We start from the raw sequence: 72,089 nt of genomic DNA, 5'->3' as shown, positions 1-72,089 counted from the left end.
GGGCAACTTATCGACGCAAAGGAGCGAGCTGCAAGAACCGGGTGCAGACAGGGATTAAGGACACCGAGGATCAACTGCACGAACTCTGTGAGCGCGAGGAAGTGTACTACAAGCAGAGATCGATTATTGACTGGCTGACTGATGGAGACAGGAACACGCAGTACTTCCAAAACCGGGCCTCGCATCGGAAACGTAAGACACGGTTAAAGGACTGAGGAGGGAAGATGGGACAAAATGCACAGATGATGAAGGAATACGAAGGATGGCAGCTCAGTTTTACACCCACCTTTTTGCTTCTGAAGGCTCTAGGGAAGGGCAGCGAGTAATGCAACATATAGAAGGTGTTTTTACGGAAGAGATGAACGTGAAGCTAACAAGACCATTTACCGACGAGGAGATTGAAGAGGTGCTTTTTCAGATGGGGCCAACAAAGGCACCTGGATCGGATGGATTACCAGCCATGTTCTACCAACGCCACTGGGGGTTGGTGAAGGAGGATGTGTGTGGTGCAATTCGGGAATTCTTGTCGGGTAAGGCAGCACCTAATGGTTTCAATGACAAAATCATTGTAATGATTCCGAAAGTAAACTCACCAGAGTTACTTTCCCAGTTCCACCCAATAAGTTTATGCAATGTTCTCTATACGATTGCGGCAAAGGCACTAGCCAACCGCCTAAAAGTGGTACTTCCTTTTTTGATCTCTAAGGAGCAAAGTGCCTTTGTGCCGGGGAGACTACTTACGGATAACGTGTTAGTCGCATATGAATGCGTACATGCTATTAGGAAGAGGAAACGAAAGAAGCCAATGTGTGCGGTTAAGCTGGATATGATGAAAGCGTATGATAGAGTGGAATGGGACTTTCTTGAGCAGATGATGCTAAAATTTGGCTTCTCTGGTCACTGGACAGAGATGGTCATGAGGTGTGTCAAGTCAGCAACATTCTCTGTCAAATTAAATGGAGGGCTGTCTCACCGCTTCAACCCTACTACAGGACTAAGACAGGGGGATCCTCTCTCCCCGTACCTATTTCTCTTTTGTGTAGAAGGCTTCTCGGCACCGCTGAGGAATGCGCAGAATGAGAGAAGCATCAAAGGAGTGTCATTCGGGAATGGTGGGCCGACATTAACTCATCTTCTCTTCACCGACGAAAGTGTAGTTTTTGTGGAGGGCTCCTCGGGAAACCTTGCCACACTCCGAACCATATTGCAGGAGTATGAGGCTGCCTCAGGACAAAAGGTGAATCTCCAGAAATCGGCCATCTTCTTTGGGAAGGACACACCCGAGGACATCAAGGAAGAACTAAAGGGTGTCATGAATATTCAGGCCGAGGCCCTAAGCGAGAGATATTTGGGCCTCCCTATTGTGGTGGGGCGTTCGAAAGAAGGGACGTTCAAATATGTGAAAGTCAGTGCTAGAGGCAAAGTGTCGGGATGGAAAGGGCAAGGATTATCAAAAACAGCGAGAGAGGTTCTTGTTAAATCCGGACTCCAATCTACGCCTACCTTTACCGTGAGCTGCTTTCAACTCACAAAGAAAATGTGCGGGAACCTGTCATCTATATCTTCTAACTTCTGGTGGGGTGAAGCAAATGGTAAGAAAAAGGTGCATTGGATCGCCTAGGATAAGATGTGTATGAGAAAATGGGAGGGGGGTCTTGGTTTCCGAGATCCGGAGGCGTTCAACCAAGCCATGCTTGCTAAACAAGCTTGGCGGCTGCTCTAGCAACCAAACTCGCTGTGTGCTAGGGTACTGCAGGCCCGGTATTATGTGGAGGGATCTATCTTAAACGCCACATGCCCAGGGGGGGCTCCTACACCTTCAGAAGCATCATCCATGGCCGCGACTTGTTGCTAGATGGGCTGATATGGCGCGTAGGAGACGGGTCGAAGATCAATGTGCATCACGCGAATTGGATTCCTGGACAGGGTAGTTTGAAGCCACTGGGCCAAAACTACGTCAATGGGATCACACGAGTCAGTGATTTGTTGAGTCCTGACGGTGCATCCTGGGATGTTGACAAAGTACAGAACATGTTTGCTCCGAAGCGCTCGAGATCCTTCACATACCAGTGGGGGTCCGGAGATGGAAGGCTATCAGGCCTGGAACTACACCAGAAACGGAGTTTTCACGGTCAGGTCGGCGTATCACTTAAGGATGAGCCAGAAACGACAGTGATCGGGGCGACCGGAGTCCTCCTTCTTCTGTTGCTGATCACAAAGCATGGATGAGCTTATGGGATACGGTAGCACCGGGCAAGGTCAAAACTCATATGTGGAGGCTTATTCGGAATGGGCTTGCAGTGGGATCGGAGCTGTTAAGAAGGAAAATCAAAGCGGGGGTGTTTTGCATTGTGTGTGGACGTGAAGAAACAAACTACCATAGGTTTTGGGGCTGCCACCACTCGAAGAATTTTTGGAAGATCATGCACACGGAATTGGGAGTACCGGTGGCGATCCCACCGGAGCGTTTTTGCTCTCAGGGTGCGTTGTCACGATGGCTACTATCGTGGTTTGCGGACGCTTCAGATGACGAACGGGCAGTCCTTGTCCACGGTGTCTACGCTCTCTGGCTAGCAAGGAACAATGCACGGGAAGGTCAGAGGATCGAAGAAGCGGAGGCGATAGCGAGAAGAGTCTTCAGCCTTATCATAGAGTAGCAGGCTATCCATGGGAAGAGGATTAAAGAAACTGTTCAAGTGGTGAGGGAGAAATGGAGACCGCCGGAGGATGGATGGGTGAAAGTGAACGTGGACGGAGCAATGGCCAAGACAACAGAGGGCGGCGGAGTTGGGGTGGTCTGCCGGAACCATAGGGCGTCTTCATGGGGGGTGCATGTCAGCTCCTCTTGCCCTGCAAGGAACCAGTGCGAGCAGAGATACTAGCAGTTAGAAGAGCAGCGTTACTCGCGGAAGAACTACACTTTCCCACAGTGCATATTGAAACGGATTGCAGGGAAGTAGCAGGCAAGCTGCAGCGGGCGGAAAAGGATCTTTCATCTCTAGGACCGCTGGTCGAAGAAGTCAAGCTCCTCCTAGCATCAAGGGAAGAATGGAAGATAGCATGGGTTAGGCGTGAGGCAAATTCTGCTGCTCACTTGCTAGCTAGGAAAGCGGTGTCAGAATTGCTCTCTACGGCGTGGCTTCAAATGCCCCCGGATTCTATTTTGCATGTAATTTCAGACGAGATCCCCAGGTGGGATGACTAAATAAAGAAATGAGTTTAGTTTCAAAAAAAGCTTGGAGCCCGCATTACTAGTGATGGGAGAGTTGTTGTTGCGCTCTCTCGGGACGAGGTCATGCCAGGTAGGGCGGCCATGACTGTTTTCACAAGGCACCGGACACACCGTTGGTACCCCGTGCTTGTGGTATGTGATGAATATGGGAGTGAGGCTCCATAAATTTTAAGATGTGAAATGTTGGGCACGGGGGTTACTACCAATCGAGTGGACTCTATGTTAGTGTCGTCTAGGGAAAGATAGTGATCGGGTTGTAGGATCGAAAGTATGTCTAGAGGGGGGGTGATTAGACTACTTGACCGAATAAAAACTTATCCTTTTCCCAATTTTAGTTCTTGGCAGATTTTAGCAACTTTGGACAAGTCAAGCAATCTTAACACAATTCAAGCAAGCATGCGAAGAGTATATGAGGAGCAGAAAGTAAAGCATGCAACTTGCAAGAATGTAAAGAGAAAGGTTTGGAGGATTCAAACGCAATAGGAGACATGGATGTTTTTGTCGTGGTTCTGATAGGTGGTGCTATCGTACATCCACGTTGATGGAGACTTCAACCCACGAAGGGTAACGGTTGCGCGAGTCCACGGAAGGCTCCACCCATGAAGGGTCCACGAAGAAGCAACCTTGTCTATCCCACCATGGTCGTCACCCACGAAGGACTTGCCTCACTAGCGGTAGATCTTCACAAAGTAGGCGATCTCCTTGCCCTTACAAACTCCTTGGTTCAACTCCACAATCTTGTCGGAGGCTCCCAAGTGACACCTAGCCAATCTAGGAGACACCACTCTCCAAAAAGTAACAAATGGTGTGTTGATGATGAACTCCTTGCTCTTGTGCTTCAAATGATAGTCTCCCCAACACTCAACTCTCTCTCACAGGATATGGATTTGGTGGAAAGAAGATTTGAGTGGAAGGCAACTTGGGGAAGGCTAGAGATCAAGATTCATATGGTAAGAATGGAATATCTTGGCCTCAACACAAGTGTAGGTGGTTCTCTCTCAGAAAAAGTAAGTTGGAAGTGTAGGTTTGTTTTGATGGCTCTCTCCATGAATGAAGAGGTGGTGGAGGGGTATATATAGCCTCCACACAAAATCTAACCATTACACACAACTTGCCGCTCGGACCGATTCAGCAAAGCTAGTGACCGTTAGGGTTTTCGGTGGGACCGACACGCAACTCGGTAGGACCGATATGATTAGGGTTAGGGCATAACGTAACATCGGTGAGACCGATTACACAAACTCGGTGAGACCGATTTTGGTAATAAGCTAACCAGAGAGTTGGTCAGGTAAACTCGGTGGGACCGATCGCTCATTTCGGTGAGACCGAAACATTACGAAGGGAAAATAGAGAGTTTACATTGCAATATCGGTGGGAACGATCGCTCATCTCGGTAAGACCAAAATGTTACAAAGGGAAACAGAGAGATTACAATCCCATCTCGGTGAGACCGAGATCCCTATCAGTGAGACCGATTTTCCTAGGGTTTGTGGCAGTGGCTATGACAACTAAACTCGGTGGCCCCGGATAGAAAGAATCGCTGGGGCCGAGTTTGACTTTTGGTTTAGGTCATATGTGGATGTGAGAAAGTAGTTGAGGGTTTTGGAGCATATTACTAAGCATTTTGAGCAAGAGCCTCATTAAGCAACACCTCATCCCTCCTTGATAGTATTGGCTTTTCCTATAGACTCAATGTGATATTGGATCACTAAAACAGAAAATGTAGAGTCTTGAGCTTTGAGCTTGAGCTAATCCTTTGCCCTTAGTATTTTGAGGGGTCCACTTTTCTCATCCATGTCATGCCAATCATTGAGCTTTCCTGAGATATTAATCTTGAAATAGCATTAGCTCAATGAGCTATATGTTGTTAGGAATTACCAAAATCACCTAGGGATAGTTGCACTTTCAATCTCCCCCTTTTTGGTAATTGATGACAACATATAGATCAAAGCTTCGACAAATGATAATAAGAGTGAAAAACATTGTCGCCTTGAGAAGTATGTGAAAAGCAAGAGCTCCCCCTAAATTTGTGCATAGTTTAAGATTTGCTTTGGACTGCAAATGCACAATGAGTTAGGATCATGGGTTACTCTTCCACATCACATACATCTTGGTGGAGCGCTCAAAATGATAATAATGAAATACATGCACTCATCACCAAGAAAAGTGAATGATCATATATGGGGATATAAAAGGATAATGTCATCCAACAAGCATTAAGGTAGCATATGATCAAACACACGATCATCCAAGTATCACACACAAGCATAAAGTATCACAAACAAGCAAATAAACAAAGTTTAACCACCAAACAATAAGAGAGAATAAAAAAGCAACACTCTCTCTCGAAGCCTGTGATTTATACATTTTCTCCCCCTTTGGCAACAAGTTACCAAAAATTTCATAAAAAATGCAAAGTGCTATATCGACTCTCAGGCTTGGTCTTCAGGTGGTGGTGTAGATAACACGCCAAGGACAAAGGCATCAGTTGATGTGGATGGAGCTGGTGGAGTGGGTGATGGAGCTGGTGGCACTGAAGCTGTAGCTGGTGCAGATGAAGTTGCTCTGGTGTTTGTGACAGGCACTCTAGCAAAAGCATCAGTGGTAGACTTGCCCTTCTTCTCCTGCACTTCATCCTGAAGTTGCTCAACAACTGACTGGATCTCAGTGACCTTCACATCTAAGTCATAGAACTTCTGGTCCATGATCCTCTCCAAGCTCTCCTGGTTTTGAGTCAGGGTAGCCAATCCCTTCTCAATCCTCAGAGTGGAGGCAATCAAGTAGCCAAGCTGATCTTGCTTGCTCTTCAGAAGATACTGAGATGCCTCATCAGTGGTTGGCATCTTTGCATCCTTTTCAGCCCTTGCCTTCTCCCTCTTGGCTTGTGCTTGCACAGAAGATGGTTCATTCTCATCCATCACCACAGTGTTGTCCTCAAAGTCTGCGTAGATGGGCATGTGTTCCTTGTCCAGGAGATATGTGCCAGTGCCCATCTTGGAGTTGATTAGCTCCTGGATCTATGGGGCATACCCACAATTTCTCTTCTGATCTGCAGCTGTTCTCTTAATGGTTTCCACAATTAGGATCATGACCTTAAACTTTCGAGGCACATCAAATATGTGAAGCAAGTTAATTGCATAGCCTCTGATCATCTTCTGATCACCTGACTTTGGCAAGAGAGTGTGCCTAAGGATCCAGTTGATTGTTGGCAAGCCTGACAGAAGGTAATGTACTGATCCAAACTTGTGTGTCTCAAGAGCAGCATCTGGGATCTCTTTGTACATATGTGCCATGGTGGTGTGATCCTTCTTATTCTTGGCATAGACATCCAAGTCATCTTCACTCTCCTCAGGAGCAGTGATCAATTTTGCCCATTCTTCAACCGTTGACTGGTACCTAGTACCTTCAGACATCCAGACAATCCTTCCATCTGGGTAGAAATGAGCTGTGGAGTAGAACTGCATAATGAGCTCATCATTCCATTTCGTGAGATTCTGAGCCACAAACTCATCGACTCCACATGCCTTGAAGCTGTCATATACACCAGGGAAGTGATCTCCATTTTCCTCAATGAATTTCCAATCAACCCATCTCATGCCACACACTATGGGCATCTTGTCAAGTAAGATAGTCGCATAGAAGTCATGTTGTTCCTTTGTATGGAACCTGTAGTCCACAGCAGTCCTTCTCCTGGTGGCATATGGATCAGACTCTCTCCATAGCCTTAAACCTGAATCCTTCCTGATTTTCATGTTCTCTACAACTGGGTGAGCATCATTATGATCTGGAATTTTGGGCTTCAACTTCCTCAAAACGACAGAATCATCTTCTTCTTCTTCAGCAGCTTGAGGCACTGGGGCCTTGTTCTTCTCCTCGGCAGGGATGTTCCTGGTGCTCCTCTTGGGTTTTGGCTTTGGAGTTGGAGTAGCAGTCTTAGGAGCAGTCTTAGGCTTAGATGGAGCAGCCCCTGCCCTTGTAGAATCTCCCATAAGCTTTTGAGCTTTGGGTGCTAGTGCTGCATCCTCTTCCTCTTCTTCAGAATCTTTCATTATTAAAGATCTGCCAAGCACTCTGGCAGTGATCTTCTTGACCCTTTCCTTCCTTTTATTTTCTGCCACAACCTGTTCTTTGGGTGCAGATCCCAAAGTCTCGTGAGTGGATGTTCTGGCCTTTGACATGGGAACTCTCTTGGCAGGAACCTTTTGCTTCATTCCTGGCTTAGTGGCAGCAGCTGTGCCATATTCCTTTTTCAGAACTTTCCTCTTTGAGGTGGCCTCTTCCTCAACAGCCACATAGTCCTCATCCTCATAATCTGAGGTTTTCTTCTTTCTGGTCCTGGTGGCTGCCTTAGGCAAGTTGTTGGGTGTACTTCTGCTTCCTTCATCAAAGCTGCTAGAGGGACTAGTGCCCTCCCTCATGTTCACTTGCTCCTCAGACTTGTTTTGAATGTCACTCCGATCTGACATGATGCAAACACTGATAGCAGACCCTGTGAATAGATTATAGATGAGGTAGATTTGATAAGCATCACAAAGTACAGAGGTTTTTGCAAAAGAATGAGTTAAAAACTTAGTTTTAGTTTTCCACAGAAAGCATTTCGGATCTACCGATTTGCAAACTCGGTGATACCGAAGCAGCTTTTGGAACCTAAACTAGTGAACTCGGTCAGACTGAGTCACAGTTCGGTGGCACCGAGACTACTAGGGTTTCACAAAGTATTGAAATCGGTCACACCGATTTGCAATTCTCGGTCAGACCGAGAATCACATGTGTAATGGCCTTGGCCAAATCGGTGGAACCGATTTCAACAACTCGGTTGGTCCGAGATGATTTCGACAGAAACCTAACCCTAAATTTTCAATCCACGACTAAACTACAGAGTGATTTCGCTGGATAGAGTGATCTCAATCGTGGCAAGATACATGGCAAAACAATGTGCTAAGAATCGGAGGGGGAATAGCACAAGAATCAAGTCCATACCCTAGTGCGGCGATGGACCTGCTACGACGGCAATCTCGGAGATGATTCCCGTTGATGGAGGCGGAGACCAGTGGCAGGAGGCAGCTGGCGATGAGGAGGACGATCCGGAGACCCACGGAGGCAGAGCAGGCTGAGCGCGGGCGAAGGGGTTCGGAAATTTTTCCAAATTTTGGGCCGTGGATATATATAGCCTGACTCTGTCGGTGTGACCAAGTGGAACAACTCGGTGGCACCGAGATTCATAACTGCAAGCAATTACTGAAACTCGGTGTGACCGAAAAGTTCAAATCGGATGCACCGAGATTAAAAACCTAGACCGACTTAGTGATCTCGGTATGACCGAAATGGATGAATCAGTCAGACCGATACGCACAAAGAAGTTTTGGATTTTTAAGTCTATGCTGAATCGGGGACTCCGAGTGCTCCTCACACAGAGTGGTTCGAATCTGACTTGATCAAACTTTGTGATGTAGCATGAATATAGTTTGAGACAAGAAAAGCATAGATAGCTAGAGAAGGTTCTTAGGCATTCTTTTCCATCCACTTGGCAAAAGAAAAAGGAACCAAACAATCAAAACAACAAGTGGATGTCCTCGAATGAGTAAATTATGCAACCAACATGCTCACACAATAAAATGCCAAATGAAATATGTGGAAAAACATGCACAACCAATTCTAGCATCTATCAAGCAATTGGCGATGACTAGGTCATCTATATATGAGTATATTGACTTAGGAGTCAAATGAGATCATTTGATCATAGGTCATACTCATCGTTTAAGCACAAATGGGGTTACCATTTTTACATAAGCATTGTTGTGTTCACACCATTAGAGTTGCTTTAGCTCAATTTTAGAGTAAGGCTCCCCTAGATGTGAGATCCCCCCTAAGAGGGATGAACTAACCTTGGGTTTTGTCGATGATGACTTCATGTAGGTGTTGAAGATGTGGATGCTCAATGTTGATGTAGATCATTTGGAGCAATCCTTTGGAGTGAGTTGCACTTTCAATACCTACACGGGTTAGTCCCACAAGGAACAAACAAGGATATCCATAGACATAGAGTGATGCACACACAAGATGATGTCTATGAAAGCATTAGGTTACCTTGTCCCTTGTCTTACCAACAAGAGGGTTTGTGACTCCTTGAACTAGCGCAAGATGGAAGTTGATTGCTTTTGTTCTTGCCAAAATTATAAGAGTGAAGTATGTTGGTGGAGTCACCCTCAAGAACTCTCTAGTTCTTCTTCTTCGGGATCCACATCATCTTGATGGGAATCCTTGGAGTTGTAGTCATACTTGATGAAGTAGAACTTGATGTAGTCTTGGGAACCCACTTGACCAAGGCCTTGGGTGCTTCTTCAAATGCATCAATTTCCTCTTGAAGCTTATCCTTCCCGTTTTGCTTGTGGTCTTGTGGTGGAAGATCATATTGAGCTTGTGTCCCTTTGAAGGAAGTAGGATCATACTTCTCTTGTTGAGGAACAAACTTCATCTTGGGGTATTGATCTTCTTCCCACTCAACTCCATTGGCATTGAACTTTCGTTCAAAACCAACACCTTGGTTCTTTCGGTGCCTTCCTTGCTTGCGTACAATTTCCTCGAATTGCTTACTCCCGGCAAGGCTCTTGTAAACACCTTTCTCTATAATTCCCTTCAATAAGCTATTTTCTTGCTCAAGTATAACTTGGCTAAGAGAATCATTAGTGGAATCAAGAGAACTACTAGAAGCAACAACATTGGATTTATCATGAATATTGTCACTACTAAAGGAAGAATCTTTCTTGTTCTTGTTACTAGACTTGACTTGAGGCATGTAAGTGGATGAGAGTAAACGCTTGGTAATGCAATAAGAAATTTTCTTGCGAATATCATCATTGATTGCCTTTAATAACTCATGCTCTTGCTCAAGGTTGAGCTTTTCAAAACGTAATTTCTCATGAGTCCTTAAAAGTTCTCGATGATCTCCTAAGATAGATTCATGAGCTAACTTAAGAGTGTTTAGTTATTTAGTTAGAAGCTCAATATTCTCCTTATCATTGTCATTCGTTTTATCTTGATTAGCATGATTAATTGACGTTTCATCATAGTATTCATCACTAGAGTTGTCAACAAGTAAATCATCATCACCTAAAAAGTCATCTTCATCACTATTGAAATTAACATACTCGGGGTGTGATACCTTTGGGCCTTTAGCCATGAAGCATCTTCCAAGTCCTTCATTTGTTGAATCAAATATGTCGTAGGAGTTGGTTCACACAAGTGCTAGACCGGCAACACCTTCATCTTGAGTATATTCAGAGTCGGAGTGATAGCTTCTCTCAGAGTGATTGTCGGAGCCGGATACCCATTCACCAACATGAGCTTGATGTCTTCGTTTTGTGTAGCTCCTTGATGACTTGTCCTTCCTTTCCAAATCTTTGCTTCTCCAGGATGTTCTTTGTTCATAACGATCATCTCTACTCCTTCTCTCTCTTGATGGTGATTCTTCTCTTCTACTTCTTCTTTTTGGAGAATCTTCTCTTCTTTTGTAGGGTGCCGTACACTCATTGGAATAGTGTCCGGGTCTTCCACAATTGTAGCAATTTCGCTCTCGACTAGAAGATCTTTTGTCATTGTAGGACCTTGACTTGGAACTTCTCTATTTGCTTCTACTCTTCTAGAACTTGTTGAAGTTATTCACCATTAGCCTCAATTCTTTATTGAAGGTTTGTTTCTCACTTGATGATGTGGGAGCTTCACATGAGGCTTTGTAAGCACCACTTGACTTGTTATGGAGCTCCTCCTTATCCTTGAGTGACATCTCATGAGCAACAATTCTTCCAATGACTTCCGTTGGCTTGAGAGCTTTGTAATTGGGCATCATTTGGATCAATGTACATATGGTATCATATTTTCCATCCAAAGCTCTTAGAATCTTCTTGATGATGAATTTGTCGGTCATCTCTTCACTTCCTAAGCCGGCGATCTCATTTGTGATAAGAGAAAGCCTTGAGTACATTTCAGCGACACCTTCACCATCCTTCATTTTGAACTTGTCAAGCTGACTTTGAAGCACATCCAACTTGGATTCCTTGACGGAGTCTGTACCTTCGTGCATATCAATCAAAGTATCCCAAATTTCCTTTTCATTCTCAAGACGGATGATTTTGTTGAATTCTTTGGGACACAATCCATTGAAGAGGATATCACAAGCTTGAGCATTGTATTGCAGCATCTTCAACTCTTCCGCGGTAGCTTCACGGTTCGGTTCTCTCCCAGCAAAGAATTCACCTTGCAAGCCAATACACACAATAGCCCATACGGCAGGGTTATGTCCAAGAATATGCATTTTCATCTTATGCTTCCAACTAGCAAAATTAGTACCATCAAAGTAAGGACCTCTACGGTGGTAGTTTCCCTCGCTAGATGCCATACTCTCCTAGGTTGTGAAACCAAGGCTATGACATCCAAAAGCTATGAAAATCAAGGCAAGTGGAGACCAAAGCTCTGATACCACTTGTAGGATCGAAAGTATGTCTAGAGGGGGGGTGATTAGACTACTTGACACAATAAAAACTTATCCTTTTCCCAATTTTAGTTCTTGGCAGATTTTAGCAACTCTGGACAAGTCAAGCAAGCTTAACACAATTCAAGCAAGCATGCAAAGAGTATATGAGCAGCAGAAAGTAAAGCATGCAACTTGCAAGAATGTAAAGCGAAGGGTTTGGAGGATTCAAACGCAATAGGAGACACAGATGTTTTTGTCGTGGTTTCGATAGGTGGTGCTATCGTACATCCACGTTGATGGAGACTTCAACCCACGAAGGTTAACAGTTGCGCGAGTCCACGGAGGGCTCCACCCACGAAGGGTTCACAAAGAAGCAACCTTGTCTATCCCACCATGGCCGTCTCCCACGAAGGACTTGCCTCACTAGCGGTAGATCTTCACGAAGTAGGCGATCTCCTTGCCCTTACAAAATCCTTGGTTCAACTCCACAATCTTGTCGGAGGCTCCCAAGTGACACCTAGCCAATCTAGGAGACACCACTCTCCAAAAAGTAACAAATGGTGTGTTGATGATGAACTCCTTGCTCTTGTGCTTCAAATGATAGTCTCCCCAACACTCAACTCTCTCTCACAGGATATGGCTTTGGTGGAAAGAAGATTTGAGTGGAAAGCAACTTGGGGAAGGCTAGAGATCAAGATTCATATGGTAAGAATGGAATATCTTGGCCTCAAACCAAGTGTAGGTGGTTCTCTCTTAGAAAAAGTAAGTTGGAAGTGTACGTTTGTTCTGATGGCTCTCTACATGAATGAAGAGGTGGTGGAGTGGTATATATAGCCTCCACACAAAATCTAACCGTTACACACAACTTGCCAATCTCGGTGGGACCAAATTGATAAACTCGGTCGGACCGATTCAGCAAAGCTAGTGACCGCTAGGGTTTTCGATGGGACCGACATGCAACTCGGTAGGACCGATTTGATTAGGGCATAACGTAATCTCGGTGAGACCGATTTTGGTAATAAGCTAACCAGAGGGTGGTCAGGTAAACTCGGTGGGACCGATCGCTCATTTTGGTGAGATCGAAACGTTACGAAGGGAAAACAGAGAGTTTACATTGCAATCTCGGTGGGACCGATCACTCATCTCGGTAAGACCGAAAAGTTACAAAGGGAAATAGAGATATTACAATCCCGTCTCGGTGAGACCGAGATCCCTATCGGTGAGACCGATTTGCCTAGGGTTTGTGGCAGTGGCTATGACAACTGAACTCGGTGGCGCCGGATAGAAAGAATCGGTGGGGCCGAGTTTGACTTTTGGTTTAGGTCATATGTGGATGTGAGAAAGTAGTTGAGGGTTTTGGAGCATATTACTAAGCATTTTGAGCAAGAGCCTCATTAAGCAACACCTCATCCCTCCTTGATAGTATTGGCTTTTCCTATATACTCAATGTGATCTTGGATCACTAAAATAGAAAATGTAGAGTCTTGAGCTTTGAGCTTGAGATAATCCTTTGCCCTTAGTATTTTGAGGGGTCGACTTTTCTCATCCATGCCATGCCAATCATTGAGCTTTCCTGAGATATTAATCTTGAAATAGCATTAGCTCAATGAGCTATATGTTGTTAGGAATTACCAAAACCACCTAGGGATAGTTGCACTTTCACGGGTGCTTACCCCGGGTACTCGAGGTACCGCGGGTCGTGGAAGACACGAAAGTTCCCCGGATCTTGTGGGTAAAGTGCACAACCTCTGCAGAGTGTAAAACTATTCAAATAGCCATGTCCACGGTCAAGGACAGTTGGGCGGTGCTGCTTAAACTACGTCCAGAGTTTTACAAACTGCGTGTGGGTGTGTTGATAAAACTATTTGGGTTAAGTCAGATGGCTTGACACAATGATCAAGTTGGATTGGTGTCCAACTTCGCTTATGTTGATATCTGTAACTTGTTCATACGTATATCTGTGCTCTCATGATGCATACTTTACATGTTGATAGATCATGTCTTCGCACTCAAAACTAGCTTTCTGCAAACTACCTACTTAGTGCTATATCATTGCATTATTGTGCCCTGTTCCAATCATGGGTTGCTTGCGAGTATATTCAAAGTACTCATTGGCTTGCCACTGGTTATTTAATTGGCCAGGCATGGAAGAACAGGAGTTTGAAGAAGAGTTCTTTGGAGACGAACATGCGAACTAGGACGTTTCCCAGTCAGAATGCCTGTAGGGTTAAGGCAGATGGCATGGGTTCTATTTATCGACAAAGATTTCCGCTGCTTACGTTTATTTGGTATTCAGCCCTTATGGCTTTATCTATGTAAGACTTGACCGTAATGGTCGTAATTTGTGTAAGACGGTATGTATGGATGTAAGACTCTTGTTATTCAGCTTCTGTGTGTTCAGTGAGCATTGGTCTCTGGGATCACTGTACACGTGCATTCGGCGATCACGACTTATGAGTCGGGGTCCCCACACTTTCACTGCTCTCTTAGCTTACACGCCTATCCAACTCTGACTTTAACTCTTATTTCTTCTGGAGATATCATCTAAAACAAGCAAATCCATTTTTTAGCGAAGCATGACGGCGCTATGGGATCTGGTACACATCCTGCACACCCGTATAACCTTTTAAGTATCTGTCCTCCGGTACAACATCAAGGTCGATTCCTCTTAGTTGATCAGCCATTCGCCGTGTCAAAAATGCAGAGGGGGATGCATGGAGCACAAGGCATGCACATCCAAGCAAGTGGTAACATGGACTTGTACATGGAACATCCCAAGCGCAAGCAGAGCTGCAGTGGGCCTGTACAACGAGCTAGCATAAGTCCCTACATTTCATTTAATTCATACTGGCATTCGTGTATGATTTGTGTGCAGTGGAGGATCCACGAATTCAAGTTACCCGGGGCGAACATTTAACTTAAAAAATACGAAGGCACTTGCACTCCGGAAATCAACATAACTTGAGAAATGTGAAGCTACATGCCCTTTGAAAACTAGCTAATGATCCAAAGTAGTTCAGATTATAAACACTAAATGATGGAAGCACCAAAAAACACAAAAAATGCAACATGGTGTACAAGGACTACAAACATGGTCTATACCTACTTGAATTATTCGTTCTCTAGCTGAAAATATCGAAGTGTAATTGCACCTATAACCAGTGCGCAAACTACATATCAATATATCTATCCTACACAAGTATGCCAATAGTTTCAAACAATAGATTAGAAAAGTATTTATGCTACATTGTCATGATATGGGGACTTTCTGGTAGATGGCCTCGATGTTTCCTTAAGCCATGAAAATGCACTATAATTTGCTTGTCATCAATGCTTGCAAATCTCTATGTCTCTCTCAACATAGCAGATCATCATTAGACACTAAATCCTTCAATGGGAGCTTGCAAAATTCTTGCATTAGATGCCTCATTAGACACTATATGTTCATCACCAGGAGCATGTAAAATGTTTGCATCAAATCCTTCATTAGCAGTCTATTCATTAGACACTTCAGGCTCAAGAACAACATGAGCTTGGATGTTTGCATCGGAAACTTGATTAGATTCATCAGATTTAGTTAGTTCAGTATTGATTGGGGGAGTTATAAAATAAGTAGAAATTGGTTTCATTTTCTCATAGATTCCCTACATACATGCAGTTTCACAACACCGTCAGGTTTAAGTATTGGCCAGAAATTGAAGAGTTGAATTAGATATAATCAGGGATGTGATGTACCTGCTCGTTGCGCATGCTACTCTTGCAAGCTGTGGCTGTCCGTTTGCGCAAGCTCGATGCCATGCCCGTGCTGCCGCCGCTGCCTCCCACGTAGGCTACACCCAGGGTTGGATCTTCATCTTCTTGTCCTTCCGTTCGCTTGAAGCCCAGCGACTGCCCTCCAACGAGGGCGCGAGGAAATGTTGTATCAGTCTGTCCAGCAGCGGCTAAGTTAGGAGCGAACCAGACTGGAGGCTGGAGCGGATGAATTGGGATTTTTCCTGTTGTCGATCGATATGGGAGGCGCTCGTTTGGGCCGCGAGCCTGCTATAGGGCCTGCCTTGCACTTATGTTATTGGCCTATCCAAATTGAAACCTTTTTCTTCATTTTTTAAATTGCCTGCTCGTGCGTTGGGACGAACAAAACTAGCCTGGGCCAACCTGGACGACTCAAACTAGGTGCACACTTTCGAGCCACCCGAGGCGGCCGCCCACACCAGCCCCTATGGTGGTGTCGCCCCTTTTTGCGTGTATGATAGGGGTAGTGAAAAATATTCCAGTGGCGCTTTTGATTTACCCATAGAATGGTTGAATTGCTTGTTTCTATGAACTGAGTTCGCCAATAATGTGAAGGATGCCAGTCTTTTTGTCCTATTGTGGATTGCTTAGATCTCGATATGCCAAAAGTAATCGCATGAAATATACAATAAAAGCCAGTGTGATGTGTGTGGCTACAACTAGTCTGACTACACGTCCTCATATAACATGTCAAGGACGCACCATCTTACCAGATTAACCATTCGACTTACCAATGCAGTGTGGGAAGAAAGAAGTATTGGGACTGCATATCCAAGCAATTGATGCCATGGACTCCTTCACACAACCTTGTAAGCGAAAAAGAAGTTGCAGTGTGCATGTACAAAGAACTAGCGTAAGTTCAGTTACCTACTTCTCGGAATTTTAGTTAGCCATTTATTGCAAAATTGTTCAATTACGTTGCTTGGCTTAATTTAGTTTGCTACTGATTACATAATGCCACAGCCTGTTAATCCTATTATAGACTGCACCTATCTATGTGTTTGATACTTACTGTTAAGAATTACCTGTTTGCCTGAACTTAAATAGCTACTTGTTTGTTTAACTGCTTTGCTACTGCAACAACGGGTTACAATGATGTTAATAACTACTTTTCAGCATCGAATTGAAACTCTTTAATTCCTTGTTTGTTTAACTGGTTTGCTGTTATAACTCCTAGTTGAGATGTTTACTTCAACTTTTCTGAATCTAATCGGAACTTTAATGGCAAAACAGGTTAGCCCAAGATCAAAGAGCGAGGTCCCCATGGACGTTGTATCATCCCACAGCAGTGGCACCGGTCCAATCATGCATTATGAATTGCCAACTACTGATGCTCTAGAGGCTAAACTAGTGGTAGAAAGAGATTCTGCTTCTGCACTTAGATATGAAGTTGACATGTTGAGGAAGCAAACAACACAATCAGTAGCAGTACTCAAGACAACCATTAAATATTTGGTGGATTTCAAAACGAAGCAAGCTCAGACTGACCACATTGTTAAGGTCCTGAAGGAAAAAAGGAAATTAAATTCCCACTTGGTAAATCATAGGTGAAATGTTCTTTCCATCGTTGAATAACCTTTGTGTTATTTGTTCATGTAATCAATCAAACCATTTGTTTTAGAGATCATGTAATAATTGTTTTTTTGTTTTTGGTTTGTAATTTTATTTGAGCACAAGTCTGTATTAATTGATAAGACTCGGAGACATTTCATTTTGATTGATGTGCCAGACCTACAAATATGCCAATCGGGCTGAATGTGCATTCAGCAATAATAGTAGTATAGATGGACCATAAGTGGCACGCATCGGAAAGGGCCAAGATGCTGTAGTAGCTTGGCTAAAAAAAGGATGCTGTTGTAGCAAAGAAAAGTACAGCGGCCTGGCTTATGTATGTTAGTTGATATTATTGATCCATATACTCTATAAGTGTTTATATGTCTGTTAGTTCTATACATTCTTGGTTGATTGTCTCGGTATTTGAATCTTGATACATCGCTTGTGTACATATCTAAATGGGAGTACACATTATGCTGCGTGTGACATTTGAGTTGGACATAAAGTATTCCAAATATTCGAATTCACCTTAAACTGGATTCTAGATTCTGAATTTGAGTATCGGCATTTGTAAACCATATTCATATATGACAGTGCAATACATCTTTGTCATCCTTTTGAAGATATATAAAAACACATAGAATGATTTATAAAGATTTGTATAGGAATACAAAATGGATTCGAATTTAGTTGCCAGGGTAAACGTGGATGCTTATTGTCCCAAAATTCAAAAGAAGCGGCAAAATGTCCACTCCCACGTCGGCTGCCCGAAGCCAAGTGTTTGGGAAATGGAAATTACTGTCTACCCATTACACAGACAATCCATCGGCCCGATTTCCACTGCTCTAAATAGGGGTAGGATAGTAACTTCAATTAGACATGAGACGACCGCCTCTTAGCCCATTTCGACATGGTGGGCGCCAAACATGGGCGGCAAAACACATTTGATTCAAGCTCATCCGAAAGACCTCTGTTTCTCCCTCCATTTCCCCATTCATATACGGTGGGCGGAAAAACAAACTCGACTCGGCCGAAATCGATGTAGGAAAATATTTTCAATAGGGACAGGTTTGTAACTTCACTCAGACGTGACACAACCGCCCTACCTGTCAGCCCCGTTCATACACCATGGGCGCCAACCACCCTCTCCTCACCCGAAATCGCTCTGGGCAAATATTGGCAAGATGCGATATTACCGTCGTATCCCCAACCGACGAGACGTCCAAATTTTAAACGGGGGCTAAGTTCGTAACTTTCCCATATTTCAGACAGGCGCATTCCAAAAACATGGTTCCCCGTACCTCTCCCTCCATTTTCCCATTCATACACCGTCCACACTAGAACACCATCCCCACACCAGGCTCCGTCCGCCACCCCAACGATTGCCGCCGTCCTCCACCACATCCATCGCCGCCGTCCTCCACCACATCCATCGCCACCGTCCTCCACCATGCCGGAGCGCCTACCAAGACCGCGTCGTCCACTGCTAGAGATGTATGTTTCTCATCCACGGCGACGGACCAAGAGCCTTGCATCACGTCCTCTCGCTTCATCGGCGTTGTCGTCCTCTTTGCCGGGGCCACTCACACGACCTTCTCTTCCACCACAACGGGACTTATCCCCCGATGCACCCGTCTACCATCGCAGATCTGCTTCAATGCCGCCAACAGCCATCGCACCCCCGATGCCTACACGGCGCTGATACATCTCCAACGTATCTATAATTTTTTATTGTTCCATGCTATATTATATTCTATTTTGGACATTATTGGGCTTTATTATACACTTTTATATTATTTTTGGGACTAACCTATTAACCGGAGGCCCAGCCCAGAATAGCTGTTTTTTTGCATATTTTAGGGTTTCGCAGAAAAATAATATCAAACGGAGTCCAAACGGAATGAAAGCTTCGGGAACATGATTTTCGGAACGAACATGATCCATAGGACTTGGACCCTACGTCAAGACATCAACCAGGAGGCCACAAGGTAGGGGGGCGCGCCATCCACCCTCGTGGGCCCCCTGTTGCTCCACCAACGTACTCCTTCCTCCTATAAATACCTACGTACCCCCAAACTACCAGATACAGAGCCAAAACCCTAATTCCACCGCCGTAACTTTCTGTATCCACGAGATCCCATCTTGGGGCCTTTTCCGGAGCTCCGCCAGAGGGGGCATCGATCACGGAGGGCTTCTACATCAACACCATACCCTTTCGATGAAGTGTGAGTAGTTTACCTCAGACCTTCGGGTCCATAGTTATTAGCTAGATGGCTTCTTCTCTCTTTTTGGATCTCAATACAAAGTTCTCCCCCTCTCTTGTGGAGATCTATTCGATGTAATCTTCTTTTGCGGTGTGTTTTTTGAGACCGATGAATTGTGGGTTTATGATCAAGTTTATCTATGAACAATATTTGAATCTTCTCTGAATTCTTTTATGTATGATTGGTTATCTTTGCAAGTCTCTTCGAATTATCAGTTTGGTTTGGCCTACTAGATTGATCTTTCTTGCAATGGGAGAAGTGCTTAGCTTTGGGTTCAATCTTGCGGTCCATTTCCCAGTGACAGCAGGGGCAGCAAGGCACGTATTGTATTGTTGCCATTGAGGATAACAAGATGGAGTTTATATCATATTGCATGAGTTTATCCCTCTACATCATGTCATCTTGCTTAAAGCGTTACTCTGTTCTTATGAACTTAATACTCTAGATGCATGCTGGATAGCGGGCGATGTGTGGAGTAATAGTAGTAGATGTAGGCAGGAGTCGGTCTACTTGTCTCGGACGTGATGCCTATATACATGATCATACCTAGATATTCTCATAACTATGCTCAATTATGTCAATTGTTCAACAGTAATTTGTTTACCCACCGTGAATACTTATGATCTTGAGAAAAGCCACTAGTGAAACCTATGGCCCCCGGGTCTATCTTCCATCATATTAATCTTCCAATACTTAGTTATTTCCTTTGCCATTTATTTTAATTTGCATCTTTTATTTCTCTTTATCATAAAAATACCAAAAATATTATCTTATCTTATCTATCAGATCTCACTCTCATAAGTGACCGTGTAGGGATTGACAACCCCTTATCACGTTGGTTGCGAGGATTTATTTGTTTGTGTAGGTGCGAGGGACTCGTGCGTGGCCTCCAACTGGATCGATACCTTGGTTCTCAAAAACTGAGGGAAATACTTACGCTACTTTGCTACATCACCCTTTCCTCTTCAAGGGAAAACCAACGCAAGTGCTCAAGAGGTAGCAAGAAGGATTTCTGGCGCCGTTGCCAGGGAGGTTCGTGCAAAAGTCAACACACCAAGTACCCATCACAAACCCTTATCTCCCACATTACATTATTTGCCATTTGCCTCTCGTTTTCCTCTCCCCCACTTCACCCTTGCCATTTTATTCGCCCTCTCTCTCTCCGTCCTCCCTCTCTTTCTCTATTTGCCTCCTTTTGCCCGTTTCTTGTTTGCCTGTGTGTTGGATTGCTTGATTGTCACGATGGCTCAAGATAACACTAAATTGTGTGACTTTACCAATACCAACAACAATGATTTCCTTAGCACTCCGATTGCTCCTCTTACCGATACTGAATCTTGTGAAATCAATGCTGCTTTGTTGAATCTTGTCATGAAAGATCTATTCGCCGGCCTTCCTAGTGAAGATGCCGCTACCCATCTGAATAGCTTTGTTGATTTATGTGATATGGAAAAGCAGAAAGATGTGGATAATGATATTGTTAAATTGAAGCTATTGCCTTTTTCGCTTGGAGATCGTGCTAAAGCTTGGTTTTCGTCTTTGCCTGAAAATAGTATTGATTCTTGGAATAAGTGCAAAGATGCTTTTATCTCTAAGTATTTTCCTCCCGCTAAGATTATCTCTCTTAGAAATGATATTATGAATTTTTAGCAACTTGATCATGAACATGTTGCACAAGCTTGGGAGAGGATGAAATTAATGATACGTAATTGCCCTACACATGGTTTGAATTTGTGGATGATTATACAAATTTTTTATGCTGGATTGAATTTTGCTTCTAGAAATCTTTTAGATTCGGCCGCGGGAGGCACTTTTATGGAAATCACTTTAGGAGAAGCTACTAAACTCCTAGATAATATTATGGTTAATTATTCTCAATGGCACACCAAAAGATCTACTAATAAGAAAGTGCATGCGATAGAAGAAATTAATGTTTTGAGTGGAAAGATGGATGAACTTATGAAATTATTTGCTAATAAAAGTGTTTCTTCTGATCCTAATGATATGCCTTTGTCTACTTTGATTGAGAATAATAATGAATCTATGGATGTGAATTTTGTTGGTAGGAATAATTTTGGTAACAATGCGTATAGAGGAAACTTTAATCCTAGGCCGTATCCTAGTAATTCCTACAACAATTCTTATGGAAATTTTAATAAGATGCCCTCTGATTTTGAATCTAATATTAAAGAATTTATTACTTCGCAAAAGAATTTCAATGCTTTGATTGAAGAAAAATTGCTTAAGATTGATGAGTGGGCTAGGAACGTTGATAGAATTTCTCTTGATATTGATTCTTTGAAACTTAGATCTATTCCACCTAAGCAAGATATCAATGAGTCTCTCAAAGCCATGAGAATTTCCATTGACGAGTGCAAAGAAAGAACCGCTAGGATGCGTGCTAAGAAAGATTGCTTTATAAAAGCGTGTTCTTCTAGTTTCCATGATAATAAAGATGAAGATCTAAAAGTTATTGATGTGTCCCCTATTAAATCTTTGTTTTGCAATATGAATCTTGATAATGATGGGACTGAATATGATCCACCTTTACCTAGACGGCATTCCAAAAATTCGGAGTCTTTAGATCTTGATGCTAAAATTGTTAAAAGTGGGATTGAAGAAGTCAAAACTTTAAATATTAATGAACCCACTATTTTGGATTTCAAGGAATTTAATTATGATAATTGCTCTTTGATAGATTGTATTTCCTGGTTGCAATCCGTGCTAAATTCTCCTCATCCTTATAGTCAAAATAAAGCTTTTACTGAACATATCGTTGATGCTTTGATGCAATCTTATGAAGAAAAACTTGGGTTGGAAGTTTCTATCCCTAGAAAACTTTATGATGAATGGGAACCTACTATTAAAATTAAAATTAAAGATCATGAATGCTATGCTTTGTGTGATTTGGGTGCTAGTGTTTCCATGATTCCAAAGACTTTGTGTGATATGCTAGGTTTCCGTGATTTTGATGATTGCTCTTTAAACTTGCACCTTGTGGATTCAACCATTGAGAAACCTATGGGAAGAATAATGATGTTATTATTTTTGCAAATAGGAACTATGTGCCCATTGATTTTATTGTTCTTGATATCGATTGCAATCCTTCATGCCCTATTATTCTTGGTAGACCTTTCCTTAGAACGATCAGTGCAATTATTGATATGAAGGAAGGAAATATTAGATTCCAATTTCCGTTAAGGAAAGTCATGGAACACTTTCCTAGAAAGAAAATAAAATTACCATATGAATCTATCACGAGAGCCACTTATGGATTGCCTACCAAAGATGGCAATACCTAGATCTATCCTTGCTATTTATGCCTAGCTAGGGGCGTTAAATGATAGCGCTTGTTGGGAGGCAACCCAATTTTATTTTTATTCCTTGCTTGTTGCTACTGTTTAGTAATAAATAATTTATCTAGCCTCTGTTTTGGTTGTGTTTTTTGTGTGTTTAATTAGTGTTTGTGCCAAGTAGAAACGTTGGGAAGACTTGGGGAAAGTCTTTTTAATCTTGCTGTAAAAAATAGAAACTTTAGCGCTCACAAGCATTGCTGCCATTTTTATTTGGACAGTGATATTTAGTTAATTATTTTTGCAGATGATTAATTATAAATTCCTCACGTCCAGAAATTTATTTTTCAATTTTTGGGGTTCCAGATCTTGCGTTAGATACATATTACTACAGACTGTTCTGTTTTTGACAGATTCTGTTTTTCGTGGGTTGTTTGCTTATTTTGATGAATCTATGGCTAGTAAAATAGTTTATAAACCATAGAGAAGTTGGAATGCAGTAGGTTTAACACCAATATAAATAAAGAATGAGTTCATTATAGTACCTTGAAGTGGTGTTTTGTTTTCTTTCGCTAACGGAGCTCACGAGATTTTCTACTTTAAGTTTTGTGTTGTGAAGTTTTCAAGTTTTGGGTGAAAGATTTGATGGATTATCGAACAAGGAGTGGCAAGAGCTTAAGCTTGGGGATTACCATGGCACAACAAGATAATATAAGGACACCTAAAAGCCAAGGCTTGGGGATGCCCCGGAAGGCATCCCCTCTTTCGTCTACTTCCATCGGTAACTTTACTTGGAGCTATATTTTTATTCACCACATGATATGTGTTTTGCTTGGAGCGTCTTGTATTATTTGAGTCTTTATTAGTAGGTTTCCACAATCATCCTTGTTGTACACACCTTTTGAGAGAGACACACATGATTCAGAAATTGTTAGAATACTCTATGTGCTTCACTTATATCTTTTGAGTTATATAGTTTTTGCTCTAGTACTTCACTTATATCTTTTAGAGCACGTCGGTGGATTTGTTCTATAGAAACTATTGTTCTCTCATTATTCACTTAGATTATTTTGAGAGTCCTACAAAACAGCATGGTAATTTGTTTTAATTATGTTAGGCATTCAAGATTAATAAAAAAATTCTTATGAGTGTGTTGAATACTATGAGAAGTTTGATACTTGATAATTGTTTTGAGATATGGAGATGGTAATATTAGAGTCATGCTAGTTGAGTAGTTGTGAATTTGAGAAATACTTGTGTTAAAGTTTGTGATTCCCGTAGCATGCACGTATGGTGAACCGTTATGTGTTGAAGTTGGAGCATGATTTATTTATTTATTGTCTTCCTTATGAGTGGCGGTCAGGGACGAGCGATGGTCTTTTCCTACCAATCTATCCCCCTAGGAGCATGCACGTAATACTTTGCTTTGATAACTTGTAGATTTTTGCAATAAGTATATGAGTTCTTTATGACTAAGGTTGAGTCCATGGATCATACGCACTTTTCTTCCTTCCACCATTGTTAGCCTCTCTAATACCGCGCACCTCTCGCCGGTATCATACACCCACCATATACCTTCCTCAAAACAGCCACCATACCTACCTATTATGGCATTTCCATAGCCATTCCGAGATATATTGCCATGCAACTTTCCACCGTTCCGTTTACTATGACACGCTCCATCATTGTCATATTGCTTTGCATGATCATGTAGTTGACATTATATTTGTGGCAAAGCCACCGTTCATAATTCTTTCATACATGTCACTCTTGATTCATTGCATATCCCGGTACACCACCGGAGGCATTCACATAGTCATATTTCTTTTCTAAGTATTGAGTTGTAATTGTTGAGTTGTAAGTAAATAGAAGTGTGATGATCATCATTTTTAGAGCATTGTCCCAGTGAGGAAAGGATGATGGAGACTATGATTCCCCCACAAGTCAGGATGAGACTCCAGACGAAAAAAAGAGGCCATAAAAAAGGCCCAAATAAAAAAAATGAGAGAAAAAGAGAGAAGGGACAATGCTACTATCCTTTTACCACACTTGTGCTTCAAAGTAGCACCATGATCTTCATAATAGAGAGTCTCCTACGTTATCACTTTCATATACTAGTGGGAATTTTTCATTATAGAACTTGGCTTGTATATTCCAATGATGGGATTCCTCAAAATGCCCTAGGTCTTCGTGAGCTAGCGAGTTGGATGCACACCCACTTAGTTCCTTTTGTTGAGCTTTCATATACTTATAGCTCTAGTGCATCTGTTGCATGGCTATCCCTACTCACTCACATTGATATCTATTGATGGGCATCTCCATAGCCCGTTGATATGCCTAGTTGATGTGAGACTATCTTCCCCTTTTTTTGTCTCCTCCACAATCACCATTCTATTCCACCTAAAGTGCTATGTCCATGGCTCACGCTCATGTATTACGTGAAGATTGAAAAAGTTTGAGAACACCAAAAGTATGAAACAATTTATTGGCTTGTCATCGGGGTTCTGCATGATTTAAATACTTTGTGTGGTGAATATAGAGCATAGCCAGACTATATGATTTTGTAGGGATAACTTTCTTTGGCCATGTTATTTTGAAGAGACATAATTGCTTAGTTAGTATGCTTGAAGTATTATTATTTCTATGTCAATATTGAACTTTTGTCTTGAATCTTTTGGATCTGAATATTCATACCACAATTAAGAAGAATTACATTGAAATTGTGCCAAGTAGCATTCCACATCAAAAAATCTGTTTTTTATCATTTACCTACTCAAGGAGGAGCAGGAATTAAGCTTGGGGATGCTTGATATGTCTCCAACGTATCTATAATTTTTTATTGTTCCATGCTATATTATATTTCGTTTTGGACATTATTGGGCTTTATTATACACTTTTATATTATTTTTGGGACTAACCTATTAACCAGAGGCCCAGCCCAGAATTGCTGTTTTTTTGCCTATTTTAGGGTTTCGCAGAAAAAGAATATCAAACGGAGTCCAAACGGAATGAAACCTTCGGGAACGTGATTTTCGGAACGAACATGATCTAGAGGACTTGGACCCTACGTCAAGACATCAACCAGGAGGCCACGAGGTAGGGGGCGCGCCCTCCACCTTCGTGGGGCCCCTGTTGCTCCACCGACGTACTCCTTCCTCCTATATATACCTACGTACCCCCAAACTACCATATATGGAGCCAAAACCCTAATTCCACCGCCGTAACTTTCTGTATCCATGAGATCCCATCTTGGGGCCTTTTCCGGAGCTCCGCCGGAGGGGGCATCGATCACGGAGAGCTTCTACATCAACACCATAGCCCTTCCGATGAAGTGTGAGTAGTTTACCTCGGACCTTCGGGTCCATAGTTATTAGCTAGATGGCTTCTTCTCTCTTTTTGGATCTCAATAATAAGTTCTCCCCCTCTCTTGTGGAGATCTATTCGATGTAATCTTCTTTTGCGGTATGTTTGTTGAGACCAATGAATTGTGGGTTTATGATCAAGTTTATCTATGAACAATATTTGAATCTTCTCTGAATCCTTTTATGTATGATTGGTTATCTTTGCAAGTCTCTCCGAATTATCAGTTTAGTTTGGCCTACTAGATTGATCTTTCTTGCAATGGGAGAAGTGCTTAGCTTTGGGTTCAATCTTGCGGTGTCCTTTCCCAGTGACAGTAGGGGCACGCAAGGCACGTATTGGATTGCTGCCATCGAGGATAACTAGATGGGGTTTATATCATATTGCATGAGTTTATCCCTCTACATCATGTCATCTTGCTTAAAGCATTACTCTGTTCTTATGAACTTAATACTCTAGATGCATGCTGGATAGCGGTCGATGTGTGGAGTAATAGTAGTAGATGTAGGCAGGAGTCGGTCTACTTGTCTCGGACGTGATGCCTATATACATGATCATACCTAGGTATTCCCATAACCATGCTCAATTATGTCCATTGCTCAACAGTAATTTGTTTACCCACCGTGAATACGTATGCTCTTGATAGAAGCCACTAGTGAAACCTATGGCCCCCGGGTCTATCTTCCATCATATTAATCTTCCAATACTTAGTTATTTCCTTTGCCATTTATTTTACTTTGCATCTTTTATTTCTCTTTATCATAAAAATAACAAAAATATTATCTTATCATATCTATCAGATCTCACTCTCGTAAGTGACGTTGTAGGGATTGACAACCCCTTATCGCGTTGGTTGCAGGATTTATTTGTTTGTGTAGGTGCAAGGGACTCGTGCGTGGCCTCCTACTGGATTGATACCTTGGTTCTCAAAAACTGAGGGAAATACTTACGCTACTTTGCTGCATCACCCTTTCCTCTTCAAGAGAAAACCAACGCAAGTGCTCAAGAGGTAGTAGGCGCCGCAAGAGAGGTGGTACTTCATATCTCCTCAACTTTTTGATCTCAACCAGAAAATAGATCTTAACTTGGTTACTCTACTTTCTTTTCATCTCTCAGAATTTAGTTCTTAGTTCGAAGCAAACAATGGCTGCTAAATATCATTTCTCCGGTTTCCCCCTTTTATGATCACTATACGATCAGAATACGTGCTTCGTGTCATAATAGCACTGCTCGACCCATCAAGCTAAACAAGCTTAGTTGTTCAGATACGAATCTGATATTATTAAAACAGATTCGTTTAATTGGTCACCTAATGTTCCTAAATTAGTTTTGAAAATGCATGTTTGCCGCTCGGGTGTGTATCTCTACAGGGTGCCCATGGTGGGCCGGCCCACCCTGGGATTTTGGGTCGTCCCAGGCCCCGATTCCCCTCTTTTCTGTTGCGCGCTTCCGATCTCTACTCGCCCCCAGCCGCCTGCCTTGCCGGCGACTTGCCATCCCCGGACGACATGACTCTAGGAGGAGACGCCGGACTAACAGGAGGTTAGGAGTCGCTCGCCCAACAGCGTCAGCGCTGCTCGGGCGCGCCGCCGTGCCTACCTTCCCAGTCCGTTCAGGGCTTAGGCGTGCAACACCCACTAAGCCAACCCGATTTATCCTGAGATAAGTCATCAACACTCAGCAACCACTCCTCATCACCCATTTCCTAATTGATTCATTACTCATTAGGCAGGACTGTCATTAGGGTTTGTTGTGTGCTCAGTGCTACCTACACTTAATGGTTTAGATGTATTTCGGTAATCTTTAGTACCTATAAAGTTCATAGGGTTTTCAAAATTCTGGCCCTAGGAACAGCCACTAGTCATTTTGGATTGTTGGTCGTAGTGACATTGACCCAGATTACTACTGCAAGCCAGGTTTGTTGACAATTTTACTTGTCTTTATTACTCATTCAATATAATATCCAATTATTCACGTCCATTAGTTGCAAACAATAAGTGCTAGACAAACTTCTTGATTCAGATTTTGGACGGTCTCTTACTACAGTTACAATTCTGCATACTTGTCCTAGTAAGCTCACAAGTAAATGATTGATTCAATACATCTATGGTTGCCTTGTCAATATTCTTTTAGGGTGGACCGCCCTGTTTCTAAATACTGCAACCGTAGACATGAGTGAATAGTATTTCTCTATGTGATCTCTTCCATCATGTGTGGGCAACGAACACTGCATTGTATTGAAAGAAAGTGTCATTTCCAGCTTTTACATAGGCTTCGGTCTTTTACATGGAATACAATCTGCCTACTTTCTTTGTGTTGCACTACCAACACTCCACCCTTGAAGCAAAACAATATGCCACTCATAATTCCTTAGTTTATTTGTTCAAATACGAATTTTATATGATTCTAATGTTCCTACTTCAGTTTTGAAATGTGTGTCTGCCTGTTATAGAGACATAAGGGGTTTGTATTTTTGTGTGTGGTCTGGTCAGCACGGTTGGGGGGTGAACTGCATATGCAGGGGTTTATAGGGAGACACTCTTCGAGTTGAATCCGCAATGCATTCCATGGATAATCTGACTACTTTTTATGTTTTCATGAATCTCAGATTCTGAACAGCATCATAATGATTATGAGCTTGTGCGCATGAAAAGAATAAAGCAGAACAATGCCATGGCTATCAAACTTGGCATTAAGGGACTGAAATCAAGTCTGGATGCAATGCAATGCAAACGCTCTCCACCTACAGATTCATGCTCCGAATATGATCCTAACAGTGATTCTGAGCTAGAGGGAGACCTAAGTCAATGTAGCTCCCTAGTGGAGGATTCAGAGGAAGATGCCCTATCTTATTCACCCATCAAGGTGCTTGCTCTAACTTTCCAAGGTTATATTTGTCGCACATATCTTGCAACTGATGCTTTGCTTCTACTTTGTTGAACTGCCATTAGCTTAGTTTACACATCGTGTATGTGAATACGCCCTGCCTATCCATTTTCAGTACATATTCCATCTGTCATCATACCATATTTATCCATTCAAATGATGTTCTTGTGTATCAGACGTTCAAAAGGAAGTGGGCGATTGCTAATCATGGAGGAGAACAAGCAAAGAATTTGGAAAAGGTTGTGGCACCTGATAAATCAAATAGCCCATTAGGTGTAGTTGCAATATCACCTGACCCACAAAACACCCCAACTCTAGCAGACTCTAGCCCTACTACACTGGTCATTTCTGATGCCCCAACTCAGCAGACCCCAACTGCAGCAAACATTATGATTATGCCAGTTGACATAGCACCAGCTCTACGACGCAAAACCCCCATTCTAGCAAAGAGTACACCAAATCTAGTTGCCAAATCCCTTTTTGAACCAGAGAGAGCCCCAATTGCAGCAAATAGGACCCATGTTTCATTTCTTCCCAGTTTAGAAGACAAAGCTTATATTGTTGTCAGGAACTTTGTGCGCATCTTTCCTTCATGGAAATATTATACCGCAGACACAGAACAATTTTCAGTCTTCCTCGGCAACTTACGCGTAAGTCATGTACTAATGTTATTCATGGTCATTGCTGCATATGTTTTTGCTGACAGAAGACACAAGATTTCATTCTTTTAAATAGGCGAGGACCAAACTGGATTATGAAGACGAGCAAGGGTTGGTTGCGCTTTTCAAGCACTCGTTGATGAAGTATCGTTCCTACCTGAGGCAAGCGCACTTCGATGGCAAGCCTCTAAACAAAATTTCTGTAAAGTCTCAGGTGCTACATTTATCCGACGGTGACTGGAATAATCTTGTTACACATTGGTCTCGGCTGCAGCGTAAGGTACTATCTATGATATCACATCATAATTTGAACTACACTTCTGCATTTGACTTAACGTCTCACTTGTATGAAAACTATTAGCAGAAGAACAATCATTCTCAAGGGACCACATAATCTCGCAAATATACTGCACACTGCATTGCTCTTGTGGGTACCTCTTGCCCTGTATGACCATACTTACTTTCATAGATGTCTGATTATGTAGCATCACTGCACATGTTAGCCTCGTTATCATCCATTTGGTGGACATTATAAGATCAGTATGGACTCTTACATAAATTTAGAATAAACCCAATGCTTTTGAAGAGGTTTAGCTCTGCAGTCCTCTTGTAAGGACTGAACGTCGTCTATCACTGTACTTACATTAACAGCTACTCCCTCCATCCCATAATATAAGAATGTTTTGTACAGTACACTAGTGTTCAAAAACTCTTGTATTATGGGAAGAGGGATTGGTTCATTGTGTAGCATTCTTCATCTTATCTCCCTCGCCCACCATTGACTAAAAAAGATCAGATCTATATTTAATCTTACCAAAAAGTAGAATACACACACAATGTTAGTGCAGAAGTGTAGCCCGTTGCTCTTGTCAGTACATTTTGTCCTGTAATGCTTGTACTTCCAGGGATTGGTAGTTGATTATGTAGCATCAATCTGCATCTTATCTTCATTATCCTCTATCCCTTCGAGTATTATCATATCTATAATTACTCTCTACAAAATGTAGAGTACAAGCAATGCTTATAAAGAAGATTATGTGCTGAAATTCTTGAGTTATCCTTCCCTTGACATGGAGAAGGGCATTATAAAGCCGGTGTTAACTGTTAATGTAAGCCATTCCTTCTAAAGCCTTTATCCTCAATTGCTGTTTAATTTGCTCATACTCCCTATCATTTACTGCTGTTTATTTTGTTGTTTCTACCAAAATGCATGTTCGCAAGAACCGTAAGTTCTAAGTTTTACTTGTAGAACCAAATTCCTTATTCATACCATGCACATTACTCAATACTCCCTATACGTATGCTTGTTTTGTGGATCTATAATCCGGTGTGTGGTGAAGCAGCCCACGTTTGCACCTTGTCATCTCTTGTTTTATCTTACTGATGTGGCTGATGATATGAACAACATGCCATGCACATTAACCAAAATAGATACAATGATTTCCTTTGCCCTTCATCTATGCTTGTTATGTTGACATGGTAATCTAGTAGTGTGGTGAAGCTCCCGCATTATGAACAATGCCAAATTATGTTATTGATATTTTGAACTTACGCTTTATTTTCTAATTTGAAATTGGATGGAATTGACAGCACGGTTATCATCTTTGATTATACACGTGCAAAACCTGTCATCTCTCTGCTTTGTTTCAGGGTGATATGCCTGATGGCATGCACAAGTCTGCTGAAGGTTGTGAGACAAACCCAACATATATTGCAGCAAAGAAGGCAAAACAATCTTGAAGATAGCGAGACAACCCCAAAGTCTTGTCTTAATGCAGTGTTCAAGTTACTTGAGACTAGCAGTCAGACAAGCTCATAGAATTCGTTGTCTGAATCAGTTCGACTTATTCAGTCCCAAGTTCTAGCAGAAAGGCATTCTGCAACTCAACTTCGACTTGAAGTCCTATCTCTAAGAAAGATTGCGGAGAACACCAATGAGAACCTCATCGCTAAACAGCTACACCTGGAAGCTATGACCGACATGCTAGGCCGGTCTCACACGCTTGCTCAGCAGCTAGCGCACAGTTCCCGCGCATGGCTAACCTTTCTTGAACTGTCTTGGAAGTGGTCTCGGTTCAGTATTATTTTGTTACACTGCAATGGTGCCCAGTTTTTGTAATCTGCTTCTTCGTTGCGCGTTATGATCACTAGTGGCGAACTTCGATGCACAGTGGATGTAATATACCATAAATCATTTATTGTATAGTGTAGGTTTATTCTTAGTTACTATGCCGTAATTTCTTTATTGTATAGAGTAGGTTTGTTCTTAATTCCTACTAGTTACTGCCATCATTCGCTATCTGAAAAAAAATCAGATGTAGTCGATCAGGCCAAGACATTCGCCTCTAATGGGCCTAGTGTTTAGCGGGCCACAATTGGGCCGGCCTGCATCTTTCTTGGGCCCGAATCATTGGGGCCTTCACACTTTGCGCGAGGCCCACAACTTACACTGGCCTATTTTTTAGTTGCGCCTTTTGTGGACCCAGCGCTTAGTTTGGCCTAGGTAGCATTGGGCCATTAACAGGTTGAATATTGTACTGGCATGTTACGACCTAGATGAAACCATGGGCCTTTAGTAGGCCGAAATGCATATTGGGCCTCAATTTTCACTAGTCGTCGACGGGCCTTCAGCAGGCTAAAATGTAGACCGGGCCTTTTTGGGCCCTGTTTATATCACAGGCAGTTACCAGGCCGAAACATATCTCAGGCCTTAGTTGGCCCACTGATATCATGGGCCTTTAAGAGGCCAAAAGCTTAGTACAGACATCAACGGGCCGAATTATGCGACAGGCCTTTAACAGGCCCAAAGTCAAGTTGGGCTTAACTGTTGCCACCTTTATCACAGGTCGTTAGTGGGCCCGATGTCCTGTTAGACCATATATGGCACATGGGCAGCACGGGCCATTCCCAGGCCAAAAGTCACACTGGGCTGAAATGGGCCCATGTCTACATCGGGCCTCTAACAGGCCGAAAGTCATTGGGCTGTAATTGGACCCAAATATTCGGCGAACAATTAACGGGCCAGATCTGGCTTCGGGCCGTAAATGGGCCCAAATATTCGGCGAACAATTAATGGGCCAGATCTGGCTTCGGGCCATAAATGGGCCTTTATTAAGCAGGTCGTTATTGGGCTGGCCCACTAGTACCTGAGTAAGTACTACGGGCCTTTGACTGGGCCGGCCTTTTTAACCTATATGGGCCTCTGTTGGGCCATGCCACATGTCGATGTATCATAGGCGCTTTGGGTCCAATGAGTGGATGACATCTGTCCCAACGGTGAGCCGACACGTGTTCCCTCCAGCCAATGATGATTTTACATGTGGAAATCCCCATTGGCCGGGGCTGTTAGCGGGTTATCAGATCCAAAACTAGACCCGATAGCTTAAGGGCGTTCCGTTACGGTGGATGCCACATGTCGGTCACCCTTGACGAAAGCACTTATGTGACGCGCGATTTATCGTCATGGAAGTGGACACTTCCATGATGATAATTTTGGTAATGTCATGGAACACTTCTACGACAGCACAGGTATGACTATCTTGATTCTGTCATAAATTTGTCATGGATGTACATGCATGACAGAAAACGTGACCTACTATGACAAACACGTATCATCACGGAAGTGTATTTTTTTGTAGTGTCACTTGATCCCGTTGATATCCTTGAGAGACTAAACACTTATGAGTTCCAGCTTGCTGAGGAGAGAGATCTCTATGGACCAAGTTATGGCAGATCACGAGCTCTAAAGGCCAAGGCAGTGTCTGAATCTGAAGGTGAAGATTTTGGTAGTAGCCTTGGTGACCCTGAAGAATTGAGCCAGGAGCTAGCAATGCTCGTGAGGAAATTCCAAAAGTTCTCAAGACGTGGTCGCTTTGGAAAATCCTCAAGAAGTGGTGACTTGAGATCATATTCCTCATCCCATGATTACAAGAAGAGACTCTGTCACAAATGCAAGAAACCCGGTCACTACATTCAAGATTTTCCTTAGTGGGAAAAGGAATCAAAGAAGAAGAAGTACAAGGATTACAGTTCTGATGGTTCAAAGAAGAAGAAGAAATCTTCAAAGTCCTCTTCATCAAAACCTTCAAGGTCTTCATCTCACAAGAAGAGCAGCTCCAAGAAGGCTCGGGCATTCATTGGCAAGGAAATGGACTCTAAGGCTGAATCTGAGGAAAATGAGGAAGAGTAGGAATTTGAGGAGTCAGACTCTGGTGTGGCGAGCCTAGCCCTACTACCGCGTTCATCAGCAAGTCCATCTTCAACTCTGAGGAAAAGGACCTCCCCAACACTACTGATGACGGCGATGAGGACTACGCTCCCACCTATTGCTTCATGGGAAAAGGCTCAAAGGTACTCAAATATCCCTCCTCTGAATCAAGTGAGGATGAATCTGATGAAAACCTCAAACCCAGCTATTCTAAACTTGCTAAGATTGCTGTGAAACTGCAAACGGCTCTGGAAAAAGTTCAAAACATGCTAGATAAAAGCAATGATATGTTGGGCGAGGAAATGGATCGCACTAAAATTTTGACTGAAAATCTTCAGAGACTTCGGTCCAAGTTTGAAAATCTTCAAGGTCATTATAACACTCTCCTATCTAATCATGAGAAGCTTTCTTATGAATTTCTTCAAAGAAAGCAAGACCTTGAGGAGTTAAGAGTGAGTTATGAAGATCCTCAGAAGGAGCGTGATTCATTACTTGCTCAACAAATCAGCGCTACTCAGGATGAATTTGTTCCACCATGTTTGAAGTGAATTGAACGTGAAACTGCTAATTCTTCACCTGAATGCTCAAATGCTTCCATTGCTGCAAATTCTTCAACTGTCTCTGGTATCACTAATTCCTCATCTGAGGACATTGCTAGTATCACTAATGATGCAGGGCTGAAGGAATTGTATATGAAAGGCATGTACAAAAGCCTCAAAGGGCATCAGGCTCTTTGTGATGTGCTTAAAAAGCAGATCCTCAATAGGAACCCTAGGAAAGAGGGTATTGCCTTTGAGAGGAAACTCAATGCTGATGGGACCTACTTGAAACCTGAGCAGTATCCCAAAACCTCATGGGTTGCTGCAAAGGGACCTTCAGTGGATCCATCTACTTTATCTGGATTTACATGTGAATCTTCATATTCTTCTGATGAGTCATTTGACTCCAACTATAAACTCTTCAAAAATCAGAATGGTGAAGTATTTGCTAGATATGTTGGCACTAACTGCAAGAATGATTCTCCTATGAAGAAAATCTGGGTTCCCAAAATGTGTCTTGAAAATCTTCAAGTGAATGTCATCATGACACCACCTGTGAAGAATGGGAACCCCAGATCAAATACCTCATACAGACCAAATTCCTCACGTGGATCAAATTCCTCAAAAGGATCAAAGTCCTCATATGAACATCATCGTGCTAACCCATCTGTTTCGCAGGGAAGATCTAAGGATTATGGATATGTGCATTATTCTTCAAATCATTATGTTCATAAGTCCTCGAAGAATTTCTCTGCTTACCTTAATCCCTCTTATGTGAAACTAAGTGGATTGGCATCTATGCCACCTTTCTCTTATGGAGCTCGCAGAATGATGAACTCTTTGCCACACCTTCAGATGTGGGTGGTGAAGAAAAGGAACTAATCTCTTATGCAGGGTCAGGTCTCCATACAAACTTAAACGTCTGAAGAATTTGCTGGAGACCTGAATATGCTTGAAAGGATGCAAGCTAATCATGAAGAAATGAATTCTCATTTCTCACGTCCTCATACTACTTTATCTATTCTATTGCTTGATGAAATTGATATCATATTCTTCACTTATGAAGTATATGAGTTCGTAAGCTGCACTAATTCATCTGCAGGATGATCAACCCAAAGCCAGTGAGTTGGTCCTCGATAGTGGATGTACAAATCACATGACTGGTGAGATGAGCTTATTGATGGACTCTGCTTTATCTCCATCACATCTAAAGCATATCACCTATGCTGAGAAAGGCAAAAGCAAGGTATTGGGTCTAGGTAAGGTTGCAATCTCAAAGGATCGACACATGGACAAAGTCATGCTTGTCGAGTTCTTAGGGTTTAGCCCCATGTCTGTCTCAATGCTTTGTGATCTTGATATGGTTGTTGTCTTTGGCAAATATTGTTGTGTTGTGATCATGGAAACTGACAATTCCGAAGTCTTCGAAGGCTTTAGGAGAGGAGATTTGTATATTGTTGATTTCTCTACAGGACCACAACCTGCTACATGTCTACTTGCAAAAGCTTCAGAAGGCTGGCTATGGCATCGACGACTTGGTCATGCTAGGATGAGGAACTTGCACACGCTCGCAAAGAAGAAGCATGTCATTGGCGTCGAGGGTGTCAAATTCCTCAAGGATCATTTTTGTGGAGCTTGTGAAACCGTAAAGATGACCAAGGCCAAGCATCCCTCAAAGACCGTCATGACTACCACTCATCCATTTGAATTGCTTCACATGGATCTCTTTGGCCCTACTCACTAATTCCTCATCTGAGGACATTGCTAGTATCACTAATGATGCAGGGCTGAAGGAATTGTATATGAAAGGCATGTACAAAAGCCTCAAAGGGCATCAGGCTCTTTGTGATGTGCTTAAAAAGCAGATCCTCAACAGGAACCCTAGGAAAGAGGGTATTGCCTTTGAGAGGAAACTCAATGCTGATGGGACCTACTGGAAACCTGAGCAGTATCCCAAAACCTCATGGGTTGCTGCAAAGGGACCTTCAGTGGATCCATCTACTTTATCTGGCTTTACATGTGAATCTTCGTATTCTTCTGATGAGTCATTTGACTCCAACTATAAACTCTTCAAAAATCAGAATGGTGAAGTATTTGCTAGATATGTTGGCACTAACTGCAGGAACGATTCTCCTATGAAGAAAATCTGGGTTCCCAAAATGTGTCTTGAAAATCTTCAAGTGAATGTCATCATGACACCACCTGTGAAGAATGGGAACCCCAGATCAAATACCTCATACAGACCAAATTCCTCACGTGGATCAAATTCCTCAAAAGGATCAAAGTCCTCATATGAACATCATCGTGCTAACCCATCTGTTTCGCAGGGAGGGGAGGTTGGAGGTCGTCGCCGGTGGTAGGGGAGCCACTCCTTTCGGGTCTTCGGCAGGCTAGACGAGCAAGGGGTGGCGGGTCCTGGTGCGGCCCCCCACACCTAAGGTGCTTGCGCACAAATGGCCGCCGCCGGTGGTCGAATCCGGTGGCAGCTAGCCAGCGCGGAGCCCGACAGGGACAGCAACGCAGAGGCAGAGGATGAAGGAAGGACGGCGACGCGGATCCGGTGACTGGCCAACGCGGGGCCCGGCAGGGATGACGACGCAGAGGCACAGGATGAATGGAGGATGGCGACGCGGATGCGGCATCTGGCTGATGCAGGGCCCGGCGGGGATGACGACGCGGATGCGGTAGCTGGCAGACACCGGGCCCGGCGGGGACGGTGACACGGTTTCGCGGGATGAAGGTTGGGCGGCAGCGGTATGGGTGGGCGGAGGAAGGTTGGCCGGCGGCGGAGGAAGGTGACCATGCTCATGCTGGCTAGGTAGGGGCGGCCGGCAAGATATGGTGGGGGCGGGGAGTACAGCAGCAGGAGGAGGAAGTTGGGGAGGAAGTGGGAGGAGACGGGCCGGGTTGTGATTCGGGGGTGGGGAAGATGGGTGGTGGGCTGCAGGGGTGGGGTGGGATGTTTTTTTTGCTGTGTCCGGCTCGGGTGTTAGCAGAATACGAAAGTCTTATTAGAATAAGACTCTTAAGGGGTGTTATCATAATAGACCCACCCTATATATATATACATAAACACTATTCTGATCACGGGATCAGAATAATATTCTGATCACAACCTGACCTGCCCCGCTAGTAGTATGTTGAACTTCCCTGTGAACTAGGTTGAACTTCCACCAACATTGCCCAAATGGGGCTTGCCATATACTGTTGGAAAGCTATGGACATCAGTATCATGACCCAACTTAAATTTTTGACAAAATATAAGCGGTTTAAGAGCAGTTTTGAAAACCGTTTTTTCTTCGCACAAAAAATGTGAATCATATTTTCGATCGCATTTCTAAACCGTTTATCGGAATGAGGCATATAATATGGCGTTGGAAAGCTACTACAAAACCGCTCCTTCCACATGTTGAAAGTTTTCTCTAATTTCCTATGGTTAAAGAGTAATTTGAAGAAACGTAAATTTTCGTAAACCGAACAGCTAAGTTCGTTTTTTAATGTCATTTCTAACGGCTAATCCAATGGAGGCATATGATATGGCGTGGTAAAGCTTATGAAAATGCGCTACTTTTTCATCTTGTAAGTTTTTTTAATTTTGAATGGTTTATGAGTAATTTAGAAAATGGTCCAAGTCCTACCGAGTTTGTATTTTCGAGCTAATTTTTTTACCGTGTGTCTGAATGCAGTAAATGATATGGCTTTGGAAAGCTTGAACAAATGCGAAACTTTTTGGTATGTATTGTTTCTCCTAATTCATTACGGTTTTATGTCAGTTTTGAAAATGGCTAAAAACGTATTTTTGCCGTAATTTCTACAAACTTTATCGGAATGGGGCAAATAATATACCGATGAAAAGCTACGGAAAATTCGAAACTTTTTCATGTTGATGGTTTTCTCTGATTCCTAGCCGTTTTCAAGTAATTTCGAAAACTGTGGGATCATGCGTTCTGCCTTTATCACGAAATAGATTCTTCGGAAATGCACCGCGTGAAGAACCTGAACTTCTTAGCGCGTGTACCTGAACTTCACTCTGTTTTTCACGTGATTTTTTTGCTCGTAGATCTTCATCCACTGCTCGTAGCTCTCCATCTGACTCACGGGAATTGAGCAGGTGATATACCGATGGAAAGCTGTTGTAAACACGCAACTTTCCCGTGTTGATCATTTTTTCATACTCGAGGCGATTTTGAAAGTTTTTCATCTGAAATTCATTCAGTGTAGTTGGTGAACTTCCTGCTGTTTTCACGTTGAACTTCTGTGACGTATTTTCGTTTGCAGTAGTTGAACTTCTGTGTTGTTTTCACCTCTATCACAAGAATTTTTGAACTTTCTCCGGCCGAGCACTTGAACTTCTAGCAAGAAAACTTTAGGCTTTGCATTTTCATTCTTTTTAATACAAAATGCACACCGTGTACTATGTGAACTTCTGGCAGTTATCGATCTGAACTTTTGAGATCACGCGTTCTGCCTTCATCGAAATAACAGAGTCTCTGAAAAAGCACTTCGTGAAGAGATTGAACTTATGGATCAGTTCTTTTTGAACTTCACTCTATTTTTCACGTGTTATTTTTTACCCATAACTCCCCAACCACTTACCAGAACTGAGCAAATGATATATCAATGAAAAGCTGTTGAAAACACGCAACTTTCCCGCGTTTATCATTTTTTCATACTTGTGACAGTTCAAAATAATTTTTTCATTACACAAAAACGTGTTTTAATTGGTATACATGAAACTTTTAAACTGTACATCGGAATGTAACATATAATATACCATTGGAAAGCTTATGAATAGGAGCATCTTTTTCATATAGACAGACGTTACAATTTTTTGTCGTTTGAGAGTAGTTTTAAAAATGGAAAAAACGACATCGTTTTTGCCTGTTTTTTACATGTAATTGAAGGTTGGACGTCCCGCACTAGAGATCTTGAACTTCACCATGAGGAGCACGTGAACTTCTTGCAACAAACTTTCTAAGCTTTTTATTTTCTATTCTTATATTCCTATCTAAAACACATTTCCTGTACTAGTTGAACTTCCCGCTGTTTTCACCTTGAACTGCTTAGTTTTCTAAATCTGAACTTCTTAGAGTCACTTTTTTGAGAAACAACTAAAGTTACTAAAAAATAATTCTCTACTTTCTAAGAACTTAATATATTGTATATTATTGTGACTTTTTTATTTTTCGTGTGACACTTTTTATGCATTTTTTGTACTCGGTGAAATGGCCTAGGCAATTCTTTTTTTGGATGAAATTCATCTATATGTTATACCTCCGAACTTCGAATTTTCTTGAAACATGAACTTCACATGATTTTGAAAAGAAAAAAATTACACACAAGAATACACGTACACAGTACACCAATTCGTAGTATGCACAACCCTCTAGTACACACATTACGCTGGTGGAGGCGCTTAGGAGCAGTGCAGACGGAGTTGTGGGTGTGAGTCACGTCCCATCAGCGTAGGGAGGTTCATTAATTTTTGTACATGAACTTCTACACGGTTTTTTCTTCAAAATTCTAATGCTGGTGTTGTGAAATGTCAAAATACATACAGGTAGTAATATATGAACTTTTGGGGAAATAATGAATGAACTTCTAAAACACAATTTTGTTTTCTCCAATAAACAAAATAAGAAACACAAGTCAGGGTAAAACTAGTGTCAATTTCTACACCCAAAATTTTCCCTTTTGTGTGGGCAACCTCTCATCTGAACATATGCAAACCTCTGGTCAAATTACAGTGTAGCAAATCCCAAAGAAATCACGAAGCTTTGAACATTACAGGGAGCAACAGGATCAATTTTTCTGGAAAAAAATTTGACCATCAGACGAGATGGGAGGAGGAAGTGGGGAGAAGAGAGAAGGAGGAAGATGGAGTGAGTAGGCAGGAGGAAGTTGTTCGGGGGGGGGGGGGGGGGGATGGAGCTATGGAGGAGGAGTAGGAGGGCGATGCCGGACCAAAGGGCAGGCCGCGCCGGAAGGGAGGGAAGGTCGCGTCGGCGTAGCAGGAAGTTCACGCCAGACGCACGCCTGGGAAGGAGAGCATGCTGCAGGGGGAGGTAGATAGGGGGATTGGGAGGGTGGGGCTCGCCGGCCCTGGGCGGATCTGCGCCCGTGGACGGCCTTGGTTACGGGATCCGCGTCCATCGAGGGCGGCGGCGGCGCGGGATCCTGGACCGCACCGGTTGTTTGGGTGGTGGTGTTGGTTAGCCGTGGTAAAGACGGGGATCCACGGTGGCGGCAGTGGACGGAGGCGACGGGGAACTGCGTCGGCGGCGGGTGGAGGTCCTGGGGAGGCGCGGTGGCCGTGGAAGATGGTGGGAGGCTGCGCTGGTGGGAGAAGGTGGCTGGAGCGTGGCGGCTGGCGAAGGTGCGTGGTGGCCGTGGCAGAGGACATCCGTGGGGGCTCGCCGGCGGCGGAGGACAGCCGTGGGGGCCGGGGTGGCCGCGCGCCGGAGCTGGGGGGGGGGGGGGTGGCCCCGGGGGGGTGGGGGGAGGCGCTGGATCGGGGAGGGGAAGTGGTGGGCGTGGGGCATTGCTTTTTTTTATCTGCAAGTTCAGGAAGTTCGGGAGGGATCTGTTGGGCCCTTATAGGGCTGGATGTGATCCAAATAACTATTCTAATCCTGGGATTAGAATAGTGTTGTCCTATATATATATATGAGTTTATGTCCTCTACAACATTCACTTATTGCTATTTCTTCAAGTTGCTTCTTCTGCTAAGTAAATGTGATCGGACCCTTCCCCCTTTATGCTAAACTCAACCTAGTTTATTCACAAATTCTTCATGTGCGTTCTATTAGAAACTCATTCAAAATCTTCACTTTGTCCTTGTCAGCTGAAGAAATTGCGAACGAAACTTTAAACTTGTCTTATCTGAATTTTCGGCTTTTGCCGCTCAAACCGCTCCACTTCCACGATATATTATCCTATTCACCCACGATCGCTCATGATCGTCACCTCTCAATACGTGGGTGACACATGTCACACGAATGAGAAGGGTCAGGGGCACGTTCGTCCAATTTCCTCGGGCGAGCAGTTTTTCACTTCGGCTATAAATACCCCTCTCCCTTCCTCACTCGGTTTTACTCTGCTCGACCTCACTCCCTCGCTCGAGCTCTCAAACCCTAGGAAGAGCTTCACTGCCTTGACCTCATCGCCGCCGTACTCGCGTCGGCTGCGGATTTCTTTACTCCACCGCCGCCGTAGATGTCTTCCTCTTCCAAGTTAGGACGTGGAAGATCTAAACTGATGAGCTTCTAAATCTACTCTTCATAGTTCGTCGTGTTCTTTGTCAAGGGTAATTAAAAGTTACTTTTACTGCCCTTGTTGATTCTGATTTTTTCTTCAAATCTTCAAAAGGTGTTTATTCCTCAACTCTTCACACACTAAACACCTCACTTATCATTTGTTCTTGATCTGTTTCTCTAAGCAACATTTTTCTTCAAGATTCCTCAATTGTGTGGATTTTCAAATCTGTACATATCTGGAACCTAAGTCAAAGAACGCTTAGTGAAATTCCTTAAGACTCATCCGGTCAAATTCCTCAAACTTGTTCTTTTTGCAAAAACTTCTGAGAACGCATATGACCTCTTCAAATTCTTCGCACCTATACTCTGTTCATAGGTACACATGTCCGCTGTTGAATCTCTAGGCTCTCATCAACTTAACTCATTTGCAGCGTTCCTCGAAGAAAAGTTGCATACCTCTTCAGAGAACTCAATAGTTCAAAACCCTCAACTGAAGAAAATGGCAGATGGCACGAAACCTCAGAAGGGAGGCAAGAGACTGGAGGTCAACACTGTGTTTGAAATCCCTGAGTACATATATGATGAATATTGCACTCCTGATGAGGCCAAACATGGCAAGGAGACCAAAAATCAGCGCAAGGTGCGCATATAGAAGATAGAGAGAAGATGGGCACGAGAAGGGAGGGAATATCATTATGTCACTCCAAAATATATGCCCAAGACCTCCATTGGCACCTGGCCAGGAAGCTGATCCCACTAGCCTCAAGCGTGGTGAGGACTATCCTGATGAATGGGCCAAGCGTCGAGCTAAGTTGGCTAGAGTAGCAAAAGAAGCAGTGAGGAAATTCAATGAAGACTCTGCTGCTACTGCTCCTGAGGCCTCTGCTAGCAAGCCAAATAAGGCCATGCCTAAGAAGCCCACACACAAGCCCAGTGCCTCTTCTTCTTTAATGCCCTCACGGCCAAGCTCCTCTGCAATGCCCTCATGGCCATTTCCTCAAGGCGCCCCAGTTCCTCATGTTGCAAAATCCTCATCTCCTCTCTCAAAGTCCTCAGCACCTGCGCATCTCGCCTCATGCCAAAGGACAACGGGCATCTCTATTGCCTCAGGAGCCTCTGCAAGTTCATTAGCTCCTCTGCACTCTTCATCTGGCCCCACTTTGCTGAAGACCAAGGTCACTGCAGGACGAGGCACTAGACCAAGTCCTCAAAAGAAGCAGGTCGCCTTTCAAGTACCGTCCTCTGAGGACGAAGCTGATGATGAAGAACTCGCTAAAATCATCAAAGACAGGCAACACATGGCCGCTAGAGCCAAAGGCAGTAACGTGCCATTGATGTTGGATCCCAAGTTGATCCTCGACTTCATTGACTTGTGGCACAAGGACCCCAACACACCTCTGCCGGAGCTGAACCTCACTCCTGGTCAAAGCCATGTGCTGACTTCCTTCATTGACGAAGAGAAATGGAAGTTCAAGAAGGCCAGGCAGCTGAAGAAAATGCAATACAAGAAGGAGCGCCTTCTGAAGAAAAACATTGTGAAAATGACCACTGATGAACTCATTGCTGCTCAGACTGAGATCAAAAACCTCGGTGATGAATTTGACACGTACCGTGCAGATTGGCTTGGAGCCAAAGTCAGATTTGTCAAGTTAACTGAACAGTTCACTAACAATGTTGCAGATCCAACGCAACAAGAAATTCCTCAAGCTGAAGCATCTGCTCAGCCTACTGAAGAAAATGCCAGAACCGCTGATGATACTCAGGCTGCTGAAGAAAATGCTAGTACCAGGGCTGATGACTGCATTCCAGCCGCTGATGAAACTGCCAGGGCAACCTCTAGTGTTGCGCCTAAAGAAATTGCCAGGTCAGCTGAAGATTCAACTGATGTGCCTGAATAAAATGCTTATACCAGGGCAACTGCATCAGTTGTGCCTGAAGAAACGGAACCATTTTCCTCTGCTCCTCCTGCACCTGCACCAAGTCCAATTCTTCCTTCTGCATCAGAAGCGAAGAAGACCAAGGCTATGGAGCGTGCAGTTGTGAAGAAAAGGAAAGCATCAACTTCATCAGACTCTTCAGCTCCGAATAAGATGAAGAAATTGACCATATCGTTTGAAAATCCAATTGATGTTGTTCCAGTCTCAAGCATGCCATCAAAGGAACTCGTTCCTTTTGATGAATAATACATGATCCCAAGCGGATCCGATGAAGACATTCCTTCTGCTGCTTCTTCAGAGCAGTTGGATGAAGAAATTGAAGTGGATGCAATCCCTTCAACCCCAGTTGTTTCATCGCCCATGCCTCAGTTTACTGCTGAAGAGGCCGACGTTGAAGAAATGAGTGGAGAAGATGAGGATATGGACATTGGGTGCACAACGCCAGTTCTGAATGATGACTTTTGGGAAAGTCAACACCCCAATTCTCCATTGTTCACTCCTCTGCAACAAATTCCTCAGTCCCCTATGACCACTGAAGTTCAAATGGGTTCTGAAGAACCTCACCCCACTCCGTCTATCCCTGAAGAGATTCCAGCCACTAGTGCTGATGACATTGCTGCTGAAGAATTGAAGACCCAGGCTGCCACTGAAGAAGAAACTGAAATTCCTCAGCCTGCGGACCCTGAGCTTGTGATTCCTGAGGTTGTGATGCAATTGACTGACACTCCTCACCCCAAGCCAAAGGATCCTTTCTCAAAGAAGCAAAAATTCAAGGTTGATGACTTCTTCCACGAGCATGTATTCTTCACGGACTACAACCCCTATGACTCTGCTCGTCTTAGCAGGAAGCACTTCTGGACTGCCAGTCAAGCAAACTTCTATTCTTCGCTGCTTTTCAACAAAGAAAAAGTCTTCGACCATGAGCATATTCCTCACGTGGACATGGAATCACTGCCTTGCTTTGCGCCAGTCCTCAGTGTTCTTCATGACGCTGGGCTTCTCAATTTTTGCACTGATATTGTTGATTGGAATGAAGAGCTAATTCTTCAGTTCTATGCAACGCTGCACATCACCAGAGAAGCTGAAGATGTGAACACTTGGGTATTGGACTGGATGACAGAGAACACACACTTCAAAGCACCGGCCTCTGAATTACTTCATGCCCTGCCTGTCAGTCCTCCCCTTGAAGGCGCTCATTGCATCTATCATGAACCTGAACTTACCGCTCACTATATGCAAGTATTGATGAAGCCGCTGAAGCCCCGTCAAGCTCCAAGGACCAAATTCCTTGTGAAGGAATTGTTGTTTGTTCCTAGAACTGTCTATCTCATTCCGACGAAGACACTGAGTCCAATTAAAGGCCACGATTCAAATGATGAAGAAGTTGTTGGCATCATGAAGAATCTTCTATTCAATATCATACATGGCATTCCTATCAACTATCATGATTTCTTCATGAGGACTCTGCCAAATGTTTCCCTCTCTCCATTTGAGTTGAAGCCTTATTCTCCCTGGATTATGAGATTCCTTAGAACAAGGTCTTCACTCAACTCCAAGGCTGATTTTTAGAATCATGTCAGTTACCTGCCCCCAATAGAAGTCCGCAAGCGGACATTTTCCTCATCTGATGAAAAGGACAAGGCTACTACTATTATTGATGAAGGCATTCGTCCATTGGATGGTCTGTTCCGCAAAGCTGCATCCTACTCCACCAATGATGACTCTGCCACTCATGACTCTGCCACAAATGCTTCTAAGCAAAATCCTCAAGGCACTGCTCCAAGGGTGATGACTGATCATGAGCTTCTCCTCAGTCTTCACCAGAAGGTCGATCGCAACCACAAATGGGTTAAGCGTCAGTTTGGTTCAATTCTTCACAACATGACTGCTACACATAATGTAGTGAAGAAGAACCATTACTACCTCCATGAAGCCTTCGGTCGCACCTAGGCTGTTCTGTCACATCTGTATGGTGAAGATGATCTGAAGCAAATGGGTTTCGAGCAGGACTTTGAATGGTCTCAGCCGCCACCGGCGAAGAAATTTAAGAAGACTAAAGTTCCTTCCTTAGTAGCCAGCTCATATTCTTCATCACGCGCGACTGGTGAACATGAAGACTTGGACGACACTACGGCAGGCCCTACTTCAACAACTGAACCCAACAATGCTGGCGCTCCTTCATTGACTCAGTGATGATATTCTTCAGGGGCGTTAGTCCTCATTTTTCGTCCCTTTTGGTCATTCGATGACAAAGCGGGAGAAATTTGAGTTAGTCTTCAAGCGGGTCTACTTATATGGGTGTTTTTTTGTAAGCTACAACTCCCGTTCTTTTGAAGACTTTGTTGGATCGAGTTGTAAACTTAAACCCGATGGTGATCTGATACTTCTGCTATGTTCTTCTGCATGCTTATTCCTCATATATGTTATTGCACGCATGCTGAATTACATCAGTCACCATATTTCATCATGGATTTCAAATTCTTCATATTATATGTTAAATGCGTGTATGAATTACAAGATATAGGGGTAGATCTCCATGATTCTACTCTTCAAATGTGCATTGCTTCCAAAGCAAATTCCTCACTATGCACATCTTCAGGGGGGAGTTCTTCTATACCTTGCAAATCAAATTCATCAATATCAGTACTTACACTTCATATGTTTATCCCCGTTGAAAACTTAGCCTATATTGTCATCGATCACCAAAAAGGGGGAGATTGCCCCTTAGTGATTTTGGTGTATTGAAGACTTAGAGGTTAAGGGACTGATGCTTTTGTGAGTGTACATAGGTCTATAAGTCTATGAGGAGTTTGATATTTACAGAGAAAGTCGACCCCTAAAAATGAAGTTCTTCGACTGAAGACTTTGGATTTCTAAAGACTTTCTGAAGACTTTGAAAGTGAAGAAATTGGTGTGACCATGATGACTTGGTATTCATTCGAGGAACATGAAGCATGAAGACTTTTGTTTTCGTAGTTTCTTTTTCTTTTTCTTGAGTAATAGGAAACACTGTACTGTTAAAGGGGGTTGAGGAATACTAAGGAAAAGTTTCCAAGTGATGCTCAACTCAAAATCCTACACCTACCAATCCCTTTGAGTGAAGCCATTGGAAATCTCATGCAGTTCAGTCAATTTCTTCAGTGACAGAGACGAAGCTCTTCTGGTCTCTGAGGAATTTGTCGTAACTTAGGAGTTAGGAATTCGCCAGTGCGGATTGCCTACAAGTGAGGAACATGATAGCCCTGAGGAATTTGATAGTCAAATTTCCGACCGTTGCTGTGCTACGCGCCAGCTGTCCCAAATATCCTTCCACCTAACGGTCATATCATTGAAGAGCATTTATGTCTTATCATGTCGGGCTGCTCCCTAGGCTATAAATAGCCGCCCCCTAAAACCACTAGCTGGTTGGCTGCTCCGAGAGAAACTGATACTTGTCATTTGAGAGCATCCCATCCTCTGAGGACTTTGAGCAAAAATCATCAAGTGAGGAAAACCCAAACCCAAACACCTACAAACCCAACGTGATTGAGCATCACTAAAGAGATTGATCCTGCGTGGATCCAACGCTTGTTACCTTTGAAGAGTGTGCATCTTCTAGATGGTTAGGCGCCATGGTCTAGAGCATCCAAGAGGAAATTGTGGATTGCTGAGTCACCGAGTTTGTGAAGGCTTGGAAGTCACCTAAAGACTTACCACGAGTAATTGGGCGAGGTTTGTGTGACCTTAGCTCAAGGGGAATACGGTGAGGACTAAGTGTCCTGAGCTGCGTGTTCAGGACTGGGTGTCCGGGACAGTGTGTCCTCAGGTTTGAATACCTAGCCGCCCTAACCAGACGTACAACTGTCACAACAGTTGGAACTGGTCTACTAAATCATTGTCCTCACTGAGCTAACTGGTTCTATTTCCTCAACCCTTCCATTTCCTCATTTATGTGTCGTGTGCTTGTTCATATCTGTTTGAATACTTTAACTGAAGACTTTCTCAATTTCTTCAGCTCAATTTCTTAAATTTGTTTGTCTTCATCCTGTTTATCCTGTGTATACGCTTTCTGTACTCTATGCTCATTTTCATTTCATCATGATGACCTTTCTTATGTTCTGTTACATTTGCATGTGAGTACTTATTCCGCAGCAAGTAGTTCTTCACTCAGGAATTTCCTCACCCTGAAATTCCTCAGTGAAGAATTCATAAAAATCGCCTATTCACCCCCCTCTAGTCGACTTAACGCACTTTCATACATCTCCAATGTATCTATAATTTTTTATTGTTCCATGCTGTTATATTATCAATCTTGGATGTTTTATAATCATTTTACAGTCATTTTATATCATTTTTGGTACTAACCTATTGACATAGTGCCAAGTGCCAGTTCTTTTTTTTCTCGTGTTTTTACATCGCAGAAAAACAATATCAGACGGAGTCGAAATGCCACGAAACTTTCCAGAGATTTTTTATGGACCAGAAGGAACATGTTGGGCCCTGGTAGCACCTGGGGGCAGTCCCGAGGAGGGGACAACCCACTAGGGCGCGCTAGGAGGCCCAGGCGCGCCCTGGTGGGTTGTGCCCACCTCGGGTGCCCCCAGACCGCCTCTTTGCTCTATAAATACCCAAATATTCCCAAAACCCTAAAGGAGTCGACGAAATATTCATCTAGCTGCCGCAGAGTCCAGAACCACCAAATCCAATCTAGATACCATCTCGGATTGGGTTCACCACCTCCATTGGTGCCTCTCTGATGATGCGTGACTAGTTCTTTGTAGACCTTTGGGTCCGTAGTTAGTAGCTAGATGGCTTCATCCCTCACTCTTGATTCTCAATACAATGGTCTCTTAGAGATCCATATGATGTAACTCTTTTTGCAGTGTGTTTGTTGGGATCTGATGAACTTTGAGTTTATTATCAGTTATATCTTTTTATATCCATGAAAGTTACTTGAGTTTCTTTGATCTCTTATAGCCTTGTATTTCTTCTCCGATATTTGGGTTTTGTTTGGCCAACTTGATCTATTTATCTTGCAACGGGAAGAGGTGCCCGGTAGTGGGTTCGATCTTACGGTGCTTGATCCCAATGACAAAAAGGGAACCGACACGTATGTATGGTTGCTACTAAGGATAAAATGATGGGATCTATATCTACGCAATAGATAAATGAATCTTGTCTACATCATGTCATCGTTCTTATTGCATTACTCCGTTTTTCCATGAACTTAATACACTAGATGCATGCTGGATAGCGGTCGATGTGTGGAGTAATAGTAGTAGATGCAGGCAGGAGTCGGTCTACTAATCTTGGACATGATGCCTATGTAATGATCATTGCCGGGATATCATCATAATTATTTGAGGTTCCATCAACTGCCCAACAGTAATTTGTTTACCCACCGTTTGCTTGTTGGGGAACGCAGTAATTTCAAAAAAAAATCCTAAACACATGCAAGATCTATCTAGGTGATACATAGCAACAAGAGGGGAGAGTGTTGTCTACGTACCCTTGTAGACCATAAGCGGAAGCGTTATGACAACGCGGTTGATGTAGTCATACATCTTCACGATCCGACTGATCCTAGTACCGAAAGTACGGCACCTCCGCGATCTGCACACGTTCATCTCGGTGACGTCCCACAAACTCTCGATCCAGCTGAGTGTCGAGGGAGAGCTTCGTCAGCACGGCGGCGTGATGACGGTGATGATGAAGCTACCGGCGCCGGGCTTCGCCTAAGCACTACGACGATATGAATGAGGTGGATTATGGTGGAGGGGGGCACCGCAGACGGCTAAGAGATCAATGATCAACTTGTGTGTCTATGGGGTGCCCCCTGGCCACGTATATAAAGGAGGGGAGGGAAGAGGCGGACGGCCCTAAGGAGGCGCGCCAGGTGTGGGGAATCCTACTAGGACTCCCTAGTCCAAGTAGGATTCCCCTCCTCTTTCCTACTCGGAGTGGGAGAGAAGGAAAGATAGGGAGAGGGAGAAGGAGAAGGAAAGGGGGGCCGCGCCCCCACCCCTTGTACAATTCAGTTTGGGCAGGGGGGAGGCGTGCGCCACCTCTTGGCCCTTCTCCCTCTATCCACTAAACCCCAATAAGGCCCATTACTTCTCCCGGTGAATTCCCATAACTCCCGGGTACTTCGAAAAATACCCGAATCACTCGAAACCTTTCCGATGTCCGAATATAGCCTTCCAATATATCGATCTTTTTGTCTCGACCATTTTGAGACTCCTCGTCATGTCCGTGATCTCATACGGGACTCGGAACAACCTTCGGTACATCAAATCACATAACTCAGAATACCAATCATCATCAAACGTTAAGCATGCCGACCCTACAGGATCGAGAAGTATGTAGACATGACCGAGACACATCTCTTGTCAATAACCAATAGCGGAACCTGGATGCTCATATTGGCTCCTACATATTCTACGAAGATCTTTATCGGTCAAATCGCATAACAACATACGTTGTTCCATTTTTCATCGGTATGTTATTTGCTCGAGATTCAATTGTCGGTATCCTTATACCTAGTTCAATATCGTTACCGACAAGTCTATTTACTCGTTCGATAATGCATCATCCCGCAACTAACTCATTAGTCACAACTAACTCATTATTCATGACTTATAGTGATGTGCATTATCGAGAGGGCCTAGAGATACCTCTCCGACAATCGGAGTGACAAATCCTAATCTCAATCTATGCTAACTCAACAAACACCATCGGAGACACCTATAGAGCATCTTTATAATCACCCAGTTACGTTGTGACGTTTGATAGCACACTAAGTGTTCCTCCGGTATTCGGGAGTAGCATAATCTCATAGTCATAGGAACATGTATAAGTCATGAATAAAGCAATAGCAATAAACTAAACGATCATAGTGCTAAGCTAACGGATGGGTCTAGGCCATCACATCATTTTCTAATGATGTGATCCCGTTCATCAAATGACAACACATGTTTATGGCTAGGAAACTTAACCATCTTTGATTAATGAGCTAGTCAAGTAGAGGCATACTAGGGACACTCTGGTTGTCTATGTATTCACACATGTACTAAGTTTCCGGTTAATACAATTCTAGCATGAATAATAAACATTTATCATGATATAAGGAAATATAAATAACAACTTTATTATTGCCTCTAGGGCATATTTCCTTCAGTCTCCCACTTGCACTATAGTCAATAATCTAGTTCACATCGTCATGTGATTTCATAGCAATAGTTCACATCTTTATGTGATTAGTTCACATCTTCATGTGACTAATACCCAAAGGGTTTACTAGAGTCAATAATCTAGTTCACATCACTATGTGATTAACACCCAAAGAGTGATCATGTTTTTCTTGTGAGAGAAGTTTAGTCTATGGGTCTGCAACATTCATATCCGTATGTATTTTGTAAATGGAGCTATTCTAGCTAATTGCTCCCACTTTCAATATGTATCTATATCGAGACTTAGACTCATCTAGATCGGTGTCAAAATCTTGCATCGACATAACGCTTTACGACGAACTCTTTTATCACCTCCATAACCAAGAAATATTTCCTTAGTTCTCTAAGGATAATTTTGACCACTGTCCAGTGATCTACTCCTAGATTACTATTGTACTCCCTTGCCAAAATCATGCTAAGGTATACAATAGGTCTGGTACACAACATAACATACTTTATAGAACCTATGACTGAGGCATAGGGAATGACTTTTGATTCTCTTTCTATTTTCTGCCGTGGCCAGGTTTTGAGTCTTTACTCAATTTCACACCTTACAACTCAGGCAATAACTCCTTTGACTGATCCATTTTGAACTCCTTCAAAATCTTATCAAGGTATGTAGTCATCGAGAGTCGTATTAAGCGTCTTGATCTATCTTTATAGATCTTGATGCCTAATATGTAAGTAGCTTTACAGGTAATTCTTTCTTTGAAAAGCGCTTTTCAAATTCTCCTTTATGCTTTCCAGAAAATTCTACATCATTTTCGATCAACAATATGTCATTCACATATACTTATGACAAAGGTTGACGTGCTCCCACTCATTTTCTTGCAAATACAGGCTTCACCGCAAGTCTGTATAAAACTATATGCTTTAATCAACTCATCAAAGCGTATATTCCAACTCTGATATGCTAGCACTAGTCCGTAGATGGATCGTTGGAGCTTGCACACTTTGTCAGCATCTTTAGGATTGACAAAACCTTCCGGTTGCATCATATATAACACTTCCTTAATAAATCCATTAAGGAATGTAGTTTTGATATCCATTTTCCAGATTTCATAAAATGTGGCAACTGCTAACATGATTCGACTAGACTTTTAAGCATCGATACGAGTGAGAAAATCTCATCGTAGTCAACACCTTGAACTTTTCGAAAACCTTTTGCGACAATTCGAGCTTTGTATATGGTAACACTACTATCAGCGTCCGTCTTCCTCTTGAAGATCCATTTATTCTGAATGGCTCACCGATCATCGGGCAAGTCAATCAAAGTCCATACTTTGTTCTCATACATGGATCCCATCTCAGATTTCATGGCCTTAAGCCATTTCGCGGAATATGGGCTCATCATCACTTCCTCATAGTTCATGGGTTTGGCATGGTCTAGTAACATGACTTCCAGAACAGGATTACCGTACCACTCTGGTGCGGAATGTACTCTGGTTGACCTACGAGGTTCGGTAGTAACTTGATCTAAAGTTTCATGATCATCATCATTAACTTCCTCACTAATTGGTGTAGGCATCACTGGAACTGATTTCTGTGATGAATTACTTTCCAATTCAGGAGAAGGTATAATTACCTCATCAAGTTCTACTTTCCTCCCACTCACTTCCTTCGAGAGAAACTTCTTCTCTAGAAAGGATCAATTCTTAGCAACGAATATCTTGCCTTCGGATCTGTGATAGAAGGTGTACCCAACAGTTTCCTTTGTGTATCCTATGAAGACGCATTTCTCCAATTTGGGTTCGAGCTTATCAGGTTGAAATTTTTTCACATAAGGATCACAGCCCCAAATTTTGAGAAACGACAGCTTAGTTTTCTTGCTAAACCACAGTTCATATGGTGTCATCTCAATGGATTTAGATGGTGCCCTATTTAACGTGAATGTAGGTGTCTTTAATGCATAACCCCAAAACGATAGTGGTAAATCGGTAAGAGACATCATAAATTGCACCATATCTAATAAAGTACGGTTATGATGTTCGGACACACCATTATGCTATGGTGTTCCAGGTGGCATGAGTTTGTGAAACTATTCCATGTTGTTTTAATTGAAGGCCAAACTTGTAACTCAAATATTTGCCTCCGTGATCAGATCGTAGAAACTTTATTTTATTGTTACGATGATTCTCTACTTTACTCTGAAATTCTTTGAACTTTTCAAATGTTTCAGACTTGTGTTTCATTAAGTAGACATATCTGCTCAAATCATCTGTGAAGGTCAGAAAATACCGATCCCCGCCACAAGCCTCAACAATCATCGGATCGCATACATCAGTATGTATTATTTCCAATAAGTCAGTTGCTCGCTCCATTGTTCCAGAGAACGGAGTCTTAGTCATCTTTCCCATGAGGCATGGTTCGCAAGCATCAAGTGATTCATAATCAAGTGATTCCAAAAGCCCATCAGCATGGAGTTTCTTCATGCGCTTTACACCAATATGACCTAAACGGCAGTGCCACAAGTATGTTGCACTATCATTATCAACTTTGCATCTTTTGGCATCAATATTATGTGTATCACTATGATCGAGATTCAGTAAACCATTCACCTTGGGTGTATGACCTCAGAAGGTATTATTCATGTAAACAGAATAAAAATTATTCTTTGACTTAAATGAATAACCATATTGCAAAAAAAACATGATCCAATCATATTATGATCAACGCAAACACCAAATAACATTTATTTTAGGTTCAACACTAATCCCAAAGGTAAAGGGAGTGTGCGATGGTGATCTTATCAACCTTGGAATCACTTCCAACACACATCATCACCTTGCCATCAACTAGTCTTTGTTCATTTTGTAACTCCTATTTCGAGTTACTAATCATAGCAACTGAACCAGTATCAAATACCCAGGGGCTACTATGAACACTAGTAAAGTACACATCAATAACATGTATATCATATATACTTTTGTTCACTTTGCCATCCTTCTTATCCGCCAAGTATTTGGGGCAGTTCCGCTTCTAGTGACCATTTCCTTTGCAGTAGAAGCACTCAGTCTCAGGCTTTTGAAGGGGGAATTTGTGTTCGTCCGCTTCTCGTTCGACGACGAGCACTGCGCTTAAAACCTGATGTGTTGCTGCAATGTATAATAGCATTGGTTCGTGAATGTTTGGCGCGGCCAGGACTGGGTTTGTTGCCAGTATGGCTTTTATTTCGTTGAGTCCGGCCGTGGCTACGTCCGTCCATTTGAAGTGTTCGGTGCGCCGAAGGAGGCGGTAAAGGGGTAGGGACTTTTCTCCAATCGAGATATAAAGCGGCTTAGAGCCGCCACGCATCCGATTAACTTTTGTATTTGTTTGAGGTCCTTTGGGATATCCAGTTGCGACAGAGCTCGGATCTTGGCTGGATTTGCTTCAATTCCTCTACCGGATACAATGAAGCCCAAGAGCTTTCCGGCTGGAATGCCGAAAACACATTTTTCCGGGTTGAGCTTGATGTCGTATATTCGAAGGTTATCGAATGTGACCCTCAAGTCGTCTACTAGAGATTCAACATGTCTTGTTTTGACGATCACATCATCTACGTATGCCTCCACTGTTTTGCCGATCTGGCTTGCCAGACACGTCTGAATCATGCGCTGATATGTTGCGCCGACGTTTTTGAGCCCGAAGGGCATCGTGTTGAAGCAGAATGGCCCGTATGGTGTGATAAATGCCGTTGCGGCTTGGTCTGGTTCTGCCATCTTGATTTGATGGTAGCCAGAATATGCGTCGAGGAAACACAACGAATCGTGTCCTGCGGTAGCGTCGATAATTTGATCGCTGCGGGGGAGGGGGAAGGGATCCTTTGGGCAAGCCTTGTTAAGGTCTTTAAAATCAACACACAGGCACCAGGATTTGTCCTTCTTTGGTACCATCACCAGGTTTGCTAGCCAGTCCGGATGTTTTATATCTTTGATGAATCCGGCCTCCAATAGCTTTGCTAGCTCCTCTCCCATGGCCTGTCTCTTAGGTTTGGAAAAACGCCGAAGAGCCTGTTTGACAGGTTTGAATCCTGTTTGGATATTTAAGCTGTGCTCGGCCAGCCTGCGTGGGAATCCTGGCATGTCTGAAGGGTGCCAGGCGAAAATGTCCCAGTTCTCTCGTAGGAACTCTCGCAATGCGGCGTCGACATCAGGGTTTAACTGTGCCCCGATGGAAGCTGTTTTATTGGGGTCCGTTGGATGGACTTGGAATTTGACTATTTCGTCCGCCGGTTTAAAGGAGGTGGACTTGGATATTATGTCGAGTACCACATCATCCCTATTCACCGTAGAGCGCAGCGCAGTCAGCTCCTCAGCTGCTAGGGCTTCGGATAGTGCCTCGAGGGCCAGTGCGGCTGTCTTGTTTTAGGCACGGAGTGCTATATCCGCATCACTAGCGAGAGTGATGATCCCGTTAGGCCCGGGCATCTTGAGCTTCATGTACCCATAATGGGGTATTGCTTGGAAGATTGTAAACGGTTCCCGCCCTAGCAGAGCGTGATAACCGCTGCTGAACGGAGCCACCTAAAACGTGACCTCTTCGAACCTGTAATTATCCGCGTGCCGAACACCACATCTAGTGTGATTTTTCCTGTACAGCGCGCTTCCCGACTGGGAATTATTCCTCTAAAGGTTGTGCTGCTTCGCTCAATGCGGTTCCAGTCTATTTCCATTTTTTGAAGAGTCTCCTCATAAATGAGGTTCAATCCGCTGCCGCCGTCCATGAGTACCTTGGTAAGACGAAAGCCGTCCACTATTGGACTGAGGACCAATGCGGCTGGTGCTCGGGCTGTTCGGAATTTAGGTTCATCACTGGCGTTAAAGGTAATAGCCGTGTCACTCCATGGGTTTATTGTTGCTACTTGGTAGACTTTGGCAAGGCTGCGGAGTGTCCTTTTTCACATATTATTTGATGCGAAAGTCTCGAAGACTGTTAATACCGTATTGGTGTCTCTGGGGTGGCTTTCTGTGGCCTCCGAAATTAGGAACTTTTCGCCAATTTTTGCCACCTGCCGGAGTATCCAACATGCTCTGAGGCTATGAGTTGGTGTGGCGTCCTCTGTACTATGAATTTTACAGGGTCCATTAAGCCACCCTTCCAGTACGGTTCCATGCCCTGTAGAGGGTTTTTTCTTTTTAGTGCTTGACCCGGGTGACTGGTGATGATGCACCCTTTTATTTCGGACTGGGTTTGTATTCAGGGCCGGATTGTCCCAAAATTTTATTTCGGTTTTCCAGGTGCTTTCCATCGCACAGTACTTTCATACAATGGACGCCAAGTCAGCGAAGCGTGTAATATCACGGCGACTAATGGCGTTGAGTATTCCCTTGTCCGTGCAATTATTGCAGAAGATTGAGATTGCGTCTTCCTCGTTGCAGTCCCTTAGCTTGTTCTTAACCAGGAGGAATCTGGCCCAGTAATGATGTACTGTTTCATCGGGTTCTTGCCTGATTTTGGATAGATTGCTTATGTTGGGGTGGGTGGGTGGAATTAAATCCGAAGCCTCACCCCATCTAAGGCTTAGAGGCCGAGGAATTTCTAAAATCAAAAATCTGGATTCCTGGATGTTGTCTAATGAATCCAGCCCGTCGCCTGACTCTAAGTTCAGGTCTTGAGTGATATCCTCCCCTCCGCGGGTATCCGGCTTGGAGGGATCGGGAATCCGGACATAGCAAGTCCTTAAGATAGATGAAGGGTCGCCGCACTGTCCCTCTACCACGGCAACGTGATGGGTGACTTGGGGAGAGTTAATCTCTCTCAGATCGGTTCTAGGCCCAATCTGGTCGTAATCCGTAGCGACTCCCAGGGCGGTGAAGCGATCCAAGAGCTCATTTATGGAGGAAAGCTCTATTGGATCTAACTGCTCGGCGATTTCCGAGTTGACATGAAGATTGTTTTCGATGGGTCGAGAGGTCATCGTCGGCGCAGAAGCCGAACAGGCGGTCATAAGAAAGACACCTAACCAGAGGGTTTGGCCGACAGCCAAAGCTCCCTTAGCAACGGTGCCGTCTTTAAAGACGGGGCGAGGCATCCTTCCTGATGGCGACGACATAGAGGAACTCTCAAGGAAAGCACCAATGTCGGTGTCAAAACCGGCGGATCTCGGGTAGGGGGTCCCGAACTGTGCGTCTAGGCCGGATGGTAACAGGAGACAAGGGACACGAAGTTTTACCCAGGTTCGGGCCCTCTCGATGGAGGTAAAACCCTACGTCCTGCTTGATTAATATTGGTGATATGGGTAGTACAAGAGTAGATCTACCACGAGATCGAGGAGGCTAAACCCTAGAAGCTAGCCTATGGTATGATTGTTGATGTGTATGTTGTCCTACGGACTAAAACCCTCCGGTTTATATAGACATCGGATAGGGTTAGGGTTACATAGAGTCGGTTACAATGGTAGGAGATCTTCATATCCGTATCGCCAAGCTTGCCTTCCACGCCAAGGAAAGTCCCTTCCGGACACGGGACGGAGTCTTCAATCTTGTATCTTCATAGTCTAGGAGTCCGGCTATCCGAACACCCCCTAATCCAGGACTCCCTCACCCGCCAAAACAAAAACGGTGATTCCGGCATGGGAGATAATAACACCCCGGACAGTGCCGAAGACAACCATCTCCAGCAAGATTCAGCACAGGAGGATAGAGAAGCCAGCCCTCATGAGAGAGCGGCAGAGAGAGGTCGAGGACGATAATTATATGCCTCCCTCCGAAGACGAGGAAAGCCTCGACGACGACGAATTTGTCGTGCCAGAGGATCCCGTCGAACAAGAGCGTTTCAAACGCAGGCTTATGGCCACAGCGAGCGGCCTCAAGGAAAAACAGCAACAGCTTAGAGCTGATCAAGATTTGCTAGCCAACAGATGGACTGAAGTCCTTGCGGCTGAAGAGTATGAACTCGAACGCCCCTCCAAGAGCTACCCAAAGCGCAGGTTGCTACCCCAATTAGAGGAGGAAGCACCTAAACCTACATCACCAGCGCATGATGCAGCCGACCAGCCAACCCGTGGCCGCGACAGAGAGGCCTCTCGGCCCTCCACTCAAGCCGCACCCCGGCGCCGCTCAAAAAATACCAAGGCATGGGAAAATGCGCCAGACCTGCGAGATATATTGGAGGACAAGGCAAGGCAAACAAGATCGATCTACGGATCATGTGGGCGCCCCACGGCACGAGACGGTACTCGTCACGCCGGATATAGTAAATTCGGCCGGGCCGAACACAGTAGACAAAGATCGTTTGAGTTGCGTCGTGATATAGCCCAATACAGAGGCGCCGCACACCCACTATGCTTCACAGATGAAGTAATGGATCATGAAATCCCCGAGGTTTTCAAACCCATGAACATCGAATCATACGATGGCACAACAGATCCTGCGGTATGGATCGAGGACTATCTCCTTCATATCCACATGGCCCGTGGTGATGACCTACACGCCATCAAATACCTCCCACTCAAGCTTAAAGGACTAGCTCGGCATTGGCTTAACAGCTTGCTAGTAGAATCAACTTGTTGTTGGGAGGACCTGGAAGCCGCATTCCTCGACATTTACCAGGGCACTTATGTGCGACCACCAGACGCCGATGACCTAAGCCACATAATTCAGCAGCCAGAGGAATCGGCCAGAAAAATCAAATCGTCGAGTGTCCGGACACAGAGGCCCTAGCAGCCTTCAAGCATAATATCTGCGACGAGTGGCTTGCACAGCACCTAGGACAGGAAAAACCGAAATCCATGGCAGCCCTCACGACACTTATGACCCACTTTTGCGCGGGAGAAGACAGCTGGCTAGCTCGCAGCAATAACATGACCAAGAGCCCTGGTAATTCGGATACCAAGGACAGCAGTGGCAGGTCGCGTTGCAACAAGCAAAAGCGCCGCATTAACAGCGACAATGCTAAGGATACGGCAGTTAATGCCGGATTCAGAGGCTCTAAACCCGGTCAGCGGAAAAAGCCATTCAAAAGAAATACTCCGGGCCCGTCCAGTTTGGACCGAATACTCGACCGCTCATGCCAGATACATGGCACCCCCAAAAAACCAGCCAATCACACCAACGGAGATTGTTGGGTGTTCAAGCAGGCAGGCAAGTTAAATGCCGAAAGCAGAGACAAGGGGCTGCATAGCAATGACGAGGAGGAGCCCCGGCCGCCGAACAACAGTGGACAGAAAGGTTTTCCCCCACAAGTGCGGACGGTGAACATGATATACGCAACCCACGTCCCCAAGAGGGAGCGGAAGCGTGTGCTAAGGGACGTATACGCGATGGAGCCAGTCGCCCCAAAGTTCAACCCATGGTCTTCTGCCCGATCACTTTTGATCGAAGGGACCACCCCACTAGCATCCGTCATGGCGGATTCGCCGCATTGGTTCTAGACCCAATTATTGACGGATTTCAGCTCACTAGAGTCCTTATGGACGGCGGCAGCAGCCTGAACCTGCTTTACCAGGATACAGTGCAGAAAATGGGCATCGATCCCTCGAGGATTAAACCCACTAGAACAACCTTTAAAGACGTCATACCAGGTGTAGAGGCCAACTGTACAGGCTCAGTTACACTTGAAGTGGTCTTCGGATCTCCGGATAATTTCCGAAGCGAGGAGTTAATCTTCGACATAGTCCTGTTCCGCAGTGGCTATCACGCACTGCTCGGGCGAACTGCATTTGCCAAGTTCAATGCGGTGCCGCACTATGCATACCTCAAGCTCAATATGACAGGCCCTCGAGGAGTCATCACGGTCAATGGAAACACCGAACGCTCTCTCCGAACGGAGGAGCATATGGCGGCTATCGCAGCGGAAGTACAAAGCAGCCTCTCAAGGCAATTCTCTAGTCCAGCCATTAAACGTCTGGACACCGTCAAGCGCGCCCGGAGTAACGTACAACAAGACCGCCTGGCATGTTCCGAGCAAGCGTAGCAATGCGGCCCCAACCCCAGCCCTCGCAAACTTGCGAAACTAGTGTTGCGCATACCTAACTATGCTCTGGAAATACCATGGGCAAAAGGGGAGGGGCACAATCACGGCACGCCCGAAACATGGCTTAAACCGCACTAGGGGCTGCCGACTTTTTCATTTTCTCTTACTTTCAGGACTCCACTCTTCGAAAGGCCTGTCCGGCAGTACAATTGCCGCACAAACGATACAACAACCAGGGGAGCAGAAAGCTACGCCGCGCTACGAAACTCTAAGGTGGTCTCTATAACGAGCAGTATACCTGTTTCGCATAACATTCCGCAGCTCGCCCCTGGAAATGACATATTTGATAGTCCCATTTTTTTCTTATCGCACTATTTGTATCGTCCTGCTTTGACCGCAGCCTTTTTTTAATAAACAATGCATAGCTTCCGTCTATTATTGCATTACTCTTTTTTACGAATATATGTTCATTAATGACATGTTGCACCCGTACACTTTGGTATGGCCAATACGCCAGGGGCTTATGTACCCCACAATACGGTGTGAGAAGTCCGAACACTTTCACAAGTGTGGCACCCCGAACTTATAGCATTATATGCATCGGCTCCGAATCATGTCTTGGGTCAATAGTTGGGTTTGCCCGGCTCCTATGTTTTGGTACCTTACGTTCCATTATATCGGCTAAGGTAGCACTAGGAGAACTACTGCGATTGTGCCCCAGTTGAGCTGGGCTAAGCACCTCAGTAGAGAAAGCTAAAAATGACCGTCATGATGAGGCGAGAGTTGGTTGCTGTTCGAGAGGTTTTCGAGTCCCTAAAGACTTATGCCGCTTAGAGCGAGGAGTCGGCTTTGTCCGGCCTAGGCGTGGATAGCGCCCCGAACTCGGTCTTCCGAACACTAGGGGCTTCGCCGAAATTTAAAATTATAGAATTCTATGGCTAAGTGAGAGTGTTCAAGCATTATAGTCCGATTGCCTTGTTCTTTGTGTTGAGCGCCTCCCTCGAAGGACCCAAGAATGGGAAAAAGAGCGCTCATGTTTATCCCGAACACCCCAGCACTCGTGGTATGGGGGCAGAAGCCGAGGACTCGCTATCTCTCAAATTTGATAAACGGCCGCACAGAAGGTAATATTTTAAATTCAAAAGCATTGCTTAGCGCATATGAACAAGTTTTCAGCGTACAGGATCACAAATGCGAGTTTACTAAAAAATTACATCTTTGGAGCATTCATCCGCTATAAGGCGGGCACCCTTCAGGACGCCCTCATAATATGCCTCCGGGACGCGATGCTCCTTGCACGGCGGCAGCCCGTCCTTCACCAGTTTCTCCGCATCCATCTTGCCCTAGTGCACTTTAGCACGGGCAAGCGCCCTACGGGCACCTTCTATGCAGACGGAGCGCTTGATTACTTCAAGCCGTGGACAGGCATCCACCAGCCGCCTCACCAGCCCGAAGTAGCTCCCAGGCAGAGCCTCTCCAGGCCAAAGTCGAACTATGAGGCCCTTTATGGCCTGTTCGGCAACCTTGTGGAGCTCGACCATTTGCTTCAACTGGTCGCTCAAAGGCACCAGGTGTCCGGCCTCAGCATACTGAGACCAGAACACCTTCTCCGTCGAGCTCCCCTCTTCGGCTCGGTAGTAGGCGGCGGCATCCGACGCACTGCGGGGCAAATCTGCCAACACTCCTGGAGAGCTCCGGACTCGGGTAAGTAACAAGTAATTCACTTTCACGTGCTTGCTTTGCATAATGAATGCCTTACCCGCCGCTATCTTCTTCATCGCTTCAATTTTTTTGAGGGCTTTCTGGGCTTCGGCCTTGGCAGACTTCGCACTTTTGAGGGCTGCCGCAAGCTCGGACGCTTGCGTCTTTGAGTGAAGCTCCAAACTCTTGTGTTTTTTCACGAGAGCCTGGAGCTCTTTCTGCACCTCCTCCACCCGCGCCTCCTGTTTCCCTCTCCTCGTGCGCTCCGTGGCCGCTCTGTTTTCGGCCTCGGACAATGCTTGCTTAAGGGTTGCCACCTCGGTCGTAGCCCCTATAGTAGCACGTTGATCCTGTCATTTTTTGCAACCACATTTTCTCTATATACATGCGCAAGGTATTACTTACCCTCCCTCTCCTCGAGTTGCCTCCTGGCATGGCCGAGCTCGTTCTCAGACCGCGTGAGGTTCTGCTTCAGCGTATCCACCTCCGCAGTCAGTGCGGCGGAGGCCAGCACCGAAGCCTGCATACGCATATTGACTTAATTATGTTAGACTCCTGCAAATATTATTAGATCCTCTATTTGGGTTTTCTTTCCGAACGCCGAACAGAGCATAAGGGGCTACTGTCTATGCGGTAATATTTTTACATATTCTTTACTTACCTCAAAGCTTGTTAGAAGGCTGGCACAGGCTTCAGCCACTTCGCTCTTGGCGGACTGAACCTTCTGGATCACCGCACTCATAATAGTGCGGTGCTCCTCGTCGATGGAGGTGCCGTTAAGCTCCTCCAGCAAATTGTCTGGTGCCTTTGGTTGAACGGAGGTCACCGGCTCGGTAGGCTTGCTCCTCTTGGAAGGAGGCTGCCTACCGCAGTCCGGAACCGTTGAAGGTTCCGGCGCGGTGTCCGGCTCAAGGCCGGACTTGGAGCCCTTGGGGGTTTTATCTCCTTTGCGCCTAGAGTCCGGGAGGTCGCCTTGCGGCGCCTCCAGGACCACCTCCTCCCGGCTTGGAACCTGTTGGGACAGCACCTCGGCGTCGTCCATAGGGTGGGCGAGGTAGCCGTCGGAAGCGAATTTAGATCCGACGAATCCAAGGAACCGCTCGACGACACGTCGAGCCGGTCTTTGGGTGGACTGCATAAACATGTTCGACATAAGGAATAGTTTTGCAATGGAGGAATACTATGAATCACTTTGGTATCTGGACACTTATGATCTCGCCAGGGGCTTGGCCCTGTGCGGCCACTCCTCTTCGCCATCGTCGGCGTTGGTGGAGCCGTCCGGAGGAAGGGTTTTCCCCTTCTCGGACCCTTCGGCCTCCCTAGTTGGGGCGGCCTTCCTTTTCTTCTCTCCCCCCGCTGGAGGGGGAGAGGTCTCTTCTTCCTCCTCCTCGTCTTCACGAGAGGAGTGCATCTTGGAGTCGTCGGATGATGAATCCGACACCCCCAGGCGCCGAGCACTCTTTCGAGTCCCCGTGGCCTTCTTCTTGGCCTTCTTCTCCGGCACCACATAGGGTGCCGGAACCAGCAACTTCGCCAAGCGAGCGTCCGCTGGGCCTTCGGGCAAAGGAGCCGGACAGTTGATATGTCCGGACGTCTCCTGCCAATCCTGTCAAAGGTAAGGGAGCTTAGATCCCGCATGGAGTCAAACTATGAAAAACTAATACCCTGTGAAAGGTAAAAATAGCTTACCGCATGAGCGCGACGCTGCGTGATGAATCCGCGATCCTCGGTAGCAGATGCGGGGGCCTCGGCGCCCTTGAAAAGCACCTTCAAGGCATCTTCGTACGTCGTGTCGAAGAGCCTGCTCAGAGTTCGGTGCTGCGCCGGGTCGAACTCCCACAGGTTGAAAGCCCGTTGTTGACACGGGAGGATCCGGCGGAAGACCATAACCTGGACTATGTTGACAAGTTTGAGCTTCTTGTCCACCAGGGTTTGGACGCATGTTTGGAGTCCGGTCAGCTCTCCTTCTTTACCCCACGACAGGCCCGTCTCTTTCCAGGTGGTGAGCCGCGTAGGGGGTCCGGATCGGAACTCAAGGGCTGCGACCCATTCAGGGTCGCGCGGCTCGGTGATGTAAAACCACCCCGATTGCCACCCCTTTAGGGACTCCACGAAGGAGCCCTCGGGCCATAGGACGTTGGGCATCTTGCCCACCATGGAGCCTCCACACTCCGCTTGGGTGCCGCGCACCACCTTCGGCTTGACGTTGAAAGTCTTGAGCCATAGGCCGAAATGGGGGCGGATGCAGAAGAAAGCCTCGCACACGATGATAAACACCGAGATGTTGAGGACAAAGTTCGGGGCCAGATCGTGGAAATCCAGGCCATAGTAGAACATGAGCCCCCGGACAAATGGGTGGAGAGGGAAGCCCAGTCTGCGGAGGAAATGGGGGAGGAACACCACCCTCTCATGGGGCCTAGGGGTGGGGATGAGCCGCCCCTCTTCAGGAAGCCGGTGCGCAATGTCGTTAGACAAGTATCCGGCCTTCCGCGGTTTTTTGATGTTTCCCTCCGTGACAGAGGAGACCATCCACTTGCCTCCCGCTCCGGACATGGCTGGAGAAGTTTGAGGTGGGGTCTGCAGGCTTGGGCGCTGGAGCTCGAGTGCGCGGAAATGGATAGGCAAAGGAGGAAGAAGGCATGGATGAAAAGGTGGATCCTTATCCCCTTATATGGGCAGACGCGACTATGAGCCCCCACCAGCCTGGTAAAACTCGCTTATCTCCCGAGCACCATAGTCAATGGCGTGGTTGGGTTACCCACGCCCTTATTGATGAGAATCCCAAAATAAGGGGACACGATCTCTACTTTAACAAGACGTGCCATGGAAACCGCCTCGCTAAACGCGCTGAGGTGGGACAGTAAAACGATTCGAATAAAGACTTGGCCGTAGTGTGATGTCACGCTACAGAATACGTCAGCAGATTAGATTTGTGTAAATATTATTCTCTCTATGGCAATATGTGGAAACTTATTTTGCAGAGCCGGACACTACCTTTGTGCTCAAAATCTTCTATGAAGTACTTGGAGGAGGAACCCGCCTTGCAATGCCGAAGACAATCTGCGCGCCGGACTCGTCCTCACTGAAGCCTGGTTCAGGGGCTACTGAGGGAGTCCTGGATTAGGGGGTGTCTGGATAGTCCATCAAGAGGGCCCGAACCTGGGTAAAACATCGTGTCCCCTGCCTCCTGTTACCATCCGGCCTAGACACACAGTTCGGGACCCCCTACCCGAGATCCGCCGGTTTTGACACCGACATTGGTTCTTTCATTGAGAGTTCCTCTATGCCGTCGCCATCAAGTAGGATGCCTAATCCCGTCTTTAAAGACAACACCGTTGCTGAGGGAGCTTTGGCTGTCGGCCAAACTCTCCGGCTAGGTGGTTTCCTTATGACCGCCTGTTCGGCTGCTGCACCGATGATGACCTCTCGGGTCATCGAAAGCAATCTTCATGTCAGCTCAGAATTCGCCGAGCAGCTAGATCCAATGGAGCTCTCTTCCCTAAACGAGCTCTTGGATCACATCGCCGCCCTGGGAGTCACTACGGATTACGACCAGATTGGGCCTAAACCCGATCTGAGAGAGATTAACTCTCCCCAGGTCACCCATCACGTTGCCGTGGTAGAGGGACAGTGCAGCGACCCTTCATCTATCTTAAGGACTAGCTATGTCTGGATTCTCGATCCCTCCAAGCTGGATACCCGCGGAGGGGAGGACATCACTCAAGACCTGATCTTAAAGTCAGGCAACGGGCTAGATTCATTAGACAGCATCCAAGAATCCAAACTTCCGAGTTCGGAAACTCTTTGGCCCCTGGGTCTTAGATTGGGTGAGGTTTCGGATTTGATTCCACCCACCCACCCGTACATAAACGATCTATCCCAAATTAGGCAAGAGCCCGAAGAAATAGTACATCATTACTGGGCTAGATTCCTCCTGGTTATGAATAGGATAAAGGACTGCCGCGAGGAAGACGCAATTTCATTCTTCTGCAATAATTGCACGGACAAGGGAATCCTTAACGCCATAAGTCGCCGTGATATTACACGCTTCGCCGACTTGGCATCCATAGTACAAAAGTACTGTGCGATGGAAAGCGCCTAGAAAACCGAAATAAAATTTTGGGACAATCCGGCCTTGAATACAAAACCAATCCGAAATAAAAGGGTGCATCATCGCCAGACACCCGGGTTCAATACCAAAAAGCAAAAGCCCTCTACAGGGCACGGAACCGTACTGGAAGAATGGCTTAATGGACCCTGTAAAATTCACAGTGCAGAGGGCGCCACACCAACTCACAGCCTTAGAGCATGTTGGATACTCCGGCATGTGGCAAAAATTGGCGAAGATTTTCTAATTCCAGAAGCCACAGAAAGCCACCCCAGAGAAACCAGTACGGTATTAACAGTCTTCGAGACTTTCGCATCAAATAATATGCGAAAAAGAACACTCTGCAGCCTTGCCGAAGTCTACCAAGTAGCAACAATAAACCCATGGAGTGACACGGCTATTACTTTTAACGCCAGTGATGAACCTAAATTCCGAACTGCCCGAGCACCAGCCGCATTGGTCCTCAGTCCAATAGTGGACGGCTTTCGTCTTACCAAGGTACTCATGGATGGTGGCAGCGGATTGAACCTCATTTATGAGGAAACCCTTCAAAAAATGGAAATAGACTGGAACCGCATTGAGTGAAGCAACACAACCTTTAGAGGAATAATCCCCAGTCGGGAAGCGCGCTGTACAGGAAAAATCACACTAGATGTGGTGTTCGGCACGCCGGATAACTACAGATCCAAAGAGGTCACGTTCCAGGTGGCCCCGTTCAGTAGCGGATATCGTGCTCTGCTAGGGCGGGAAGCATTTACAGTCTTCCAAGCAATACCCCATTACGGGTACATGAAGCTCAAGATGCCCGGGCCTAACGGAATCATCACTCTCGCTAGTGATCCGGACGTAGCACTCCGCGCCGAAAACAAGACAGCCGCACAGGCCCTCGAGGCGCTATTCGAAGCCCTAGCAGCTGAGGAACTGACTGCGCTGCGCTCCATGGTGAATAGGGACGATGTGATACTCGACAAAAGATCCAAGTCCACCTCCTTTAAACCGGCGGACGAAATAGTCTAATTCTAGGTCCATCCAACGGACCCCAATAAAACGGCTTCCATCGGGGCACAATTAAACCCTGATGTAGACGCCGCACTGCGAGAGTTCCTACGAGAGAACTGGGACATTTTCGCCTGGCACCCTTCAGACATGCCAGGAATCCCACGCAGGCTGGCCGAACACAGCTTAAATATCCTACAAGGATTCAAGCCAGTCAAACAGGCTCTTCGGCATTTTTTCGAACCTAAGAGACAAGCCATGGGAGAGGAACTAGACAAGCTATTGGAGGCCGGATTCATCAAAGATATAAAACACCCGGACTGGCTAGCAAACCTGGTGATGGTACCAAAGAAGGAAAAATCCTGGTGCCTGTGCGTTGATTTTAATGACCTTAACAAGGCTTGCCCAAAGGATCCCTTCCCTCTCCCCCGCATCGATCAAATTATCGATGCTACTGCATGACACGATTCATTGTGTTTCCTCGACGCATACTCCGGCTACCATCAAATAAAGATGGCAGAGTCAGACCAAGCCGCAACGGCACTCATCACACCATACGACCCATTCTGCTTCAACACAATGCCCTTCGGGCTCAAAAAGGCCGGCGCAACATATCAGCGCATGATTCAGACATGTCTGGCAAACCAGATCGGCAAAACAGTGGAGGCATACGTAGATGATGTGGTCATTAAAACAAGACATGTCGAATCTCTAGTAGACGACTTGAGGCTAACATTCGATAACCTCCGAACATACGACATCAAGCTCAACCCGGAAAAATGCATTTTTGGCATTCCAGCCGGAAAGCTCTTGGGCTTCATTGTATCCGGTAGAGGAATTGAAGCAAATCCAGCCAAGATCTGAGCTCTGTCACAATTGGATATCCCGAAGGACCTCAAACAAATACAAAAATTAACCGGATGCGTGGCGGCTCTAAGCCGCTTTATCTCCCGCTTGGACGAAAAGGCCCTACCCCTTTACCGCCTCCTTCGGCGCACCGAACACTTCGAGTGGACGGATGCAGCCACGGCCGGACTTGACGAAATAAAATCCATCTTGGCAACAAACCCAGTCCTGGCCGTGCCAAACATTGGTGAACCAATGCTATTATACATTGCAGCAACCCATCAGGTCGTAAGCGCAGTGCTCGTCGTCGAACAAGAAACGGACGGACACAAATTCCCCCTCCAAAAGCCAGTCTACTATGTGTCCACTGTCCTTACTTCGTGCAAGTCATGGTACCCGCATTATCAAAAGATTGCGTACGCGGTATTTATGGCATCCCAGAAGCTGCGACACTACTTTCAAGAGTGTTAAATAACAGTAGCCTCGGAAGTGCCACTTAACGATATTATAAACAACCGCGACACGACGGGCCGGATTGCAAAATTGGCCATTGAGCTCCTCCCGTTCGACATAAATTACAAGCCACGACGAGCTATCAAGTCGCAAGTTTTGGCCGACTTTGTCGCAGAATGGACGGAGGCCGAACTCCCTAAAGAGTGCAACACATATTCAAAGTGGGTCATGCACTTCGACGGCTCCAAAATGTTGGCCAGTCTAGGGGCTGGCATCGTTTTGACGTCCCCCACAGGAGACACAGTCCAATACGTACTCTAGATAATGTACACAGACTCCAACAACGCAGCCGAATATGAGGCCCTTTTACATGGTCTCCGAATGGCAGTATCCATGGGCATTCAACGCCTAGAGGTGCGTGGGGACTCGAACCTTGCAATATCCCAAATAAATGGAGACTTTGACGCCAAGGATCCAAAAATGGCAGCTTATCGCAACGCCATCCTAAAAATGTCAGCTTGGTTCGAAGGGCTTGAATTTCACCATATAGCCCGGGAAAATAATCGGGCGACAGATGTCCTGGCATGCATCGGCGCAAAATGCGATGTAGTCCCCCCCAACATCTTCCTGGAAAGGTTGTTCAAGCCATCCGTAGTATGGGAAGGGGAACCCGGCAATAACAGCCCGGACCCAACCGCACTGCCCGACACCAAACACTCTGACATAATTGGAGGCTCTGCCAATGAAATAACACCTTCAGCCCACGTAATAATGGCCGTCATCGCCCCGTGGACAGAACCATTCCTCGCTTACCTTACTAGGCAGGAACTCCCCGAGGACCAAAATGAGGCACGCTGCATAGTGCGGCAATCTAAAGCCTATAAAGTCCATGAGGGAGAGCTTTATAAGAAAAGCACTACCGGAGTCCTTCAAAGGTGCATCTCCGAAGAGGAAGGGCGGAACCTCCTGGCTGAAATTCATGCCAGACTCGGCGGTCATCACACAGCAGCTCGGTCCCTTGTAAGCAAGGCCTTCCGTACATGATTTTATTGGCCGATGGCCTGGGCAGACGCCCAGGACTTAGTCCAACGATGCGTCGGTTGCCAGCTTTTGCAACCAAAGCCATATGCCACCCACCGCCCTCCAAACTATCCCCATCACTTGGCCCTTTGCGGTCTGGGGGCTTGACATGGTTGGACCCCTTAAAGGAGGAACCCACAAGAAAAAATACTTACTGGTCATGGTGGATAAGTTCACCAAATGGATAGAAGCCAAGCCTGTTAAGACGGCCGAATCTGGACCGGTGATAGATTTTATATCCGTGGTTGTACACCGTTACGGCGTCCCCCACAGCATCATCACTGATAACGGCATGAACTTTATAGCCGATGAGGTAAAACTGTGGTGCAAAAACATGGGCATCAAGCTCGATTATGCTTCCGTCTATCACCCACAAACTAACGGCCAGGTCGAACATGCAAATGGTCTTATCATGAGCGGCATCAAACCCAGATTAGTGCGGCCCCTTAAGGAATCTAATACGCACTGGGTAGAGGAGCTCGACTACGTACTCTGGGGGCTGCAGACCACGCCGAATCGCACCACCGGATACACACCATTCTTCATGGTGTACGGCGCAGAGGCCGTTCTGCCCTGCGACATAATTCATGACTCACCTCGAGTGCGCATGTACGAAGAAAGAGAAGCCGAGCTCGATCGGCAGGACAGTTTGGACGCCTTGGAGGAAGAGCGAGACGTGGCAAAAGCCTGTTCCGCATTCTATCAATAGCAGGCTCGAAGATACCAAAGCAGAGAAGTACGGGCCAAAAATTACAATGTTGGTGAACTAGTTCTATGCCTGCCGGACAAGAAAAAGGACAAACTCAAGCCCAAGTGGGAAGGTCCCTTCATAATTGACCAAGTCCTAACTGGTGGAGCGTACCGCCTGCGTGATGCATCGGATAACCGACTCGAGCCGAACCCATGGAACGCAGCCCGTCTCCAAAGATTCTATGCCTAGCGCCAGACTTTGTGTTCGTCTCCTTCCCCTGTCCATTTTTATATACTTTCTGTCTTACATTTCTCTCCTTCCCCTCTCTTTCTCTTATAGCCTTCAAAGGCTCATAAAGTGACGCGCTATCCGCGCTCATTAAACCCGGGGGCTTCTTTAAACAGAAGCTTATTTATACGGGCTTCATGCCCAACACATGTGTCACACTTCCGCATGTACCTTTTATTTGCCATTATATGCATCGATATGACTTAAGTTTTGGCCAAGCTGGGTTGCCTGGCTCCTGTGCTTACCCCTACGTTCCCGATTGTTCGGCTAGGTGGTAAAGGGAGCACCTCTGCGATTGTTACTGCCGGGTTAGCCGGATGTGTACCTTAGACTGGGTGAAGCCGAAAGCTAGCGTTCTTAAGGGAATATTTGGTCGGTGAACTAAAGATGATCTTTTTTTATTTTATCTATACGCCCCCAGATGTTCTTCCTGCGCCTCTTTTCGCAGAATGGACATGCACTTTAGGGCATGCCTCCTTGGGAAAGGAACCCCTAACGGAACTATTCTCCCTGGAAGATGTTTCTTACTAACCATGTAATATAACATAACTAGTTGGGCACTTGTCTGTTCAAGCACTAATGACCCCTACGCCTGGTCTCCATGCGTACCCCAGTTCTTATATAACCGTGAGGGTATTCGGACACACTCCGGACCGTCAGGTCCCGAGGTTGAAGCAAAAAGGTCGGCCATGACAAACGATCTACAATCCGGCTAGAAGGCATTACAAATGTCAATTATAATTACATAGTCAATCTGACTGATTGTATTCCTCCTCAATACCATCTAACAGGCTGTCTAGTTTACAGTCCTGTTGGGAATACTTTGCGGCCAATTCTACTTGGCCGTATACTAAGCTCACAGGGATCTCCTTCCCATCAGGCCCCACGGGTCCGACCTCGGCCATGTGGTTTGGGTCAGCCTTCGTGTACCATGTCTTCACCATGGCCCAGGCCTCCCTGGCGCCTTGACGGCAGGCTGACATCTTCCACAATCGGAAGCGCCGCCGGGCTCCCTTCAGCTTCTCTACAAGCTCTCCAAGGCCTTTGGGCATGGAGAGGGATGACCACAAGGCCTGGGCGATGCCTTGCATCACCTGCCGAACTCGCTCGTGTAGTTGTGAGAGCTCGGGAAGAAGGTCACCTGTAGAACCGGGCATTTCCTCTGCAGGACGACCTGTTAGCATACCTACAGACATTACTCTGTTAGTCGACTTCCTCGCCAAGCTCTTTTTTCAAAGTTAGTTTAAGCACTTACTATATATGCCGCGTCGAAGCCGCTGATTCTCCTTCACGGAGTCCGACAACTGGGCACGAACATCCTTCAGTTCAACGCCCAACTTGGTGTTGGCATCTTGGAGATCGTTCTTCTCCCGCCTCACCTTTGTCAGCACGCTCTCACCAGCCTTCAGCTGGCGTCGGAGTTGTTGCTCTTCCGGATTTAATCCGGCGCCATCTGCAATTTCATTTGTCAGATTTGTACCCACGCCACACTTCGCAAAATACTTATCTTTCGAAGCGTATATTACCAGAGGGGGTCTCCTTGGGATCCCCTGCCCCGGCTAGTGCGGCCTCAAGTTGGGCTTTGCACTCTTCCAGCTCCTGGGACAGTAGGGTATTCTTTTCTATAAGAACCTGCATAACAAATGATCCTTAAACCAGTTATTCTAACTGTTTCAAGTCTCGGGGGCTACTGGTATATATATAATTACCAAAATTTTCTTACCCGTATGTCCTTTACATATTGCTCCGTGGCTCTGGCTAGACCATTTTGAGCAGCACGGAGGTACGCATCTCCTGAATTGAAGGCATCCAATGCCTCTTGGGAGAAACAAGTGTCGCGAAGAACTGTCCGGCGACGCCTGTGGTTCATGGCACTCTCCACCTTGGAATTCGTGGCAGACAGCCTGTCCGCATCCTCTGTTGGAGGAGCGTCCGGTGCGCGCCTTGTGTTCGCCTCCGCTTCCGAACCAGGCTTTGGAGCCTGGCTGGTGGAGGCACGATTGGCAAACTCTCCGGATATAGTCCGGCGAGGTCTCTTCGTTCTGAAGAGAGCACGAGCGTTAATATGCCTCGAAGGAATAACTCTTGGAATAAGATGGCGCGCCATACCTTTGCGCCGGCGCCTCAGTCCGGACCGCACTTCTTTTTAGCCCGCGGGGCCTTGCCGCCCCTCATTGGCTAGTCGCCACAGGCTCGGCCTCCCATCTCAAGGACCTCCCCTGCAAAACACGGTTGTCATACGGTAATCGAAAACACGCGAGGATAGATCCCTTTTCAAAGTGCTGGGACTTCAGTCTCAGTTACCTATGAGGCTGGGAGTAGCCCTGGGTAATCGGCCGTAATGGCCACCAAGGCGTTGCCCTTGCTCAATTGA

Source organism: Triticum urartu, chromosome 2 (genome assembly GCF_003073215.2).
Source record: "Triticum urartu cultivar G1812 chromosome 2, Tu2.1, whole genome shotgun sequence".
Lineage (NCBI taxonomy): Eukaryota > Viridiplantae > Streptophyta > Magnoliopsida > Poales > Poaceae > Triticum > Triticum urartu.
This window is presented reverse-complemented; position numbering follows the sequence as displayed.